This window comes from Haemaphysalis longicornis, unplaced genomic scaffold, assembly GCF_048455015.1.
Source record: "Haemaphysalis longicornis isolate Haplotype H1 unplaced genomic scaffold, Haemaphysalis longicornis Haplotype H1 scaffold_5, whole genome shotgun sequence".
NCBI lineage: Eukaryota > Metazoa > Arthropoda > Arachnida > Ixodida > Ixodidae > Haemaphysalis > Haemaphysalis longicornis.
The window spans coordinates 112,984,185-113,055,872 of NW_027526385.1; the positions used below are offsets into that span (position 1 = coordinate 112,984,185).

General features: G+C 48.6%; 2 protein-coding genes across 2 annotated transcripts; one reads left to right on the forward strand and one right to left on the reverse strand.

Moving 5' to 3' along the window:
• Positions 1 to 26,687: 26,687 nt before the first annotated feature.
• LOC144139861 (uncharacterized) lies at positions 26,688 to 38,809 on the forward strand. Its single transcript, XM_077672106.1, has 10 exons — positions 26,688 to 26,705; positions 27,067 to 27,214; positions 28,219 to 28,564; positions 28,893 to 29,262; positions 29,374 to 29,547; positions 29,612 to 29,798; positions 30,715 to 30,957; positions 32,841 to 33,012; positions 35,203 to 35,351; positions 37,700 to 38,809. The coding sequence occupies exons 1-10, from the start codon at positions 26,688 to 26,690 to the stop codon at positions 37,741 to 37,743; spliced, it is 1,851 nt and encodes a 616-aa protein (XP_077528232.1). The 3' UTR covers positions 37,744 to 38,809.
• A 128-nt stretch (positions 38,810 to 38,937) lies between these two features.
• LOC144139374 (uncharacterized) lies at positions 38,938 to 41,138 on the reverse strand. Its single transcript, XM_077671739.1, has 3 exons — positions 40,636 to 41,138; positions 40,354 to 40,554; positions 38,938 to 39,298 (listed from the first exon to the last, which is right to left on the reverse strand). Exons 1-3 carry the CDS (start codon positions 40,854 to 40,856, stop codon positions 39,142 to 39,144), a joined length of 579 nt encoding a protein of 192 aa, XP_077527865.1. The 5' UTR covers positions 40,857 to 41,138; the 3' UTR covers positions 38,938 to 39,141.
• Between the last annotated feature and the right edge of the window lie 30,550 nt (positions 41,139 to 71,688).

Consider the following 71,688-nt stretch of genomic DNA (forward strand, 5'->3'; position numbering starts at 1 on the left):
GTTGAGCAAGTCCTTTTGTATGCCAGTGGAGTATTGGTTTCGGCCAGCTTTCGCTGGCCGAAACCAAAAATTCGGAAAAAAATAAAGAGTGCTTCGCGGTGGTTTTTGTACGGACGCCCATTCTGAGTTCTCACAGACCATCATACACTCTCCTGACTGGCGAAATCGAAAGGCCCTGCTGGGCGACTTGCTCGCTGGAGCCGCCGATTGCAAGAATTTGACATTATGGTGACACAAACGTCAGATTGAAAACAAAGGACGCAACCTGCCTTTCGCGAGCCCCAGAAGAGTAAGTGCCACTAGACCGGCCAGATGACGAGGACAGCTTCTTTGCAGCTTTGAACGCAAGAGATATTGGTGTGCGGCAACGACGTGGCCCAGAGCTTCGCAACGTGATGAAACACTCGTAACAAAAAGGAAGCCTGCTCCCTTCCGGATTTCATTCGCAATCTACCCTCACTGAGGAGTAAGAACGGTGTCCTATACAAGAAAAACTTCGAACCCCGTGGATAATCATGGCTTCTTGTTGCGGCCGCCCACCTGCGAGGAGACATTATTGAAGCCTGTCGTGATGACCCCAGCTGTGGACACCTCGGCTCTACTCGCGCAATTTCAAGAGTACAGGAAAGCTACTACTTGCCGCGACTCGCCACGACCATAACATAGTACACTAAGACTTGTAACGAGTGTCAAAGATGGAACACAATGCCCTTACGCCATGCTGGCATTTTGCACCCGATTCTGCCGCCAATGGTGCCATTCCAAGAAACTGCAATGGACCTTCTTGTCCCATTTTCTAGGTCAGCATCTAGAAGTCGGTGGATCACTGCAGAGACTGATTACTAGAGCCGCTACGCCGATACGAAAACTGGCGGCGGAAGTGGCGAATTTCTGTGTCGAATGTATTGTACAAAAGCACGACACTCCCTAGGTTGTCATTGCTGACAGATGATTACCATTTACGCCGCAACTTACGCAGGACGTTCAAGATGCACTAGCCACTGCAATAGAACTGCGTACCACCTGCAAACAAATGGGTTAACCGAAAGGCTACATAAGACGATTTGTGACATGATCGCTATGTATGTAGCCGTTGAACACATGAGGTGAAATGAGGTGGGCAGGGAATGTAATGCGAAGTAAAGGCAATCATTGGTCATTAAGGATAGCAGAGTGGATCCCTGGAGAAGGCAAGCGTGGCAGAGGGCGGCAGAAGGTTGGTTGGGCAGATGCGATCAGGAAGTTCGCGGAGATAAATTGAACGCAGTTAGCGCAGGACAGGGGTAATTTGAGAATAATGGGAGATGCATTTGCCCTGCAGTGGGCGCAGATAGGCTGGTGATGATGATAATGAAGATGAACGCGCTTCGAATTGTGACGCACTGGTAAATTTCGCGCAGATAAAAAAAATAGTTTGACGCTGACTCTACAGCACAGATGAAATTTAAACGCACCTCGTTCTTGGAAAAAGCAGATTTTACTTTGCGCATGCAACTGCGGAAGATAAAACAGAATTGTGCCTAATAGACTTTTTTATTCAGCTGCTCGAGGAAACACGTTATAGCGGGAAACACTGAAGCTTTTGCGATTTCAGGCGCCTTTATATTCTTAATTCTAACCATCGCAGGCTAATTGCAGCATCGCGAAAAAATGTGAAACAGCTGACTTCAGGAATTAGTGCGCGAAAAGTCACTCACATTGTGTTGGCGGATTGTTTTTATTATTGAATTGAGCTGGGATTTGGGGGGACTTAGTGTCCGTTCTGTATGGCAATGCTGCTGGTAGTTTTTCTGCTTATTTTTGTTTTGAGCCCGATTTTAATGCATACTCAAATATTAAGGCGGCATTTTAGCAACATAAGAACACCATCTTCCCGTAGGGGAACCCTGAGTAGTATACGAAGCAGCCATTGGCTGAAGTTCTCTTTGGTTTTCAGTTAGTCGTTTCCGTTGATGTTCAGTTTCGTGTGCATTCGGTATATCAGTAGCTTCTTTACGCAGTTTGATGGAGTGAAGGACGTAGGGCGCGTTGGTAGAACATGCTCCCGTCTCGGTTTGTAGCGCAGTGGGAAGAGCACCACGTACTCCCGTTGTGGCCAGAGTGTCGTGGGATCGAAACCGGGCGCGGCCTAACTATTCCTTTCTATAGTGGACTGCCTTAAGGTCAGCCCAAACGTTGACAGGGCTATAGAGACGCGCATGCGCAGTGGCGTGCGGACTGCGGACAACAGCGACGAGGGAGGGAGGGACGCAGCCGCGAGCATGAAATTCTTCGCATCTAGAATGGTCCGCATCTAGAAGGGTGCGAACTCACCCACTTCCCGTTAGTTTTCTTCGGCTGTCCTGACTCCCTGTCCTTTATATATATATATATATATATATATATATATATATATATATATATATATATATATATATATATATATATATGTATATATATTGTAAGCTATGACTAAGGCAGACATTAGCAGCCGTATGTGGACATTCTCCTCATTGGCTATGTGCCAGATGCTATGTGCCACGAGCCTCGCTCGCCGCGCACATCGTCGTCCACGCTATCATCATCGGGACGTTCTGGAATCTCTGCGCTCGACCTGAGCTCTCTGGCCTGTCGCTCTCTGCGGGATTAGTTTAATAAACCGGTGCCCGGCGACTCCTGGCCTGTGCCTCACAAGTGGTGGAGGTAAAGCGGTCTGATCCTTCATACCTCCTCGACCCCCTGACTTACCCCTGGAGCTCCATTCAGGTCGTCGCTTACCACAAGAGGCCATGCCGATGACATCTGAACCAGCCAGCGCGGCGGGTTCTGCCATTCCACCGTGCTTCGTAACCAGCCGCGAACGGGACCCTCCCTTCTTCACTGGGCTTCCCGGCGATGACGTCGAGGATTGGCTGGATGAATACAACCGAATCAGCTCCTTCAATCGGTGGGACGATGCATTCAAGCTCCGTAACGTCTCCCTTTCCCTCAGAAAAGTAGCGAGGACGTGGTTCTACAACCACGAGCGCGACTTCACTGACTGGCAGCGATTTACTTCCGAGCTGCGCCTATTCTTCGGCACGTCGTCTACGCGTACGGAAGCCGCCAAAAAGAAATTGGACGAGCGCATACAAAGACCTGGTGAGTCGTACACATCCTACATTGAGGACGTTCTTGCATTATCCCACCGTGCCAACAAAGATATGACGGAGGACAGCCGAGTGCGCCATGTCCTGAAAGGAATTTCTCCCTTCGCATTTAACGCGCTGGTCGCACAGAACCCCACTAGCGTTAACCAGGTCGTAACGATGTGTCAGCGCCTCGACGACCTGCCGTCCCTCCGTGTGCAGCCAACACAGTGGGACTCCCGAGCTTCCATGGACAAAGCGGAATTGCGCTCCATGATAAGATCAATTATCTGCGAGGAACTGGGAGTGCAGACACCGCTCGGTTTTTCCGAATCACGACGCGAGACATCTCCTCCGGATCTGCGCGAGATGATCAAACAAGAGTTGGCCTACCTTATGCCGGCCTCCCCATCAGCAACAGATATTCATCCCGGCTCAACTCAAGCCGCATTGGCTTCGCTGCCGTATGCTTCCAATGCCACGATTTCGACACCTCTCTCCGACTCGGTATGTTCGCCTTTGGCACCTGTGTCTACCCCTGTCTCTCGACCACCCATGCTCACCCGGTCTGACCATGTGCATCCTCACCCAGTGCCACCTGCTGGTCCCGTTCAGTTTCTGCCAGGTCCTCCTCAGTTCGCGTATGGCTACCCTGCTTGGCGTCCGTCCCGCCCAACCTGTTTCTATTGCGGCATCCGGGGGCATATCTCTCGTTTCTGTCGAAGACGCCAACAAGATGAAAGGCTCGCGCACTCCCCCGTTCCACAAAGCAGGAGTCAACATCCATCTTACGACTACTATTCTGAAAGGTTGCCGTACGCACAATGTTCGCCGTCACCCGCAGACTACCAGGACCAGCACCGCAGCTCCCGCCCGCCGAGACGATCTTCCCCAACGCTCTTCCGCCGCCGCTCTACAGCGCCGCTTCGTCCTGCCTCCCAGAACACGGAAAACTAAAGGCGGCAGTTTCTGGGGGCGAAACTGCGTCACTTCGGAATTCTGGAAGTCCTCCTCATCACCATCGAACACGTTATCAGTTTTAGTTGAAGGAATTAGTGTTGAAGCTCTTGTGGACACTGGTGCGAGCATTTCGATAATTCACGAAAGTTTATGTTCTCTGCTGCGAAAAGTAAAAACTCCATATTCTGGCCCGGCTCTACGAGGTGCGAACTCCGCTGCTATTCAACCATCTGGACTGTGTACAGCTCGTGTTTTTATCGACGGCATTCGACACCACATTCAGTTCGCAGTACTGGCATCATGCGTTCACCAAATGATATTAGGCTGGGATTTTCTTAAGTCGGCGTATGCGGTGATTTCGTGTGGTGAACCGATGATTCATATGAATGATACAGACTTGGCCAGTGTTTCGGATGCTGCAGACTTGCGATTGGTGGCGTCCTGCGACTTAACTCTTCCCCCTGCTCAAGAAACTATAATCTCGGTTAATTCGGACAAAATTCTAGACGGTGATGTACTCATTGCTCCGACAGGAAAACTCCCCCTTCATGGCGTAGTCATATCCCCCCGCCTCGTCAGTTTTTCTGCGGGAACTGCTCTTCTGGCAGCAGCGAATACTACAGCCGAAGCGGTTTTCTTGCCCCTAGGGACCACCGTTGCTTGTGCTCCGCGCGACGATGCAGAGAATTTCGTCTCATTGGGATCTGTCACGTCGGACGATCATTCGGTGAGCACTAAGCCTTCATCCTTTCCCATTAGTGCAACAATCAGTTCGGATCTTGATCCACAGCAACAGGAAGTGCTATTGGCTCTTCTGGGGAAACACGAAATTTTATTTGATTCTTCTTCTACCATCTTACGGCAGACCTCCGCAGCAACCCACCGAATCGACACAGATGGCTCGTGTATCATTCGCTGTCGCCCGTATCGCGTCTCACTGAAGGAGCGTCAAATCATTCAAGAACATGTCGACGACATGCTGAAGAAAAACATAGTTCGCCATTCAACCAGCTCCTGGTCATCGCCCGTTGTTCTAGTCCAGAAGAAGGACGGATCTGTACGATTTTGTGTGGATTACCGGGCGCTTAACAACATAACTCGGAAAGATGTCTATCCGATGCCTAGAGTTGATGATGCTTTGGACACCTTGCAAGGAGCCGAATACTTCTCCAGTCTGGATTTGAGATCGGGATACTGGAAAATTCCCATGCACGAGCAAGACAAAGAAAAAACAGTTTTCAGCACGCCTGACGGTCTTTACGAATTTAACGTAATCCCGTTCGGGTTGTGTAACGCTCCGGCCACATTTGAACGCATGATCGATACGGTTTTACGCGGCTTAAAGTGGAAGACGTGCCTATGTTACCTTGACGACATAGTCGTATTTTTTTCTACTTTTCCCGAACATCTCCGTCGGCTTAACGAAGTGTTAACTTGCCTTTCAAACGCCGGCCTGACCCTTAACACAAAGAAATGCCACTTTGCAAGCAAGTCAATCAAGGTATTTGGTCACCTGGTGAGCAAAGAGGGAATCCGGCCCGACCCTGACAAAATAAATGCCGTACTAAATATTTCTCGCCCAAGCCGTCAAAAAGAACTTTGCAGCTTCTTAGGATTGGCCTCCTACTTCCGCCGCTTCATTCGAAACTTCGCTTTAATCGCTTCCCCTCTACATAAATTGCTGTCTTCTGACACGCCATTTCTATGGTCCGACGACTGCGAAGCTGCCTTTCAGAAACTGAAGTGTGCCCTAACCTCTGATCGGTACTCGGCCATTTTGATGAAACAGCGCCCACTATACTACACACCGACGCCAGCGGACACGGCATTGGGGCTGTTCTGTTACAGCGCAGGACATCTTCTGTTGAGCAGGTAATTGCCTACGCCAGCCGGACATTGACACCTGCTGAGAAAAATTACACAATAACAGAGCAGGAGTGCCTCGCTGTAGTTTGGGCAGTTCAAAAGTTTCGTCCATATCTGTACGGGCGTCACTTCGTTGTGGTCACGGACCATCACGCCCTTTGTTGGATATCTTCCCTAAAGAACTTGACCGGGTGGCTAGGACGTTGGGTACTCCGTTTACAAGATTACAGCTTCACCGTCGTCTACAAGACTGGCAAAAAGCACGGGGATGCAGACGCTCTTTCACGCTGCCCGTTATCCCCCGCTCAAAATGACATTCAAGCGCTTTCTGAATCAACGACAGCCTTACGGATTGCCTCTGTGGACACTTGCACGGAACCACTTCCTGAATTGGCCTCTCAGCAAAGGTCCGACACTTACTGTCGCAACCTCATTGACCTGTTAGACGGTTCCGCTCAACCACGCAATAGTCGTTCACGCCGCCAGCTCCGCCAGTTTAGACTCAGTAATGGAACCCTTTACCGGTACAACTACCACCCAACAGGCGACAGATGGGTGCCCGTCATTCCCCGTGCCCTCCAACGCAAAATTTTAGAGACATTTCACGACGACGCTACCGCGGGCCACCTTGCCTTCCACAAAACGTATGACCGTATCAAGAGCCGCTTCTTCTAGCCCGGCCTATCCACCTCTGTTGCCAAACACGTTGCATCGTGCGTATTGTGTCAGCGCCGCCAACGTCAAACTTCGGGACCTGCAGGTACACTGCAACCACTGCCGTGCCCCTCCTCTCCTTTCGAAGTCGTCGGCATCGATCTCTACGGTCCTCTTCCCGTCACTTCGGCTGGACATCGGTGGATCATTACCGCAGTGGGCCACTTGACACGATACGCGGAAACAGCTCCCATTCGCACGGGCTGCGCTTTAGAGGTGGCCGAATTCTTTTTGAAGACGATATTTCTGCGACATGGACCGCCCAAAGTGCTTCTTAGTGACCGAGGCCGGGTATTTCTTTCGGCCGTGCTTGCAGAAGTTCTTCGCGCCACCAAAACTGTACATAGAACCACGTCCAGCTACCACCCTAAAACTAATGGTTTGACGGAACGTTTTCATCGCACGCTCTCGGATATGATTTCCTGTTACATTCAGCCCGACCATAAAAACTGCGACGTCATTCTCGCCTTCGTCACCTACGCCTATAATACAGCAGTTCAACGAACCACGGGATTTTCGCCATTTTTCCTTGTTCATGGGCGCCCACCTTCAACTGTTCTCGATAATTCTTTTTTGACTGCGCCTGTGGCCTCTGCATCCAACAGTATCGATGACTTCATTTCTCGCCTGTCTTACAGCCGCCATCTCGATCGTCTCAGGACGACAGCCTCACAGGAAGACCGCAAGTCAAACTACGACGCTTCGCACCGCGTTGTCTCGTTTCGAGCCGGCGATCAGGTCTTACTTTCCACTCCGCTCCGGACCCCAGGACTGTGCGAGAAGTTCCTTCCCCGCTTCGTAGGCCCTTACACTATCCAGGAACAGACTTCACCGGTAAATTCCCGCGTTACGCCTACCTCTACTGTCACCGACCGCCGTTGTCGCGACACTGAAGTTGTACACGTTTCCCGGCTGAAGCCTTTCAACTCCCGGAATCCGCCTTAAGCGCCCGAGTCGGCCGTTTCAGCCCCGAGAGAAATGTTGTAAGCTATGACTAAGGCAGACATTAGCAGCCGTATGAGGACATTCTCCTCATTGGCTATGTGCCAGATGCTATGTGCCACGAGCCTCGCTCGCCGCGCACATCGTCGTCCACGCTATCATCATCGGGACGTTCTGGAATCTCTGCGCTCGACCTGAGCTCGCTGGCCTGTCGCTCTCTGCGGGATTAGTTTAATAAACCGGTGCCCGACGACTCCTGGCCTGTGCCTCACAATATATATAAGTTGCAGTCCTTATTGCCAGTGCTGTTTGGCGCTTTAACAGTGCTTTTATAGTGCCGCATGAGATATGATTGCCTTTATTTTTTTAAGACGCAGGAATAAATAATTGAAAATTCAAGTGAAGAAAAAATGGGCCGTTTTTTTCCGGAAGTGGGAATCGAACCCACAACCTCCGCATAACGCGTGCGGTGCTCTACCATTGAGCTAGTTCCGCGGCGACTCCCCTCTCGACTATCCAGCGGGGTTTTTTATTTACGACTGCTCAGAGCCCGGTCAACTAGCGCCGCCCCTCGACCGCCGCGGGAAAACGTAGAACGTCTTTTCCCAGCGACCGCACGTAAGACGTGGTCGGAAGTCGGGGATAGCCAAAGCCATTTCAGACTGGTGACGCCAGAACCCTCGTAATGCATTTTGTAGAACAGAGACGCACGGGACGAGGGATTCCGTAAGGACACATATCTAAGTTGCAGTCCTTATTGCCAGTGCTGTTTGGCGCTTTAACAGTGCTTTTATAGTGCAGAATGAGATATGATTGCCTTTTTTTTCATGCAGGAATAAATAATTGAAAATTCAAGTCGAGAATTTCAGGCCACTGGGAAAAGACGTTCTACATCTTCCCGCGGTGGTCGAGGGGCGGCGCTAGTTCACCGGGCTCTGAGCAGTCGTAAATACAAAACCCCGCTGGATAGTCGAGAGGGGAGTCGCCGCGGAACTAGCTCACTGGTAGAGCACCGCACGCGTTATGCGGAGATTGTGGGTTCGATTCCCGCTTCCTGAAAAAAAGGCGCATTTTTTCTCGACTTGAATTTTCAATTATTTATTCCTGCATAAAAAAGGCAATCATATCTCATTCGGCACTATAAAAGCACTGTTAAAGCGCCAAACAGCACTGGCAATAAGGACTGCAACTTAGATATGTGTCCTTACGGAATCCCTCGTCCCGTACGTCTCTGTTCTACAAAATGCATTACGAGGGTTCTGGCTTCAGCAGTCTGAAATGGCTTTGGCTATCCCCGACTTCCGACCACGTCTTACGTGCGGCCGCTGGGAAAAGACGTACTACGTCTTCTCGCAGTGGTCGAGGGGCGGCGCTAGTTGACCGGGCTCTGAGCAGTCGTAAATACAAAACCCCGCTGGATAGTCGAGAGGGGAGTCGCCGCGGAACTAGCTCAATGGTAGAGCACCGCACGCGTTGTGCGGAGGTTGTGGGTTTGATTCCCGCTTCCGGAAAAAACGGCGCATTTTTTCTCGACTTGAATTTTCAATTATTTATTCCTGCATAAAAAAAAGGCAATCATATCTCATTCGGCACTATAAAAGCACTGTGAAAGCGCCAAACAGCACTGGTAATAAGGACTGCAACTTAGATATGAGTCCTTACGGAATCCCTCGTCCCGTACGTCTCTGTTCTACAAAATGCATTACGAGGGTTCTGGCTTCAGCAGTCTGAAATGGCTTTGGCTATCCCCGACTTCCGACCACGTCTTACGTGCTGCCGCTGGGAAAAGACGTTCTACGTCTTCCCGCGGTGGTCGAGGGGCGGCGCCAGTTGACCGGGCTCTGAGCAGTCGTAAATACAAAACCCCGCTGGATAGTGGAGAGGGGAGTCGCCGCGGAACTAGCTCAATGGTAGAGCACCGCATGCGTTATGCGGAGATTGTGGGTTCGATTCCCGCTCACGGAAAAAAAGGCGCATTTTTTCTCGACTTGAATTTTCAATTATTTATTTCTGCATAAAACAAAATGGCAATCATATCTCATTCGGCACTATAAAAGCACTGTTAAAGCGCCAAACAGCACTGGCAATAACGACTGCGACTTAGATATGTGTCCTTACGGAATCCCTCGTCCCGTACGTCTCTGTTCTACAAAATGCATTACGAGGGCTCTGGCTTCAGCAGTCTGAAATGGCTTTGGCTATCCCCGACTTCCGACCACGTCTTACGTGCGGCCGCTGGGAAAAGACGTTCTACGTCTTCCCGCGGTGGTCGAGGGGCGGCGCTAGTTGACCGGGCTCTGAGCAGTCGTAAATACAAAACCCCGCTGGATAGTCGAGAGGGGAGTCGCCGCGGAACTAGCTCAATGGTAGAGCACCGCACGCGTTATGCGGAGGTTGTGGGTTCGATTCCCGCTTCCGGAAAAAACGGCGCATTTTTTCTCGACTTGAATTTTCAATTATTTATTCCTGCATAAAAAAAAGGCAATCATATCTCATTCGGCACTATAAAAGCACTGTTAAAGCGCCAAACAGCACTGGCAATAAGGACTGCAACTTATATATGTGTCCTTACGGAATCCCTCGTCCCGTACGTCTCTGTTCTATACATATATGTATGTATATATCCATAATCATGTAACTTTACTCTGATGAAGGCAAGTCCCATTGCCGCTACGTAAGTAAACATTGTTTGTTATTGTTCTTGCTGTGTATCCGACTCTTTACTTATACTATTTCTGCGCGCTTTGTGAGTTTATCTTTCTCTAGATTTGTATGTATATATATATATATATATATATAGGCAGTAAAATAAACTTCTCGAGAAGCCAGAAGAAATAGTTCAGAGAATGGTAGAAGCACAATTAAACACATAAACAGTGCTTTAGTGACATTTCGACTGGAGGACCAGTCTTCATCTTGAGTAACATACAACGTCGGAGCACGCACGCTTATAAAGGGGCCGAAGGTGTGCTGCAGTGCACCCTTGTAAACAACATAAGCGGGTTGGCCGGGCGAGGGAACAGGGAGGGGAGGGCACTATACATGTCGCACTATACATGACGACAAACTCTTTCATAAAAAGCCCAGCAAAATACAACTTCATCCATATATAAAAAAAGAGAAAGAGACAGGATAGGGAGCTGTTCAAAAACAGTTTTTATACGAACCACACAAGTAAATGAATGGTGCAGGAAACGTCTCGACACACAAAATGCAGAGTACAAGAACAACAAATACAGAACGGAAGCGGCCAGTGAAACAGCCATTCCTGAAAATACCAATTACCGGCGGCGTGAGGAATGTCAGGGCAGTTTACAAGTTCACAGAAGCCACAGAAGAGCGCACGTGCTAGCTCATTTTTTCACTCTTTTTTGACGACTTATTGTCACCTGTTTTTTTTTTTCAAAAATCAGTGAGAGTAACAATTGTCTTTTTGCACTTTGCGGAGTCCCTACGACAAGGCTGCGTCAATCAGTCCCACTACGCGTTGTAAGGAATTCCTGTGCCTTTATAACGTATTGGCGAACAAGTTGCAATTTTCTGGAATATTGCATTTGTGTCCGTTGCTTCCTTCTCATGACGCAAGCACTTAAGGCGTTATTATCAATGCATTACGGAAGGCACCTATTGTATCTTGCCGCAAGCTCCCGTCCCGACGTCTTCGTAGTTAGGAGGGACTGCGGCGGGTTTATTGTGTTTGTGAACCAAAAGTTGGAAATGCTGTATAATGACGTTCAAATTACTCTGCAATGTTTTCTGCAGCATACATACAAATATTCATCTTCGCAAGGGCTGCTCATTTGGAATTGTTCGCGTTTTGTCGGAGAGTATAATTGCCATATTATGGTGGTGATGTTATCTGAGACCAATGTCACCTGCAGCTCCGCAGCAGTACTTTTTTTGAGCCGCACAACATCACCGAATAAATGATATGTTCGCAGAAGCAGGTGTCCGCTTGACATTTGTGCCGCGAACCGTGTTTGGGTTTGTTTATTTATTGTTTGTTTACTGCCCGGCCACGCTCGGCTCTGTTATCTGTGTCCCAAGCGAAGCGCATCTTCCATTGTTTATTTTTATGCCGCACGGGCTATCTCATTCAGATAAGCAGACTGTTTCGCCCTAACATCACTAGCCCAGAATAATGGTGTTTCATCTACAATGTTCTGGATGTAAATCAACGGTTCCAGAAACACTCGCGCCGAAAGATAAAAGCCTGCAGAGCAGACGCCGCGGCATTCGAATCGTCACGCTCGCCTTCGCACGTCACTTTGTTGACTGCTGCTTCACCGCCTGTGTATTCGTTGAGTTGTTAGGGGAGCGCAAGTTGGCTCCAATAAACTTGTTTTCTTTGATGACAACCGCGTCGTCTTTGGCTTCGTGACATTATGGTGTAAAAAAACGCATAGTGTAAAAATAACAAGTGCCCACGGCGACAGGAATGCTGCAGGTTATCATGAGCTCCTTAACTCGCGTGGAATGATATAAGTGAACAACCCGAAGTATAACACTTTAGCGCTACTATTCCGACTGGTAATGTCTTTTACAGCACTGGTAAGCCATTTCATTTTCATTGTTAAGATAGGTGTTTATGTTTTTAACAGCACGAAATAGAGATCAGCGCGTAAGAAACATTTTACGCAGCAGGCGTGCTCGTCAAAGCAGCGTCCCCGATTTGAAGCCACGTTGGATCGCGGCTCATTGGTATCTCTGAAGCTCACATTCGGTTATTTTGTAAAAAAAAAACTTCCCTACTCAGAAAAAAATAAAATAATCTGAAGAAATTGAAAAATCAATTCAAAGAGCATTTATGAGAAAAGTAAATAAACAAATGAAAGAGGAAGAGGAACTGTCCTCAACGAATATTTACAGGAGATATCGCTTGAAAAGTACGGGGATTCACAAGTAGGCGTTAAATATACACAATAAGAGTTCAACTGCCGTCTCTCAAAAATACAACCTGGAGATTCTGTGCAAAAAAAATCAAAACAAAAACAAAATAAAGAACAAACTGATTTGTTCATGCACCGAAAACTACTTAAACCCGAAAATGTTTTATTATGTACCAAAATTTTGGACCGAAGGGGCTGCGGAATCCCGATGGACGTTCGCCGTGAGGGTCAGTCACCTGTCTTCCCCGAATTTCTTTCACGCAGGGGAAGTGGCGGAGGAGCACGCATGGCGCTCGCCTGCCCCGGAGCTTGCCTAAAATGCTCGCCCTTGGATCGGGCCCCCGCTGCCATTCGTGCCGCTAATTACGCGCTGCAGCTTCAGCGAGACATGCTAGCCAAGTCAAATTTTTTTGGCAGAAGGCGCCGAAGCAAAAGCGATCACGTGGGTGACGACGGGATGGGAAACACCAAGGCGCAAACAAAAAATACTTTCCCTCGAGACGACGAATATTTAGTATTTCCGTATTTTTGTGTATGGTGCGCTGCCCCATCGGATTCACCTGAGAGGGATTCGTTCCCTGCTAGTCAATCCCAATGCTTTTCCCTTTTTTTTCATTTTGTACGAACGCATACACTTTCTTGCTATACTTCAAACTTCGATCTTCATGGCCCTTATTTTACTTTGCCTCTCATCGCTAGACATAACGAGACCGCTGAGTTGGGAGACCGGGCTGCTCAGTACGGACCCCCAGATTCAGAAGAAACTAATCTAGCTGCCCGATGGCGGCTGCCGGACCCCACGGGCTCCTGGCCGCCCCCTGAGGAATAGGATAAGTTACATCCTCCTTTCAAAGTGAATTCAAATAAAGTTATTCTCTCTCTCTCTCTCTCTCTTTCTCTGTCGACGGGAAGCCTCGTACGCGGAAGAGCCCAAATATGTGCAAGGCGGAATATCAAGGAAAAGTCATTCATTCAAATTTTTTACCAACACTGAGAATAAAAGATCGGGGCTGTTCATTTGAATAATAAATTTTTCGAAAGTTCCACGATAGTAAATATTGAAAAGCGAACTCACAAATTTCGACCGTTAACATCATAGGGGTGGGTATTCTAGGTGGACAGTTTTTCTGTAGCTAAGGAGGGGAGGGGCAGGGAAGGTTTAAACTACTAAAAAGAGAAGCTTCTTGCCATGATTTGTGAAATTTTCGCGACTTACTGTTTCAGGGGGCCTATAAGAAGAGCGGACTGGCAGATCCCCAGCCTTTACGGGCCCCGATACGTGGGAAGTACCCGCAAATGCAATATGCCAGGTAATCAACACAGTCACAACACGTTAATCGACAACGCGTTTATAAAATGATACCTAAAAACGTATCGTTCAACCTCTGCAATAACTTTGGCCGGACGGCTGTATCAAATGACATGCAGGCAGGCAGACAAACTGACGCACATAGAGGCCACATTTTCCGCGTTTGATGAGCCAAAGCAAGACTGTCGTCTTCAGAAAATACTGATGGTGGGGAGCTGCAGGTGCCATTTATCTCTGATAAGAATAGAACCCGACAAAAATATGACAAGTATAATTTCGGGCAGAACCGCCTGGAAATCACAAGCGACCAGACCTTGCAAATAATATATTGTCACGTAGCCAAGGACGAAGCAGTTGTTTGGAAACGAAACAAGTTTATTGGAGCGAACTTGTGCTCCCCTAACAACTGAAAAGAATACAGAGGCGGCGAAGCAGTGGTCAACAAAGTGACGTACAAGCGTCGGCGAGCGTCGCAGAATCGAATGCCGCGGCGTCTGCTGTGCAGGCTTTTATCTTTCGGCGCTCGGGTTTCTGGAACCGTCGATTCGCATCCAGAACATTGTTGATCACAGAAGATTATTCTGGGCTAGTGGCCTTAGGGCGAAACACTCTGCTTATCTGAATGAGATAGCCCGTGCGGCATAAAAATAAAGAATGGAACACGCGCTTCGCATGGGACACAGATAACAGAGCCGGGAACGGCCGGGCATTAAAAACAAACAATAAATAAACAAACCCGTACATGGTTCGCGGCATTACCCCCCTCTAAGAGTACATCGACCCGATGCTAAAATAAAACGACAGTCCGAACAAACAGCAACAACAAAACAACAACAAAAAAAGTTCGTCATCTTGCGAAGTACAGTTTGAGGCGAACCGCGTGGACGACTTCGGGTCGCGTGCGTCGTCGTGATGTGCCGGAGTCACCACTGGGGATCACATCGTAGGTTAATTGGCCAACACGTCGTAGAATCTGGTAGGGTCCGAAATACCGTCGCAGAAGCTTCTCACTGAGTCCGCGTCGTCGAATGGGAGTCCAAACCCACACACGATCCCCTGGTTGGTACTCAGCGTCTCGGCGTCGGAGGTTGTAGCGGCCGGCATACACCAGCTGCTGGTCCGTTATACGAACTCGAGCGAGCTGGCGGGCCTTCTCCGCACGTTGAAGGTATCCTTGGACGTCGGCATTGAGGTCGTCGTCTTCTACATGCGGAAGCATGGCATGGAACATCGTAGTCGGCAGTCTTCCGTAGACAACCTCGAACGGTGTCATATAAGTAGTTTCCTGCGTCGCTGTATTGTACGCAAACGTGACATACGGGAGGACTTCGTCCCACGTCTTATGTTCAACGTCGACGTCCATGGACAGCATATCCGCAATCGTCTTGTTCAGACATTCCGTTAGTCCGTTCGTTTGGGGGTGGTACGCCGTCGTTCTTCGGTGATCCGTATTACTGTAGCGTAAGATTCCTTGCATAAGCTCCGCGGTAAAGGCCGTTCCTCGGTCTGTGATTAGGACTTCAGGAGCTCCATGTCGCAGCACAACTTGGTTTATAAAGAACTTGGCGACTTCTTGTGCAGTCCCCCATGGAAGAACGGCGGTCTCTGCGTAGCGCGTCACGTAGTCTGTCGCTACGACAATCCACTTGTTCTCCGATCGTGACGTCGGGAACGGGCCTAGAAGGTCCATTCCAATCTGTTGAAAGGGCCTCGACGGGACGGTGATCGGTTGCAGAAGTCCGGCGGGTCTTGTCGGCGGCGTTTTTCGTCGCTGGCAGTCACGGCAACTCCGAACGTAGTGGGTGACGTCGGATGTAAGGCGGGGCCAAAAGTACTTCGCCTTAATTTTTGCAATAGTGCGAGCTGTGCCGAGATGTGCGGTAGACGGGTCGTCGTGGGACGCTTCCAAAATTTCGTCACGAAGGTCTGCGGGGATGACAAGTAGATAATTCGTTCTGGTTCCGGGGCTGAAATTCTTCTTCACGAGGACGGAGGTTTTGAGGCTGAATGCTGGTAAGTTCCACTTGAACGCTCTATGCACGGCGACGTTTCGTCCTTCGAGGTAGTCCATCATTACGCGCAAGTCCGGGTCGGCACGCTGCTGGGCGGCTAGGTTGCTCTCCGTAACAACCCCGAAGAACGCGCTGTCTTCATCGGGGTCTTGTGGTGGTGGGTCGACAGGGGCGCGGGACAGGCAGTCGGCGTCGGAGTGTTTCCTGCCGGATTTGTAGACGATTGTAACGTCGAACTCTTGCAGGCGAAAACTCCACCGCCCAAGACGGCCAGAGTGGTCCTTCAAATTGGTGAGCCAACACAGCGCATGGTGGTCGGGTACAACCTTGAACGGTCTGCCATACACGTATGGGCGAAATTTTGAAATGGCCCATAATATAACCAGGCACTCTTTTTCGGAGGCAGAGTAGTTTTTCTCTTCCTTCGACAGACAACGGCTGGCATAGGCGATTACGTTTTCGCACCCGCTTTGTTTTTGGACAAGGACGGCCCCCAAGCCTATATTACTGGCGTCCGTGTGTATTTCCGTTTCGGCGTTTTCGTCGAAATGAGCGAGCACGGGCGGGCTTTGCAGGTGTTTTTCCAGCCCGCAGAATGCCTTTTCTTGGTCGTCTTCCCAGCTGAAAGGGGAGCTATCTTTCGTCAAGCGCGTGAGCGGCTGTGCAATGCGTGCGAAGTTTGCGACGAAGCGCCGGTAGTATGCACACAGTCCAAGAAATCTGCGCACGCCCTTCTTATCTTTCGGCCTTGGGAAGTTCGCTATGGCTGAAGTTTTCGCCGCGTCAGGCAGGACTCCCGCGGCGTTGACGACATGGCCCAAAAACTTCAGTTCCTCGTACGCGAAGCGGCACTTTTCAGGCTTCAGTGTTAACCTCGACGTACGGATGACCTCGAGTACCGACTGCAACCTTGCGAGGTGTTCGGCGAAAGTCCGGGAGAACACCACACCGTCGTCGAGGTATACGAGGCAGGTGTGCCACTTCAGGCCAGCTAGCACAGTGTCCATGACTCTTTGGAACGTTGCTGGTGCCGTGCATAGCCCAAACGGCATCACCTTGAACTCGTATAGGCCGTCCGGGGTTATGAATGCAGTCTTCTCTCGATCTCTCTCGTCCAATTCAATTTGCCAGTAGCCTGTCTTCAGATCCATCGATGAGAAGTACCTCGCATGGCAGAGGTGGTCCAGGGCGTCATCAATTCGTTACAGGGGGTACACGTCCTTTTTGGTGATCTTGTTCAATCGCCGGTAGTCAACGCAGAACCTCAGTGTGCCGTCTTTTTTCTTGACGAGTACGACCGGCGCAGCCCACGGACTTTTCGATGGCTGTATAATGTCGTCGTTGAGCATGTCGTCGACTTGAGTCAGGATGGCTTCGCGCTCGTTTGAAGAGACGCAGTACGGTGACTGTCGGGTAGGTCGGGCTCCATCCTCGGTTATTATCCGGTGCTTCGCCAGAGGTGTTTGACGTAACTTTGATTTCGACGAAAAACACTCGCTGTAGCGACGCAGCAAAGCCAATATCTTGTTCCTTTCTTCTTGCGGTAGGGCCGGATTCATGTCGAAAGGGTGCGGAAGCTTGAAGGTATCGTCGGGTGCGCATTCAAAGTCTGCGACTGCTATCACGTCACTTGCTTGTTGCGTTTCTTCGACGAACGCAATTGCAGCGCCCTTGTTTAAATGCTGGTACTCCTCGGTAAAATTGGTGACCAAAACGTGGGATTTGTGCTGCTTAAACCGCGCATTGCCTCTTGCGACAGACACACCGCGGTCAAGAAGCAACCTTTGGTCACTCTCCACGATAGCGTCGACATCGGGAGCAGCACTTTCACAGTAGACGGTGATCATCAAGCTTGCGCGGGGCGGCAGGGTGACGTGATCATCGGCGATCCTTACAGCTGCACAGTGTTCGGGGTTCGATTGCGGCGTCATGGAGTGGTCGGAGGAAAAAACTCCCAAGCATTTCCCCGAGGGTGAACATGGTTAACTGCGAATGCACGGGGTGATGCTATGAGGGGGAGTAAAGTTAAAATCCGTTGGCATTCGCCCGTGAGCGCGCGCGAGCCGACCCACGGAGGTCTGGCAGTTTATCGCTGCATATATAGGGGGGTACGCCGCGCCGAGCGCGCCGAGCCAGGTGGCTGAGAGAGGAGGCGAGCGCAAGGGGAGAGGGACAGCGGCGCACGGCAGCTGCAGCCGAGCGAGGGGGAGCGGAGAGAGTGTGACGTCACGGTGGAGAGAGAGGCGCGCGGCAGCTGCTGGGGAGAGGAGGCGCGCTGTGACGTCATACCATGACGTCACGGCGCGAGGAGCGGTGCGGGGAGCGGCGCGCACCCACGCAGCCACGGCGAGGAGGCGGAGCGAGCGCGGTCACGTGGTGAAGTGACGTCACCGCGCCGTTGCTACCGACGCTCCTCTCCGCTCCACGCCGTTGCTAGGGAGAGGAGGACTGCGGACGCCGCCGCCGCCGCCGGCGGTGGAAGGTTTGGGGTCGCTTATAAAGTGCATTCGCACTTAAAAGTTATCGACTTCGTCTGGAGATCGATTATTGCGCCGTTGTCTGTCAAAAAGTCTATTCCGAGAATTACGACGCGGGAGCAGTTGGGCAAAACGACGAACACTGCAGGGTACGTCGATTCGTATCCAGAACATTGTAGATCACAGAAGATTATTCTGGGCTAGTGGCGTTAGGGCGAAACACTCTGCTTATCTGAATGAGATAGCCCGTGCGGCATAAAAATAAAGAATGGAACACGCGCTTCGCATGGAACACAGATAACAGAGCCGGGCAAGGCCGGGAATTAAAAACAAACAATAAATAAACAAACCCGTACATGGTTCGCGGCAATATCTATGTAGGTTACAGAAAATATTGCCGATATCTTTGAATATTATAAAAGTCTTTTCAACTTCCAATTTACAAAAAACAGTAAACCCAGCATTGTAACTGATAACGACAATGCCGGCACGGAAGCGTGCGACCATGTACAATAGGTGGCTTCGGTAATGAATTGATAATAAATGAGTATGTGCACTGCGTTATCAGGAGAAAGCAAAGCCCACAAATACGAAACGCCAAAATATTGTAAGATCTTCTTGGTCATTACGTTGGAAAGATACAGGTTCCACTGCCCCTGCAGTGGCACCTAATTACGCAGCTGGTATTGTAGTTTCTGGAAAGTGCAAAAAATAGTTACTGTCGCTGATTATTCATAAAATATGCAATAGAAAATTGATGATGATACTTCGCTAAAGAGACGAAGCAATGAACAAGCTATACTTTTTCTTGCTACTGTTACGCAAATAGATAGGCATTTTTCGGCTAGGCCACATAAATTTTTACTGGCCTGAAATAACGCAGAAATACGAGCAACAACCGCTGTAATAAACAAGTTCGATTTCAGTGCTTGTAACTCCCATGTTAAAAACGCAGGCGAATTTCGCTGCCTCAAACGCTCGCTCGAGTTAGTTTTCATACGAAACCGCCTGTACCGAAATGTCCTGTACCGAAACGCCCATGTCCCGAAAGGGCCGTGTCCCGAAACGCCCGTGTCCCGAAACGACGCCCGTGTCGCGAAATGTCCGTGCACCGAAAAGGCCGTACCAAAACGCCCTGTACCGAACTGCCCTGTACCGAAAAGACAAGACCTAGACCCGATAAAAGCATGTCACAGCAATACGGAGGCATGAAAAGAAGTGAGTAATGAATGACTGTGCAAGAAGCGGAGGGGTTCGGGAAGCGCGCTCATAGAAAATGGTGAGTGACCGCGTGGACCGCCCGTTCGCGATAACAAATTTAACCCTCCAAAGGGGACTGCCAACCGCGGGAGTGAAGGCGTACTGGAAATGCAGCTACTATTCCACGAAAAAAAAGAAAAAGAGAGAGACATCCCGGAGTATGCATCCGCGACGTGCTGTCCCTCCTAGACCTCGTTCTGGATACTGCAAAAACGATCATCCTGCACGTCGGAACAAACGACCTTCGATGGATCCATGGCATTCGAAAGATACAAGGCCCTCCTGGATTTGATTGGTCAAGAATGTCCGAAGGTGTCTCGTGTGTACGCGACCCTGGTGCTGCCAAGAAGCACGAACAGCCATCTCAGGATTCGAAATTACCGGTTGGTTGGACGGTGCAACCGAGAGGCGTCGTTCTGCAATCGGCTTCGCCGGAACTACTGCCGACAATCAATAACGCTTTTCCACCTTGATCACGAGCTGCACTTCCACCCTGCGGCACGAGTTCTTGCAGCAGACGGCCTTCACCCCAGCTTCAAAGGCGCCGCTCTCATGGCCAGCCACCTTCATGGCATGTACCTCAGCAGGAGGGGCCCGTCTACAACCTGGTCTTCGACCTGGCCCAACTACTCTGAACTGGCGGAGCGGTTCCTTCAGGCCTCAACATCACCGCCGCGCAGCTACGCCGCTTTGGCCGCTGCCCCTGTGTGCCTTCCACTGCAGCTTCTACGAGCCGGCAGTACAAACTCCGCTCGAACGCTTCAAAGTTCCTGCCCCACAGCCGCCAGGATTGACTGTGCCCTACAAATGCCGGTAACGCAATCAACCATAATGTCTCTAGAAAATTATTAGATGCCAGAAAACTAACCGACAAACGTGTCCGATATGAGATGCATGACTCCACTCCTAAACAGTACCTGAATTCCTCCATTGTGCCCAAAGTTCTTGCAAAAGAATTAAATCCAGCCACATCTTATTTGTCGCCTGTGAATAAGGAAAAGTGGGACTGTGTGCTCAAATCCGCTTCATTGGACTTGATAGGCATAATTATCGATCACTACCAGACAAATTTCGAACTTAAGGTGAGGAAGGAAAACACTTTCTTTCCACATCTCAGCAAGCATGAGATCGAGTTATTCGCCTCGCACGAATAAAAGGTTCGAGATAAGCTGTCTCATCTCAAGGCCGAAATATTCTCGCTTGATAATGTCATCCCTAAACCAGACGGGCCCGCTGCTCGCACCTTACCAGTAACACAGCAAGAAGATGTCGAGATTAGTAACATAGTCAACTTGTCACATGCGGTTTTGTCCAACGCCGATTTGAGCAAACTTTCTAGGGGTTTGAGTTTTTGCCCAACAACAGGGGGCTTTTCCGAATTCCTGCTTTTTAATGATGTGGAAACTTTTGCCCGTATCATGAGGTTAAAGGAATACTCTCATGACTTCGAAACATGTAGTGACACTGCTAAATTGCTTCCAAGCCCTGAACACTGGACATCGCCCTCCCAGAGGGACGAGTGCTTGGATATGTATATCAAAGCTGTGCAACAAGACATCATTGAAGCTTACAAAAAGAAGTCTACATTCCGCCATAACCTCTCCTTCAGTGAAACAAAATTATTAGAAGCCCTCTCTCACCGCACTGATATTGCAATTAAACCAGCTGACAAAGGTGGTGCAATAGTAATACTTAACCAACTTCACTACGTAAAGAAGCATAGAGGCAGCTATCAGACTCGTCATTTTACAAACCACTCGAAAATGATCCTACAGCCGACTTTAAAGAAACCGTTACACAACATCTCTCTCAATTGGTGAAAGATGGAGTAATTAAAGAAAGAACAGCCCCTTCACTTGTTCCGATTAATCCTATAGCCGGCAGGTTTTTCTTGCTGCCAAAAATTCACAAAAAAGACAATCCCGGCTGTCCAATCATAGCGGGGATAGGCACTGTCACAGAACGCCTTTCGCGTTACGTGGACTCGATAATTAGCATCATACCGCCTAGTTTTCCTTTCTACATTAAAGATACTAACCACTTCCTCTCGGAGGTTTTAGATTTGGATATTCCCAGCAATTCCCTCCTGCTTACAATGGATGTTGCGTCACTCTACACAAATATTCCGCACGACGATGGAATCCGAGCAGTAACTCAAGCTTACAGGGAAGCAATCTTTGACAAACTTGTTGATGGCTCTACACTAAGCAGTCTTCTTCGGCTAATTCTAGAGCTTAACAATTTTGAGTTCGATGGAAAACACTACGTCCAAATAAGTGGAACATCTATGAGAAAACGTGTAGGGCCACACTATGCCAATATATTTATGGGCGTCCTAGAGGGAGAATTTCTGAATAGCCTGAGCTCAAAACCACTCTATTATAAGCGTTTCATCAATGATGATTTCCGGATTTGGACCCACCTGCTAACCTTCATAGACGCGTTCAACTCTGCACATCCCACCATTTCTTTTTCTTACCAATACTCCCCGTCTACTGTTAATTTTCTTGACGTAAACGTAACCGTCTCAGAGGGCAAACTGATCACTAAACTGTACCGAAAATTGACCGACAAGCAACAGTACCTACATTTTCAAAGCAGTCACGTCAAACATTGCAAACCCGGAATTCCCTATACCCAAGCTCATCGTTTTCGTCGAATTTGCTCAAACGAAGAGGACTTCAATGATAATTGTAAAGAGCTACGCCGTGCACTTTTGAAACAAGGATATCCCGTTGAAAGAATTGACAACGCTATAGACAAAGCACAAAACCTGAATCGCTCACACCTTCTCAGAGGCACCAAAACCTACCACGACACCCCGCAAACGAATTTAGTCTTAACACATTCCGCATCTATTCCTAAAGTCTCGTCTATACTAAAAAAACACTATAACATTCTTACCCAAAGTGAGCGCCTAAAGCATATTTTTCCGGAGCCCCCACGGGTTGTGTACAGGAGAAACAAAACATTAGGGATGCCCTGACCTCATCCAAAATAAGGACTCGAACGACCGGCGGATGCAGTCCTTGCGGGAAGCCTCGATGTCAAATATGCACGCAATCAATCCACAACGGTTACCGCGGTCAGCACAGCCTCTGACTTTCGTTTAAAATCGGAGGAAACCTGAATTGTGATAGTTCTATTGTGGTTTATTTGCTCGGGTGTACGGAGTGCCACCTACAATACATCGGGCAAACACAAAAGTCGTTCAGAACAAGGTTTAATAATCAGAAGTTACATTCCAAAACTCTGCCATCTCTCCCGTTGTCAAAACACGTTAACCTTCCTAGGCACTCTTTTGACCAATTCTGAGCCACGATATTAGAATCAGGGTTTCGCTCTCACCATTATCGACGAATCCGCGAATCCTACCTTATTTACAAGTTCACATCAGCTTCCTCAGGCATTAATGAGAGTTTGGGGAAATTATCTTCTTTATTGGGTACCTAAGAAATTTCCACCTTTTTTTTTCTTTCTTCCCTTTTTTGTTTCATTCGCCCTACCTGAACGCTGTCAGCCACCACACGTTCCCCCCCTCCCACCCTTGCCTCTTTCCCTTTTTTTTCCTGGAATAGTAGCTGCATTCCCAGTACGCTCCGCCCCCACGGTTCGCAGCCACCTTTGGGGGGTTAAACTTGTTTTCGCGAACGAGCCGTCCGCGCGGTCCCTCAACATTTTCTATGAGCGCGGTTTCCCAGCCCCTCCGCTTATTGGACAGTCATTCATTACTCCCTTCTTTGCATGCCTCCATCATGCTGTGACATGCTTTTATCATATACACGGAAACGTCTTGACCCTAACTGGCTACCGATCTAATTGGCCGCGAGGCCCACCACTGGAGAGGCCGGCGCTGCGATCGTTTTGACGTCGCTTGTAGGATCACCGTTCCTACCTTGCTGCGTAGTTGGCTTGCAGCGCGTGACACTTCGCTTAGGAGGCGCGTTCTAAAAGCATTTTTGTGTTAATTTCCTCCGTTTGAAGTTAATTCTCAGTGCGTCAAGCGCAATTCGACCTAATGGTGACTGTATAACCGTATCAACTGTGGTAGATTATCCGAAAACATGCAAACACTGTGAGAGTGGTGGTGTATTACGCATGCGACCGAAGCGTAAGCAGCGGCTTGTTTCCCCGATCAACAATGTGGACTACGATGATCGCCGAGTGTAGTTTCTAGATTTCCCTTGTTTGCAAGAAATGTATAAAGCAGGAAATCGTGAAGCGCTAACTGCTCGCAGAAGCACACGCACCCGCCGTGCCTGCCCGCACAACCGACGGTGCGGCTCGAACCGACGCAGGTCGCGGCAGCAACAACTTGTCGCCACTTTTTAAAATCACACAAGTCGTGGAAAAGAAGTTCCAGATTGGTGAAAGTGGATGTTAGTGTGATGAAAAATTCTGATAGGTAGTGTCATCAGCTGGGTTTTCAAAGCGATGCTCAAATATCTGCCGCGATTTACGCCGAACGGCCGCGGAGGTCGGTCCCGGCAGCGCCGGCACGTTCACGCACAGTGCTGCGAACGGCCGAAGGATGGCTATGCTTGCGCGCAAGAATCGGCCGAGGCCGTGCAGGTATCTTGATCGTCGATCGCTTGAACGAAAATCACCGCGCTTACAGAGTTTCCAGCGCGGTGAAACGTTCTGTTAGGAACTGTCACTCGCAACTCTATAGCGGCGATGAAATATCTGCTGCGACGCCAAGCCTTAAGTTCCCAACATCCGATTACGTGCATCCGACACCGGCTGCGAGCTGTTGGCGAAGTCCCTCCCGTCGCGCACGCGCGTGTTGCGTTTGGGTTCCTCTAACTTCTTGGGGGCCCCAACGCTCGGTTCTCCAATTCTAAATATCCCCATTACCCGAAATCATTAACGACGTGTTTCGCCTCGTACGCAGCCTCGCCTTCTGTGAGCAGTCGTGACTTTCGAAATTGATGCTTGAGAAATGCCGGCTTACTGTAAACATACAAAACACGCTGCAATTATAAATTACCACGCCGAGCACCTAATGAAAACTAAAAATAGCCTTGTCCGAACTCGCTGGAAGGCGTTAAAAACTCGCGTGCATACCGTTCATACATTGCGGACAAGTCGCGAAAAGTAAACATCAGCCTTGCAGAGTACAGGCTACGGCAGTGATCGTTAATCAAATCCGGTCATGACTATAAAAACATCGTAGGGGAAATAGGCACTGATTAAGCCAAACTGCTAACCATAACAATACTTTTAAGCATGTGCGGCGAAGCAATCGGATCACCGTTCTCGCGTCATTCATTTATGAGGCAATACGAGCCGTTCGCGCGGTGAGATCATAAGTGAGCGACGCGTTTCCGTCGCTGTTACAAGGTGTTTGCTTGCACACACATGTCCCGTCACAAGTATTTCATAATGAATTTACAGCGTACTTCTCTCGGCATCAGTTGCATAGTCCTTGGCGTTAGCTGGCTGCGTATGTAAGAGCTGTGGGTCGCGATGGTCGCAACTACCTAAACGCGGCGGTGTCGCCGAGAATAAGCGAGTCGCTGATTGCTTGCCCGAATTATTTGGTTTACAGACAACTTTTTTGGCAATTTGCATCAAATTCACAAGGAGCGGGCGAGACGGTGGCCACAACAAAAAAAGCACGCTTCCGCATACGCACGGGAAATGTGTTGCAGCAGACGACAACACGATTCGGCGTCCTACAAGTGACGTCACTCGTAGGTGGCGCCACGGTATGTCCTCGAGGCCAATAGTTTCTTTCATGCAGGACACACCTAGCTAGTTCCTACGTATCAAAATAATTGTTTGCGTTGCTCGCACGTGCGCTGTTCTGTGACTTCTGTGAACTTGTAAACTGCCCTGACGTTCCCCACGCCGCCTGTAATTGGTATTTTCAGGAATGAATGTGTCAGCGGCGGCTTCCGTTCTGTATTTGTTGATCTTGTACTTCGCATTTCGTGTGTGGAGACGTTCCCTGCACCATTCATCTATTCGTGTAATTCGTATGAAAAGTGTTTTAAATGCAGAGCATTTCAGTAACTCACGATGTCACCCGCGTTGGCGTCCGTAGTCCGCACCACACCCCTCCCTACTATATAAAAAAAGACAAGCATTTCCCAAGTGAGAGGGAAGATGGCAAAGTGCGAATGCCCGAGTTTGCCCGAAGTTACCCGATTTGATCCGGAGGGGCGCGCCGTCGCGCGAGCGCCCTCGAGCGTCGGAATGCGGAGCCGACGAGCGAGCGCCCTCAGGCGGACGGAACGCGAAGCGAACCGGCGCAGCGGCGCGCCGCCCGCAGCTACGCCGAGCAAGAGACCGTTGCTACGCCGAGACCGTTGCTACGCACGCTCTCTCTGCTCCTCCGCGCCGTTGCTAGGGGAGAGGGGGAGCGCGGACGGCGGACGAGGGATTCAGGGTCGCTTATAAAGTGCATTCGCACTTAAAAAAGAAATGCTATCCAGCGCCAGGTTTCGATCCCTCGACCCTGCGGGCGGAACGCAATGTACATTGTGCTCTAACCACTGCGCCACAAAGACAACACAGAATTGGAGGCTACGGCCACGCCTTATATCCTTGACTCATTCAAATTACTTCTGACGAGCGCTCTCTCGTCAGCAGTTGCCACAAGTGCAACAGCATTAACGTAACGCCAACTACTTAAAGGGGTCGTGAAAAGAAAATAAAGTCGGCGTTACTTATTTTCTATGCTCTCTACATTCCTCAAAGATAATAAATCCGAAGTATTTCAGCAGAACGTTGTTTGTACAATTTACAGTAACGGTTTGAAATTTGCATTTTTTGGCGCATCTCTACCGACCATGCGCGACGTTCGGCTGAGAGCGTAAACAACCACTGACGTCATGTTAGGTCTATTTTTGATTTAAAAAACTTCAACTTGTTTTCCAGTTTATTTTACATTGCAACAATAAGTTACAGTCAATAAAAATAGTTTACTATTTATTTATTGGAACTTACAGTTTTAGAAATATTTGATTGTAGTACGGCGCACCTTGGGTGGTCTGGGAACCATTGCAGCAGAGCGATTGTCGTCGGCTGCTCTCGCGCGCTTTTTTCGCTGCGTCTGCTCCCTCCCTGTTCTGTGGTATGCTCACGCCCGATCATCAGTGTTCGGCCGAGCCTGCGCTCTTTTCAGTGGCACTTCACGGCCCACGATGCCGACAACGTGCATGGTGAGAGCGTGTGTCACGAAGTACGGGTCGTCTAGTGACGTTCGCTTCCATAAACTGCCCACTGACCCACACCGAAGGTCTTTGTGGCTCAAAGCGATCGATCGCAATCCTGTTGAAGTCGGCTCCAAGTATGGCCATGTATGCTCAGATCACTTTCGCTCGGAGGACTACGACACAAATCCCGACGTGCGTAGAAGCCTCGGTTTGGACCTCAAGCATTTGCGTCTCAAAGACGACGCCGTGCCGACGCAAAAGCTTGGGTACGGTGCACCACCGAGAAAGCGAAGGGCAGTTGAGGTAAGTGAATGTGCAGTGGGTGATGTGTGGCATCCGTTCCAATTGTGCGCAATCTTTGTTGTAGAACGAGTTCGACTTGCCGGACGTTGTGGACGTTGTTGTCGACAACCAGGGGACTGCTTGCCGCACTGCAGACGGTTGGACGCAGACGACGAATACAGCGGTCACAGCTTCCTGCCAGACTGATGGTGGCCGCTACGTTCAAACACAGTGTAGGTGGTCTTTCCTCGCATGAGTGCGCCGTATATAGTACAGTTACGGCCGCTCGTGGTATAGTGTGCACGCGCGCGCGCGTGTGTATGTATGTGCGTGCGCACGCGCGTGTGGCGCCCACAGTTTGCCTTCGTGGTGTTGAGGTAAAGCCTCAGACTTTTGAATGCAAGCTCCAGATTCAAATCCCGGTTATTCTGGACCGCTTATTTTTACAAAGGCCACTTTTTTACAATGACCACTCGTTGTATTTGTTAGTGTTTGTTATCATGATTTCTCAGCCCTATTTTACTTAGCTGGAGTCACATGGAATATAAAGCACTGCCCTGTACTTTGGGGACTCCCGTTTTCTAATAATCACGCCTTATTACACTTATATGCAGTACTTTTAATTGAGAAGCTGAGGTTGGGTGCACTGTTTGGATCACTGTTGACACAGTGCACATCAAAACACTGCTTATAATTTGGATAATATGTAAGTAATGCATATATGCATTCAGGTATAACTGCATGATGTGGTGCGTATAAACTCAGTAACAACAATCAACAACCAAAAAACTTGGTTCTGAGTTGGCGGAAGCAAAAAATATAAAAGTGCCCATGTGTCGAGATTGTGGTGCATGTTCAAAATCCCCAGGGCATCTAAGTTCATCCACAGCTCTCTGCAACGGTGCACTCACAGCCCAAATGAAGCTGTGTTGAACCCTTTTTTCCCCAGCATGTATGGGTGGCTATTAGCTTCCTAAAGTGAATATTTTTGTACCATGCATGCTGGTGTTACTGTTTAGTCACCCTGTACAGCAAATGGACTACCAAAGAACTTTTTGGAGCATACATATCATCAGTGCAGCTGTCGGTCAACTGTTTTCCCAAACAAATAATTTTTTAACAAGTCATCACATGATATGAGAACTCAAGGCTATTGAATGTAGTGAGTGTTTCAGGGGGAAAACGACTGTAAACTCTGTTATAGCAGGTTTTTCTGACTGCTGCTTATTGCTATCAGATACGCAGGTGGATTTCTACGCCCGTGCCAAGAAGTCCACTCATGTTCAGACCGACCAGTGTGAGCAGGTCTCGAGGTTGACTCAGGTGGACATTGCTGACCTCACAACACCGTTATTCCATCCAACTGGTGCATCACCACCTTTGTCGGCCACATGGGACACTCCACGGTCACCGTCGCCCATCCCACCTGGCCTCGGGTGTCCCCGTTACACATCCACACCTGTGGGATCGGATGCCTCAGACTCTGACGAAGACTCTGATGAAGACTCTGACGAAGACCCTGACAAGGAGCAAGAGCTTCAAGACCCGGACTACTTCCCCTCTTTCCATGAGAGCTTTTTAGGGTAATAATCGGTGCATAGTGTGCTACCTAGGCAGTAGAGTTCTCCCTGTTTACGAACATCATTGTATAAGAAGCACAGAGAAAACACTTTAAACAGGAAACCATTCAAGGAGGTAATGATGGTTGGTTGGCAAGCAGCTTCTTGGCCTACCCACTAGGGGTGTGCATGCTTAAAAAATTCAAGAGGCAGCAAGCATTCAATTGAACAGGGGTTCAGGTGGATGCTGAAACGGTTGTGCTGTGATAATAACCGTTAAATGTGATCTATGGTGAAGTTGGTGTTTCTGGAGGCAGTGTGCCTTGAATACGTTTTGTGTGTGCTGTTTCAGACTGGAATGCCCTACAGAAGAAGCTAGACCTCAGAAAGAGAGGAAGTTCATTGTTTTTGAAAGCTGCCTCATGAAGCTTTTCATGACGTGCCAGAGGTGCTACGCGGCGTGCCGAAGTTTCTCTGCAATTAGGGGAACTCTGCTGCAGGTTCAGACATTGTGTCCCAATGATCACTGCCTCGTTTGGCGAAGCCAGCCATTGGTACACGGAAAGCCAGCCGGCAATCTACTCATTTCTGCAGCAATCCTGTTTGCAGGAGGAAGTCCGACAGCCACCATCAAGATGTTTAAGCACATCAAGGTCTGCATGATCTCAGCTCGCACGTTTTTCAACTATCAGCGAGGCTACCTGGTACCAGCCATAAACATGGTAAACAAATATGTTACAAGATTGTGTGCCGTCGTTCTAGCAAGCAAACACCAGACACAGTCGTTGCTTGCTCCAGTGTGCTATTTACTCTTCCATTGCCTTTTTGCTCAGGTGTGGAGCCAACAAGAAGAACAGCTGTTCACTGAGCTGCAAGGCCGGGACATCGATTTGGCTGGGGATGGACGGTGTGACTCACCGGGGTTCTCGGCCAAATACCTGACCTATTCCATCCATGTGGCGCAGCTCAACAAGATTGTCCACTTTGAGCAAGTGCAGGTTGGGGAGGTAAGTCACACCTTCTTAAATAGAGTGGCCTTCAATTTTAACACTGTTTTTCTTCCCCCCAAAGAACGACGAGGTCAGGACGAGCACCGCGATGGAAAAGTTTGGTTTTGTGAAGTGTCTGGAAGCAATGAAGGAGAAATCCATGAAAATTGCCTCAGTCACCACGGACCGCCATGTGCAGGTGGCAAAATACATGCGGACCCATGAGCCTGGCATTCCACACTACTACGATGGATGGCACATTTCCAAAGGTATCACAATGAAAGGCCAAAAGTAAGGCTAAGATTGCAAGTCTACAAAAAAAGTCCACAGGCGGCACTATTGCCAGCTTCGTTATTACTGCAGTGGCAATGGTGCCAAAGGAGGCCACAATTTTGATGTTCCACCTGAGCCACAAAATCTTCAGCATTACATTACGCTCAAGCTGCACTGGATGGCACAGTGGGATCAGACTATTGCATGCTGGTGTGACTTCAGAGAGGCTGAAGTTGTAAAACCAAACCGTGTGTAAAAGATTTTGCCTTGCTGTAGGCAGTCTGTCCTTGACAAAAGGAAATCAAGTGCGTTTATTTGTTATATACTGGTCTTGATCATTGGGAAAGACTAATATTCGTTACCAGCAAAGAAAAAAACAGCCAACTTGACTTTGGGCATGATTAATCACGTTATCATTGCTCGCAATTTTTTTGGCTATTGCAAGTTGTCTAAGGCACCACAGGACTAAATAGGCCTCCCCCATTGGACAGAATAAAGTTATTGCTTCCATTTGTTGAAAAAGTAGCTATAAGCATGGCCAGAAAGAAAACTTTTGAAAGACAGAAGGACACTGCAGGCAACCAGCAAGTTGGGTTCAAGTGGAAGTCTGACCTTCCCATAGCCATTGTAATGTTGATTCGGCGCCAAAAGATGCTTTATTGGCTGAGAAATGGCTAATCAAATATGATGATAGACCGGAAGCAAGTGAGGTAGCAGTAATTTATAGTCGCACAGAAGCAACCAAATACAGCGCTACCACGTGCCAAGCAGTTTGGTCAGTTTCGGTCAAATCAGTCGTGTTCTCCTGTATCCTTAGTAGCTTGCCTTTTCACGTTGCTGCGCAGCATTTTTGTGTTCCCTTGCACCTTCCTCTTAAGGTATACTTTCATCTGCCCTGCCCTCATCGTATAGGCATAAAGAAAAAACTGGCAGCCAAGGCGAAACAGGCTGGATGCAGTGACATCGAGCTGTGGATACAGCCAGCCAGCAACCACTTGTACTGGTGCGCTTCTTTAAGTGGCGGCAATAAGGAGCTGCTTGTAGACATGTGGCGAAGCCTCGTCAACCATGTTGCCAATGTGCACTCGGGACATGAGGGGCTTTTCACTCATTGTGCCCATGAGGACCTTGGAGAGCGGCAATGGCTAAGTGCTGGTAAGTGATTTTTTAATGCAGGCTCAGAACTGCTTTAAAGGGGCCATGAAGGCAAAGGGAGTTCTGGCTCATCAAAAAGATTGCTTTGCTGCCCTAACAATGATACCAATTTTATGGCTAAGCACGAACACATAATGGAGATAATGAAAACGGATGAAGCAGTGGTGAAGAAGCTGATGAAGCTGCCACTTTGTCGCGATTTCTCTATGATGTCACTCAGTATTGCTTCTGCAATTGGCAGCTGCCGACGGAAGGCACTGCTGACAAGGATGATTGTAGTGAGGCCTCTACTTCCGTTTGATCGCATCACTTTAAGGGTAACGTGCAGTGCACAGATGGATAGGTAATTATGCTTTGTGGGCTTGCCCATAATATGTATGTCACCCGTGACCCTATTGCATCGATGCAACATGAACTTTGAAAGTTTCTCACTATTTCTGCCATGTTTTTTTTTCGGTAAAAAAAGTCTTGCGGCTGGAATGGAGCTGAGTGAGTAACCAGAAGCTAGGCTAGTCCTAGGCTGTGCTTTGTCTTCGTGGCCCCTTTAACATACTGTGAAATTGGTCTGTGCCATCACCTACATCTGCAGCATTTTGCATTTCTTGAAAATGGCCACAGTCGGTGCTTCTTTCTACTGCGGTGGGAAAATGAAAGAGACTGTCCACTAGACTTTCTCTCACTACCGACCAGTTAGTGTGCCGGAAAAAAGTCTGCGCCGGCAAAAAATATCTGCATCCAGGTGTTGAGTCATTGTTTCTTCCGGAACATTGGCGCTACTTCTGATTCAAGCAATCCTATTAATTAGAATGTCATCGGGGAGCACAGCATGTGCTTTGATAATAGTCACACTTTGAAGGTACAGTGAAATCTCGATATAACGAACTTCAGGGGACCGTGGAAAATTGCTCGTTATTCTGAAAGGTCGTTATAGTGAAAATCGCAAAATTTAAGAAAACAAATAGTATTTCAATACCTAAAACGACCTACGTGTACAGCAGTGCATCCTTGGAGTCATTTTTCACAAAAAAGATGCACTAGTGATCATGAAACAATGCACGTTTATTTAAAGTGGTTGGCGATTTTCATCTAGCGTGAGTAGCACAAGCTTCCTAGCACGAAGGACTCAAACTCTTACACATTCCTGGGGAGTGAATCAGTGGCCGTGCGGTTTTTCCCCGGACATGTGCGGAGTTTTTGTATGCTGTCCACCACATCCGCAGTCGTCGAGTGCTCGTCGTAGTCTTCGAGTGCTGCTGTGGCACCCTCAGAGGCATCGTTGTTCATGCCATCCTCGTTGCCATCTTCACTTCTTCATCTTGAACGCTCACGGTCTGGGCAATGTCCTCTGTTGACAGCTCCGCTGATGTCCGTGAAGATCCAGCAAGCCACGTGAGCAGCGGCGGAACGTAGAAAAAGTTGGGGTGAGCGCGAATAGCGCGGCCGCGGCTTTCGGGACGGAGAAGGCTACCCATGCTTCATTTTTTCTCTTCTCCTCACCTTTTTTCTCCCTCTTGCATCGGCCGCCGCATTCCGAGGAGCAAGTTGCAAGACGTCCTCTTCTTCGCTGCGCTTTGCCGTGTCGTCTACTAGCACACTGCCCCGGTTGCCGCGATTGTTTAACGGACTTCTAAGAGTCTCCAGCCTTGAAAATATGAGTTCGTAGTACTGAGGTGTTGTTAACATGGCACGGAACTAAATAAAACGATCTTTATTTTGAAACGTTCGCTATTCTGAAGTACGTTGTAGTGAAATAATTTTACATTAAAACTATAAGCAGTCGGCGTGGGATTTCTTAAACGCTCGTTAATCTGAAAAGTTCGTTAATGTGGTGTTCGTTTTACCGAGGTTTGACTGCATACTATTTGTCTTTTTCTCATCCGTAGGCACCCGGGCACACGACAGGTTCACAGAAGTGACCATGGCACCACATCTGCTCAAGGACATCCGCCAGCTGGCCCCTTCAACTCACACCTTTTCCCTAGAGGCATTCCACAGTGTCCTCATTGGGTTTGCACCGAAATCTGTGGCCTTCTCACCCGACGGCATGCGTGCCAGGTAAGCCAAAGACAGATGAAATCTGTGAAACCATCAAATAATTCAGCGGAAGGGCAGACAGAGCGAATGCTGAATAGAAAAGGAAAAAGGCAAGCTAAGGAGAGTATTGGTTAGAAAGGCACTTGAAGGGCTCTTTTAAAGGACTTGTGTGGTGCCACATTGTTTGCGCAGGTTGCTAACACAAATATATGTTTGCTGTGGCAATTTTGAACACAATTTTTTTGAAAATCTCTTCACGACCCCTTTAATGCAATCTGCAACATATTTCCTGATCGCTTTCAAAGCTTAATTTCTTGGTACCACCAGGAAACAATGGAAGAATTCATTGCTTTTTCAAAAAAGGCTTGGGTTCTGATGTCTGAGCAATATCGCAAGCACAGGAAATGCCATCAACAGATATACTCAAGCTGTTGTTGTTGTAATCCTTTATTTCAGAGGGAAGGCCATGCGGCCAAAGTACGGGAAGAGGGGAAAGAGGCAGGGAGGAGTAGCTGAATAGCACAAATGGGGGGTCCTTGAACACCATAGAAAAGGTCGCTACCATCAGCAGAGCCAGGCTAGGGTTGAGATCGTATGAGTCAAGTCAACTATTACGACAGGGTAAGCCCCGGTTTACACTAATCTTGAGAGACCACTCTCTAGGCCGAACACCCCAAGAGTCGTTTTGAGAGGAACCAGGTAGTGAAGCGTTGATGAGTATAGGGCGGTACGAAGAAAATGCGGTGCAGTTAAGTGGTTGAGGGTGGTGAACACTGACGCTTGACAGCAGGGGCAGTAAGGAGATGGAGATTTTGTTAGGTGAATCCATTTTCTCATGATGTGGGGTGTGAGAGCTGCGTTAGCAATAGTTTTGTTTAGGAAGATTTCCACAGAGCGAGGCATCGGAGGAGCCAGAGCTAAGTAGCCAGCGGGTGTAACGGGCACACGGCGTACCTTCCGAGCATGGCGTGCGTGGTCGAGTTGAAGGTGAGGGTCAAGAGAGGGGCACAACGCGTCATCGTCCAGAGAGGAGGGGTACTAGCGAGACACTCCCTTGCTGCATCGTGTGCAGCCTGGTTGCCCCCATCAGAGTCTGTGTGACCCGGCACCCATGCCAAATGGGCACTGGTCCCATTGTGAGCCAGAATGGTGATCATGTGTTGTATTTTGTGTACAGTTGGGCGATCACTGAAGGGCTTGCGGAGTTCTTGAAGTGCCTGACAGGAGTCCGTGAGGATCCGAAAACGTGGAGGGGGCAATGGTGCAATACTGTAGGTCAGGTGATCCATTGCAGTGAGGATGTTCTGAAGTTCTAATTCCCAAGGGAGACGAGTGGTACCCTGGCCGAATGACAGCCGTCCAGGTTCGGCTGAGCTGGGCAGCGCCAGGCCAGACCCATTTGGGAAGGCGAAAGGCTGGCGTCCATGTAAATGTCCACTTCATCTGGCAATTTTGTCGCAAGGACGCGCTGAAGGGCTTCCTCAAGGGCAACTGGTCAAGTACGGGGGATACCAGTTCGTTGATGGGCCACAGTGACAGGCGGGAGTGACCAAGGGGGTGGCGGGGGTGAGGCCGACGGAAGTGTCAGAAGAATACGCAACTCCCAGGCTCAAGAGCATCAATGCAGGTATGCCTGGGAAGTCCAGTGACGGTGCGGAACATGGCCTGATAAAGGACCGCTAGGTGCTTCTTATGAGTCGAGGATAGGTTGTAAGCCGGAGCGCCATAAGTGAGACGACCGACCGCTACCGCCCGAGAGAGCGTGAGGCACGCCCATTGGTGAGCACCGCCAAATTTGTTTGAGAGGCGAGAGATTAAGTGGAGCATTGGCTTCCAATTTTTACATAGTTGACTTATCCACTGTCGAGCACTGTTGTGGCTGGCGAGGGGGATGCCGAGCAAGTGAATATGACCACGGCCAAATTGAAAAGTACGAGTCCAAGGACAGCACCCTGTGGAACGCCCCTATCTAGATAAAAGGTCCTGGGTCTCCTTCCTGGATGTGTGCTGTGGAGCCGAATCAGTCCATATTCTAGAAAATTGCGAATCCAGTTTTCGGTCTTTTGGCTTGGAAAGACTATAGCAAGCTCTTCACGGATAGCTGCCCGACTAACGGTGTCACAAGCTTTAAAGGCATTGAAAACACAATTGGCCAGTACGGTTGATGACGCTCTGCTTAGCCTTCATTTACGGTTCTTTATGTCATTTCAGGACTCAACTTGCAGCTCTTCACTTTAATAAAAACTGCAACAATGAGCAATCCACCACTGCCGACGGGGTACTTCGCTTTAAGATCAAGCGCCCCAAAGCAAGGAAAGGCAAAGCTGTGGCTTTTCCCATCACTGAGGAGCCCACATACAGTAAGCGGTATCGTTTATTTTGGAGGGTGTGAATAATGTATGCCTGGATATCAGCTTTAATTTGAAAAAATGCATGAGTGTTATGGTATGTAGAAATAGAAGTTTGAGGACACCAGCACTTCATATGATGCGATTGCAAAAACATTAGCATCCAATTTACGAATGCAGCCTTTCATTATTGTTGTCCTCCTTCACCTTTTTCATGTCCTTTTTTCTTTTGGTTGCTGTGACACAAAGAGGACATTTAGAGGAAATGTGCTCTATATTGTAAGGCCAATGGTAGGAGACGGCAGACCGTTGCGCTAAAACTGCTTTATTCGAAGGTCAAGTCGGCAGGCAGCAAGATGACGACCAAACCCGGTTAGTGATCTTTCAAAAAGGAAGAAGGTCGGTGATGATGAGATGAAAAAGCTGTCGCCACAAGCAAGCAGCACTGATGGTTGCATTCCACGGTGATAAATAACTTCCTATCACAAACAAGGTTACCACTGATCTCGCACTAATGAAGTTGCAAACGAGGCTTTCGCTGAGCTCACACTAATTTCCCTCCCCCCGAGGGTGGAGCGGCCGCCTGGCTGCAATTCACTGTGGACCACGCTGGTTGAATGCCTTCACTCGGGAAATGTGTACAACCTCCATTCCTTGATGACGGCAGTACGAACTTCTACAGAGGTGGCGCGATAGTTCACAGGAGAGGTGGCCTCAAGAACCTTGTAAAGACCAAGGAGGCAATGAGATATTTTTCGTACAGGCCGGGAGAGTGAACCGGTGTCCAGACCAAGACTTCGTCACCTGGTCAGAAAGAAACAGACCAACGAACAGCATCGTAGCGGTGCTTGCTGTCGTGTTGGCTTACTTCTGTACGCATGCAAGTCAGTTGGTGATCCAAGACATGAATTGTTCTGGGTACGATGAAGAAGTTGGCACAGAGGTGATGAAAAAAACAAATATTGAGCACTGGCGAAGGATGACGGCCATACAGAAAGTAGAAAAGTGCATATTTTGTCGTGCTTTGAACTGTTATGTTTAAGCACAGGTGATTGAGAGTAATAGTGTGCCTCGATTTTGGTGGTCAGGAATTCCCAAAATTCAGTTGTATACGCTTGTGGTCGCTGCCTAGACTGTGACCCTCTTCCTCATCTATGCTTATTCCATCCGAACATTCATAAAGTCCCTCTATTTCCCTATTTACTATGATCATGTTCTGTTCCTCATACATATTTAGCATGGAGATGTCCGTTGCCATCTGTGTACCCGTCTAGATCTTCAATGTGGGTGTTCGTGTTAGGCACACCACCCGTTTTTCATTTTTCTCCTTACTCTCTTAACCCATCCATAGGTACGACACTCCTATACACCTCCGTACCCACTACCATCCCTTTCACTCACACATGCTCTTTACAGTCTTCTTTCACTCTTTTCCTATTTGCCCCATGTCATATAACTATACCTGCTCCTCCAGCCGTCCTACTGCAACCTTCCCATACATACTCTCCAATTACCGGAGGTTCTTCTAGGTCCCTAAAGTGCATCTCGGTCACGGTATATACTGGGATATATTCCTCTCCTAGCTATTCACAAATCTCCATCCATTTCTCTTTTTCAATGGCCGCACTGGTACTGCCTCGGTGACCAACGTTGCCCTGCCCGCCATCATTCTTTTCGGGGTTAAGAACTCTTTTCTTTCACCTGCTTTTTGTTCGCCTAGCTATTGGCCATTTCTGGGGCAATCTCCTGATCTCAGAAAAATTTCACAGCTGTTTTTTTTTTCCTGCATCAGACCATTATAACGCTCTGCATACAATTTCAGAGTATGTGGCCCTCCTGCTAGAAGAGACGGTGCGCTGCTGCGACAGGTGGCCTTCATTCAAGGCAGCTTTTGCAGCAAACCCATCGTGTGCCCCCCCCTCCCATGAGCCACTCTTTCCCAATGCATGACAGGCAACAAACTGTGATGATGCGGACGTCTAGGTATCCTCACACAAATAATGCCTCCTTGTGAGAGCTGCCCGCTTAGCACCGTTCGTTTCACCACTGCCTAAATCAAAACTCAAGAGAAGAAACATTGGTTTTGAGTCAATTGCATGTGAGAGTCCCATGCTCATAATGTGGGGTCCAATGGACGTTTTAAAAATTTTTAGTTCATGTCCTGTTCATTGGATGAAGTGCACATCTGACAGTAACCTTGTTCTTTTTTTGCCCAAGTGTTGGTTTTGCCTTGTTGATGGAGCCTCGGGGTGACCACTTAGTTTTCTTCCTTTCACACTGTGCCAGTGGTAAAATTTATCAGAGTATGATTGCAATTGTGCGCCTAGGGAGTTGTACTAAAGATTGTGCTTTTCACACAGCATGCAGTCAAGAGTATGAGCCATCTCAAGCCTGTCACATCTAGGTGCAGCTGTGCCTTCGGGTTAATCATCTATATGAGATGTTCTGGAATTGTCATCGCAATTTTGCCGCGCTGTGCCTTGAGGGACGTGGCATCAGGAAGTTTTGTTTGTTTTTGGTGTATGCAGCACGACTGTCTTTTTCTATTGTTTGGGAAGTGTGCCAGATGCCCTGTTTATACATAGAACCAGTTCAGCCATACCATTTCACATTAGATGTTTTGAGAGTTTATTTGATTCAACCTGTTGTCGGTGCCCAGCCCACTTCTTGTTCTGGGGATTGTGCGTTCATTTCTTTGTCAAGTGATTCCCCTGGTGCAAATGTGTAATTTGCTGGAGTTTCGTTTAGGTTTGTGAAGCCATATTGTTCACTGGTAATCTCAGGCAAAGTATTTGTCTGAAAGTTTTGTGGGCATCTTAATCTTTCTTCTACGTACTTGGGTCTTGACCATTCTAACAATCTTCAGGATTTGCCAGGCTTACTTTCTGTCCCGTGTATTGTTGAACCTGATTTGGCAGAGTTCATTCTTCTTTTTGCAGCCACTTGAATCGCATACTTTAGCATATCATCTGTAATGTCTTGTACAGTCTCTTTTAGTTGTGTCTCTTGTTTGAACAATGCCTGAAAGACTGCCGAGACGGCTTACCTGAATTGAGCAGGATGAATTTTAGCGTGCTCTTGATCAACTCACCCCAAGCCAAACGGAGTATCTTGCATACATCGTGTTATCGAATGAAACAAAATTTAAAAACACTGCGTATATAAAACTCACAGAACGCGCGACATTGAGCACTATCACCATGTGATGGTATGGAATGACCTGCTGAAGGACTATGCTGTAGCCTCTTTGTGCGTCACATTGTCAACCATTCTTTGGCTAGTGTGAAATAGCATACTGCTTCTAGTATCAGAAGATGCCATGTACTAGAAAATGCTCCAGTAGTGTACAGTGCCAGTGTGTTTGTAAAAATTTTGTTTCCTGGCTCCCTCCTTTTTGCCATATTGTGTGGGCCTGCAGCTCATAGCAAACTGAGCAAAGCTGCATTTTTTTTTCACTTGTAAATAAAACATACAGGTTGCAGTGATCATGAAAGTGGAGGTTAACATAGCTGTGTGTGAAGCGAGATTCTGAAAAAAGATGCCACAAAACAGAACGTATAGTGCTTCGCCTCGTCTTGCCTCTAGTTAGGCAGCCAAAAGAGGGACTGCTTATTTTTGTAGCTTTTATAGAGCTCTTGTATACATATACTACCATGATGAATTATGCGTAATTCCAGCAGCACGTAGCATGGCTTGAAGTGAACAACAAAAAGAAATCTGCATTCACATGCTTGACTTGAAGATCCATGATACAGAAGATTACTCAGCATAAACAAGACAGTGAAAAGGGTTCTTTTATTGCTCATGCCTGCGCGTGACGGAATCCCGTGTATTGGACAGACGGGAATGTTCCTCTGATCTTGGTCACCGCACAGGCAGGCAACACCTTCCTGTTGTTCAGGCCCAGGTAACCCCACAGCCAGTGTGCAAGCTGGCTGAAGCTGATGTACCTGTACTTCCTGTTGAAAAGAATACAAGATTGAATGGTGTTGCACATGGTCTTTTCATTTTCAAAATCTGTGTGCTAATCATTCGAGTTGCGCGGATTGCGGGCTAGTTGGTTCACGTACATATTAAAAAAAACTTTGCGCTAAAGGACGGGACAAAGGAGAGAACGTCGGTGTCGTTCTCTCTTCTCTTCCGGCCTTCAGGGCAAAGTTATTTTAATTATGGGCGAACCAAGCTGTGCAGCTTTTTGTAGTGCATAAAAATATCCGAATCTCCAGGAGGGGAGGGGGGGGGCAGTTGCCCCTGCTTGCCCCCCCTTCCGGACGGCCATGGAGCCCTCCACTACAGTGCGCCTCATCGCCTGCGGTGCGTTGGCGCGGTAAAGCCTCCAATCAATCAATAATAACATAGACTAACACGACAGAATTAAACACTACGACCCATAACTGCAAAAGAATAAAAAAAGACATGCGCCTGGTGTGATGAGTACATAATTATAAATACTACGTCTATGGTGTGCCACAGACCAAAGTCATGGTCCTGCGTAGCACGACAGGCTAATGAAAAAGAGAAGAGCTTGACAGCACTGTCGCTACTACAATAATAAAAAAAAGGAGCGGCACCCTGACAGCACAGTCGTGTTTTGCGTGGGATGGTTAGAATAAAAAAGCAGGCAGTCAAAGATGCGAGACTACGAGAAGTCATTGGAAAAACGCCCCATTCAGCGGTGCAAGCAAAATAAAGCGTAGGAAGGTGAGAGAGCTTTGGTTATTGACAGAATTCAAAGGAATAAGCGAAAGATGCAAAACTCGCATGGTTGCATAGCATGTAACACCAGGCTAGCAAAGTGAACGAAGTTGATAGGTTGAACGCGCCAACGCTACACAGGCGATGAGGCGCGCCGTAGTGGAGGCCGGGCTCTGGAATAATAAAATCTACACACGGGCATTTTCGCGTATCGCCTCCATCAGAAATGCGGCCGCCCGGGCCGGGAAGCGAACCAGCGTACTTGGGCTCAGCAGCACACTGCAAAATGAATGAAGTGTTCGAAAAAAAAAAAACTCACCTCGTGCGTTCCACACGTACTCCGTGCTGCCGAAGCATGAGGTACGCCACATCAAGCACCACCTCATCTAAACAGAGAGTGTGGAAGTGCGGGTGCGCCGTGATGCACCCCGCAGCCTGCTTCGCTGTCGCTTCCGGAATCTCTCGGCAGCAAACGCACTCCGCAAGTGTCGGCATAGCCACACAGAGCCCGCAGGTGCACCTGTAACGAAGCGGCGTTAATTTTTCGCAATGATGGATGAATGAATGAACTGCATTTTGCAAAATACTATCCGCTACGCACCAATGCGCGTTTCCGAGACGTGCTGGGTCGGGCTCGTCGCCGGGGTCTTCGCGAGCTGTATGGGCCGCAGGCGCACGCAAATCGCCGTCGTCACTATCCGAGTCTGACGGCGCTCGGCTCCTGTGGTTGCGCACTCGCGCAGGGGCGTCAGCGTAGGGCTCATACCCCAGCGCCCGACTACGCGCCAGCATGCTGCGCTGCAGCTCAGGGAGCTCCGCCATCTTTTCAGACGTATCAGACGGCAGAAACGTGCGGCTCAGTTAGTGCATGACGTCATCATGGCGCCGCACAAGAAATCTATCTGACCCTGTTGAGGCTACCCACGGCACCGCCATGATGTTCAGACGTTAGAAACAGGCGATTGGTCACTTTTCCTTACGTCATCAGCCTGATTGAGGAGGAAAGACCGGGGGAAACCGTAACTGAATTTTTTATCCCATTTCCAAACCTCGGGCTACAAAACGGACTGGCGCAGCTTTTACAGCAAGGGTCAGCGGTTCTGAATACCCACACAGCAAAACCTTTTCGAAAATCTCTTCACGACCCCTTTAACGTCGTGCGCCCCCGGAAATGCTCTGCATTTGATCGTGCCCCTCGCGAAGGGGATGTTTCAATGCGTCTTCCGACTGGCCAGTACACTCGTCACCATCTCTCGGGTGTTGTGCGAACCTTTTGCGGCTGATGGCGCGCGATTGAAACGACATTTGCATATGATCAAACTGAAAGGCTCTCCAAGAAAAACAAATACCATGGCCAGAGTTTCTGCAGTGGATGTTCTCGAAATTTTTTAAAGTTTGAACAGCTCCCTACCCTGTCTCTTTCTCTTTTTTATATATAGATGAAGTTGCAGATTGCTGGGCTTTTTATAAAAGAGTTTGTCGTCATGTATAGTGCCACATGTATAGTGCCTCCCTTCCCTGTTCCCTCGCCCCAACCCGCCAATGTTGTTAACAAGGGTGCTGTGCAGCACACCTTCTGCACCTTTATAAGCGTGCGTGCTCCTACGTTGTATGTTACTCAAGATGGAGACTGGTCCTCTAGTCGAAGCGTCAGCAAACCACTGTTTGTGTTTTTAATCGTGCGTTTACCGCTTTCTCAACTCTATATATATATATATATATATATATATATATATATACAGGGTGTCCCAGCTATCATGCACCAGGATTTAAAAAAAGAGAAATTGCGTAACTCGAAGAAAACCTAGTGCATAATGTTTGCAGTACTGTGAAGAATCGGAGAGTAATTTTTTCGTGAATGAGACTTAATAATTTATTGTAATTAATTATCTAATTCGAGAAATACTGTCCTACTCACTAAAGTGTCAATGAGGCACTTGTAGGTAACCACGAGGGGCATCTAACTGCGCTATTTTCAGCGACGAACTAATTGCGTACTCATTTATTCTGACTGATAAGGAAACCCGCGAAATATGAAAAATACCACGTGACGACGCTTACGCGCGCATTGTAAAGCAGCGTCCCCAAATAAAGCTGATTGAAAGCAACTGCTTCGCGTGTTACCCGCCCAAAGACACAGCGCATCACCTTGATAATAGCATGCATGGAAGAAGCAGCAGCAGCAAGATTCGCGGGACGCGTGTGAAGATAAGGAACAAACTCGGTCGCGATTTCTTCTTTCTTTCTTTTGTCTATTTCATTCTGGCTAACTCAGAGGCAGCCTGTTTGAGGGCGTTGCTTTACGGTGCGCGCGGAGGAGCCGTCACGTGGTATTTTTCATATTTCGCGAGTTTCCTTTATCAGTCAGAATAAATGTGTACGCAATTAGTTCATCACTGAAAATACCGCAGTTAGATGCCCCTCATGGTTACCTACAAGTGCCTCATTGACACTTTAGTGATTAGGACAGTATTTCTCGAGTTAGATAATTAATTATAATTAGTTAATTAAGTCTCATTAAAGAAAAAAATACTGTGCGCTTCTTCACAGTACTGCAAACATTATGCACCTGGTTTCTTTCGAGTTACGCCTTTACTCTTTTTTTAAATCTTGGTGCATGATAGCTGGGACACCCTGTATATATATATATATATATATATATATATATATATTATCGGGATTGAGAAGAGATTCGACCGGGGACCGGTTTTGTTTGAAAAAGACCAGTTCCCGGTCTAAACGTTGGAATAAATGTTTTTATGTTTTTCAGTTTGACTTCTCTATAGTACAGCTAACCTCATAGCCAGATATATATATATATGTATATATATATATATATACATATATTTGTTATATACCAATATTACGAGGCATGGTTCATTTCCATCTCTCCAGAATTTTTGCTACCAAGCTCCGATTTAGAGGCGCTGTTTGATCACTTTCCTGAACCTTCCATTCTCATAGGTGACATCCACGTACAAGACTCACTCTGAGGCTAGTCCCGCTAAGAGCCCGAGGGCAGGTAACTGAAAAGATTTTACAGGTCAGCCTTTTTGTGGGTCTTTTTGACAGTTATTCAAAGTGACTAGTTTTTCTATTTTTCAAAACATTTGCAAATCGGATAACCTCGCATTGTACGCGTTATATTCAATCACGTTTTAAGAGCTGTCGGACGGGACGGGCAGTGACATAGCTGCTAAGATCACGCACCACGCGAGAGAGTCTTAGCCTTTAACCATCGATGGACGCTTCTTTTGTACGCCTCGTGTTCTGGGGGCTGTTGCGAAGTTGCTATCCAACCTATTGCAAAAATTTCTTGCTTTGGTGGTGATGACAAATAGCCAGGGGGAAGCCTAAATGGTTTTTTGCATAGCGAGAGATGAGCCGAAGAGATGCTGAAACAATGCCCTGGCGGTTGAGGTTACAGTACAAGACTCGGGCAAAATGATAGCTTTGATTCACTGCTCCAAAAAGAATGCACTTCGGCGCATTGGGCTCGTATTTATGCCCAAAGCGCTAACGGTCCCACAAACTTTCCCCCTGTTTTCAGATCATGGCTCAACGAGTTACAGACATACACATGGCTTCTTCCATAGTTCATGAGGACATGGTTGTGTAGGGGCACGCTGAGGCTGAGAGAGGGGTAAGAGTAGGTCTCTGATATGGCATCTGCGTCGCCGGGTCAAGTCTCAGCTTGCTGCGTCGGCGCAACCATAGGAAATGTATCAAGGGCGAAGACAGAGGAAGGGAAGCTTACCCTGTACTTTGAAGAAAGGAAGTGCTTTTCGTGAAACATCCGAAAACTTTTATATATATATATATATATATATATATATATATATATATATATATATATATATATATATATATATATAGTAAAGGAGATGAATGGTAAAGGCGCTAGTGAACGAAACACGACAGTGCGCCATACTCTGCAGTCACGAAAACAGCATCGACAGTGACAACAAAACGAAAACCACCGACGACGAAGACGACAGGCGCGCGTCTGTGAAACCGCTCCATCTTGGAGAACGTTCATTAAATGCATTTCGTCAGCTACCTTGCGTTGAGCAATACATCCCCTTAGAATTGGTGGAGGTTGCTGTGGTCCTGACCTCTCTATACACTGGAACTCCGATCCCGGACACTCCGCAGCGCCCTGGCTCCTTCTCGTGCGACTAGGCCCCCGGCTGCACCTACTTCAACGACAGTCATCTGTTCCGGCTCCATTCGTCAGCGGGATCCCCCATTCTTCAATGGCACAGACAAGCAGGACGTGGAAGACTGGCTCGCCACGTACAACAGAGTAAGCGCCCACAACAACTGGGATGACAACGTGAAGCGGAACAACGTGGAATTTTACCTGACCGGTACGGCCGAGCTTTGGTATGGCAACCACGCCAAGTGATACTCCACGTGGTCGGAATTCAAATCGAGGTTCTAGGAATACTTAGGTCGCCTTTCAGTGCGGAAGCTTCAGGCAGAGCAGTGCTTGCGAGAACGAGCAAAGCAGCCGTCTGAGGGCTTCCTCGGGTACATCGAAGAAGTTCTGGATTTGTGCAGGAGGATGAGCGCCTCGATGAGTGACGAGGAAACAATTAAGCACATCCTCAAATGCATTTCAGATGACGCCTTTCAAATGCTGCTGGCGAAGAATCCCCAAACGGTCACCGAAGTCATCAACCTGTGCCAGAGCTATGACCAGCTCAGGAGACAGCGAGCTCTCACACGGCGATCCGTCGGCCCGGATGTGTCGAGTTTAACTGCTGGTAGCGACAACACTCTGTCTCCGCGCATTTAGCAGTTCATCCGGAAAGAAGTTGCACGTCAGCTTTCCCTAGTTCCCTTCACACCAACGTCTGACGCCACCCTTGCCCCTTCGTTTAGAAGTGCTATCCAGCAGCCGGTGGCCGATACCATACCATGCTCCCGGCAACACACACCTGTGACCGCTTCGCTAATCGGTGCTGGCATCGCGCAACCCATACCACCAGCTGTTCCGCCCACGTCCGTGACCTCGGTGCAGACGCTGCCTGTTGCCGCACTTATAACCTATGCCGATGCCATCTCCAGGACCTTTGCGGAAGCCGTCACAAGTCACCCAATCGTCCCAGTCATGCCGCAACAGCCCACTGAGCTCACAGGAAGATCAAAGTATCCCAGCTACCTGCCCGTGCCGCCTCTGTTGCAGAGGCCACCACGCGTACGGCTTGACCCGTCATTTTAGACAACCGCTTGGCGCACGCCGGACAATCGCCCAATCTGCTTTGTTTGCTTAACTCCCGGACATGTGGAGCGTTACTGCCGCCGCGAGGGGATGCCTGCACGGCAGCCTTCTTGGAACGCGCCGTATGTCTCGCCGCAACCGATGCCTCGTGCTCCCACCAGTTTTACCGAGACGTCTCAAGCGCAAAATTATGCGCCGCAGTTCCGGAGGCAAGAGTTGCGTGCTCGTCGAACTGTTCAAGACCTACCTTCTCACCTCCCAACGTCGTCGACATCGTAGTAGACGGAGTCGCCACTAATGCGCTTGTGGGCACTGGAGCCGCCGCTTCAGTTATCCGCCTAGAGCTTTGCCGCAACGTGAAAAAGGTTATGACGCCACATTTTGGACCACCCTTACGTACTGCTTCAGCACTTTCGATCGAACGAGTAGGTACGTGAACTGGCCTGGTGTTCATCCAAGACGTTGTCTACATTGTTCAGTTCATTGCCCTTTCTTCATGCTCACATGACGTCATACTAGGATGGGATTTCCTCTCCCGGCACAACGCTATCATTGACTGCTCCCGAGCCGAAGTTGAGTTGTTTTTGCCGTTTGATATACCATCTGAAATTTCTCCAACCCCACTTTCCGTGAAAGTTTCTATCGGCGACTACACCACTTTCCTTCATGCTCCCCCGTTCCTGTGCCCTTGATCTGCCATCTTTCTTCCGGCGTCAATGCACTTTTCACGCCGTCGCATTTGTGCTGCCAACGCTGATGTCTGTTGCTTCCTTTCGCCTTGCTCAGTATCCGCGACGGCCAAACCGCCCTTTTCGTTTCAAATCTTGGAGCTAGTCTTCGCTCTTTGCTCCGCGGCGAGTGCATCGGAAGCGCCGAGTCAGTGGAGTCGGCCGTTTTCATCGCCGCTTTAGACGGCCTGCCGCACGTTGAGGTAACCGGGCTCTGCCCACCTCCTGCCACTGCATCTGGGGTATCCCTGGAAGTTTTTGATCGTGCCATCGACGCCGACCTTACGCTGCCCCAATGAGACCAACTGACAAAACTGCTGTGTCAATTTAATTCATCCTTTGACTGTGCGCAGACGTCGCTTGGTCGCACCACGACGGTCAGGCACCCTAACAACACCGCCTCCCACGCGCCTTTACGCCAGCGATCTTACCATGTTTCCCCTTCCGAAAGGAGCATAATTGATGAACAAGTGGGTGACATGCTCCAGCCCTGTATCATTCGACAATCGAACAGCCCTTGGGCGTCGCGGGTAGTGCTCGTGCGGAAAAAGGACAGCTCCATCCGTTTTTGTGTCGACTCATCATCATTATCTTCAGCGTATCTACGCCCAATGCAGGGCAAAGGCCTCCCCCATTATTCTCCAATTACCTCGGTCCTGTGGCAACAGTGACCAATTTATCCCCACAAACTTCTTGATCTCATCTGCCCATTTAACTTTCTGCCACCCCCTGCAACGCTTGCCTTCTATAGGGATCCACTCTGTTACCCTTAATAACCAGCGGTTATCTTGCCTTCGCAGTACATGCCCTGCCCACGTCCATTTCTTTTTCTTAATTTCTACTAATATGTCCTTAACACGTCTTTGTTCCCTGACCCACACTGCTCTCTTCTTGTCCCTTAGTGTTACACCTACCATTTTCCGCACCATTGCACGCTGAGTCGTTCTCAATTTACGTTGAACCCCATTAGTGAACCTCCAGGTTTCTGCCCCGTAGGTGAGTACCGGTAAGATGCAGCTGTTATAGACTTTCTTCTTCAGCGACAATGGTAGGCTGCTGTTCATTATCTGCGAATGTCTGCCATATGCACCCCGCCCCATTCTTATCCTTCTAATTATCTCTGCCTCATGGTTGGGATCTGGGGTCACAACTTGGCCTAAGTAGATATATTCGCTTACCACTTCCACTGCCTCGCCACCTCTCACAAACTGCTGTGCTGTCCTGAGGTGATTGATCATTACTTTAGTTTCCTGCATATTAATTTTCAGGCCCACGGTGCTACTCTGTTCGTCCAGTGCGGAAAGCATGCTTTGCAATTCGTCCCCCGAGTTACTTATCAAGGCAACGTCATCAGTAGATCTGAGGTTACTGAGGTATTCTCCATTAATCCTTACTCCCACCTGTTCCCAATCCAACGTTCTGAATATTTCTTATAAACATGCTGTGAATAACATTGAAGAGATTGTGTCTCCTTGTCTGTCACCCTTCCTAATAGGTGTTTTACTGCTCTGCTTATGAAGGATGATGGTAACCGTGGACCCATTGTAGATATCCTCTAGTATTCTTACATAATGCTCATCTGCCCTCTGGTTCCGTAATGCCTGAATGACTGCTAGGGTTTCGACCGAGTCAAATGTTTTCTCATAATCTATGAAGGCTTTATATAGGGATTCAGTATACTCAGCGCACTTCTCTATCACCTGATTGATTGTGTGAATATGGTCCATTGTTGAATAACCTTTACGGAACCCTGCTTGTTCTTTAGGTTGACTGAAATCTAAGGTTTCAGAAATTCTGTTAGCAATTACCTTGGTAAGTACCTTGTAGACGATTGACAGTAAGCTGATCAGCCTGTAATTTTTCGAGTGCTTCATGTGTGCCTTTCAAATGAATTAGGGCTACCGTCGCATAAACAAAATAACTCGCAAGGATGTTTACCTGCTACCACGCATCAACGATGCCCTAGATAGCTTTCCAGGAGCATATATTTTTCGTCCCTTGACCTACGCTCCGGATACTGGCAATTCCCGATGGGAGATGCGGATCGTCCGAAGACAGCCTTTGTTACTCCAGACGGTTTATGTGAAGTTAACGTCATGCCATTCGGCTTGTGTAACGCGCCCGCCACATTCGAACAGATGATGGACAATATTATTCGCGGCCTCAAATAAAAGGTATGCCTTTGTTGCCTTGACGACGTCGTTGTGTTCTCACCCTACTTTTCCACGCATCTACGGCGGCTCGAGCAAGTTTTAGCTTGTATGAAGGACGCAGGCCTTCAACTAAACCTAAAGAAGTGCCGATTTGCTACTCGCCAGCTGACGATCCTTGGTCACGTCGTTTCCAGAGATGTCATTCTTCCCGATCCGGACATGCTTCGTGCCGTGGCTGAATTCCCCAAGCCGACCACGATCAAACAGCTTTGTAGCTTCATACGGGTATGCTCCTATTTCCGCTGCTTTGTGCGTAACTTCGCCTTCATCATCGCGCCATTGACACAACTTCTTGGCAACAATACGGGTCTTTTGTCGTGGTAATCGGCTTGCGACAAGGCCTTTACAACCCTACGCCGCCTCCTCACGTCCCCGCCAATTCTGCGCCATTTCGACCCGTCGGCCCAACTGAAATCCACACCGATGCGAGTGGAGTTGGTCTGTGTGCTGTTCTAGCTCAAAGGAAGGCCGGGTTTCACGAATACGTGGTCGGCTGCGCGAGCCGCACACTCACACCTGCGGAGTCGAGTTACTCTGTCACTGAGCGGCAATGCTTGGCAATTGTGTGGGCCCTCTCGAAGTTTCGTCCTTATCTGTATGGCCGACCTTTCGACGTGGTCACCGACCATCATGCGCTTTGTTCGTTCTCGTCCCTGAGATACCCTTATGGCCGACTGGCAGGTTGGGCACTCCGCCTTCAGGACTTTGACATCCGCTTGGTGTACCAGTGTGGCGGCAAGCACCACGACGCTGACGCCCTCTCCCTGTGTCCCATATTGCCTGACGAGACGACTAATTCTCCCTATGAGTGCTTTGTATCGCTCGTTGACGTGAGTTCTATGCCATCTGAACAGCGATAAGATCCGTGGGTCAAGTCGCTTTGCAACTACCTTTAAACCCATCGAACTCGTCGGTACTTCGAGCAATTCGGCGCCAAGCGTGCTACTTCGCTATTCGTGATGGCTTGCTCTACAGGCAGAAATACCACCCTAATGGGCGCAAATGGCTGCTCGTCATTCACCGCCGTCTGCGCTCTGAAGTGTGCGACCATTTTCACAGTCAGCCTCAGTGTGCTAACGCCGGCGTGGTAAGCACCTACGAACGCCCTAGACTGCGATATTAGTGGCGTGGCACGTACGGCTTCGTTCGTGAGTTATGTTCGCTCTTGCACGGACTGTCAATGGCGAAAGCCACCACCCCCTCGTGCGTCTGCCCCGATGCAGCCTTTGGCGTGCCTGATTCGACCTCTTGACCGGGTGGAAATTGATCTCTACGGGCCCCTTCCCTGTACTGCGGATGGCAATAGGTGGGTCATCGTAGCCGTCGACCACCTGACACGGTACACCGAAACCGCTGCGCTGCGCGCCGGTACTGCCGACGCCGTTGCAACATTTCTGCTCAACCGCATTATCCTACGTCACGACGCTCCTCGGGAATTTCTCAGTGAAAGCGGGCGTGTCTTTCTTTCTGACGACATTGAAGCGCTCCTAAAGGCCTGCTGCATCGTCCACCGCATGACTAGTGCATATCACCCGCAGACGAATGGCTTAACTGAACGTTTTAACCGCACCTTGGGGGACATGCTGGCAATGTATGTATCATCGGACCATTCCAACTGGGATATGATTCTGCCATTCGTAACCTACGCTACAACACTGCCAATCATGCCACCACGGGTTTCTAACCCTTCTTCCTTGTGTATGGACGCGAGCCGTCGTGCCTGCTTGACACGATCCTCCCGTAAAGTCCCGACGTGTTTGAAGCCTTGTCAATCTCGGATTTCACCCGACGTGCGGAGGAGTGTCGCCAACTGGCACGCTCGTTCACGTCAGACGACCAACGACGCCAAAAGTTTCGTCATGATGCATTGACACCTACCACAGAATTTTGCCCGAATGATCTCGTTTGGCTCTGTATTGGCCACGACTCCTGGGCTGTCGAGCAAGCTCCTTCCAAAGTACCACGGACCGTATCGTGTACTCGAACGGACGTCGCCTGTGAATTATGTGGTCGAGCCTCTGAATCCTTCCTCTGACAATCGCTGCCGTGGCCGAGAGACCGTTCACGTAGCACGCCTGAAGCGTTACTTCGAACCCGCCATGGTCTCGTGCCTCTAAGTCGCCAGGATGGCTCCTATTCGTCCCGGGGAAATTGTAAAGAAGATGAATGGTACAGGCGCTACTGAACGAAACACGATAGTGCGCCAGACTCCACAGCCGCGAAAGCAGAATCGACAGTGACAACCAAGCGAAAACCACCGACGACGACAACGACAGGCGCGCGATTGTGAACCCGCTCCATCATGGATAGTGGTCATGAAAGGCCTTTGGTCAGCTACCTTGCGTTGAGCAATACACCCCCTTAGATATATATATATATATATATATATATATATATATATATATATATATATATTGAAAGGCAATGCCAGGAGACTTGGTGGACGATGTTTATTCGGCGAGCGGTAGCCTGGGCAGAACGGGATCAATAACGATGGCGATGATGGTGCGTCCCAGAAAGACGACGAGCGATGCGATCATCGCCGCACACAATGCAGTGACGACGAGGAAACACGTAGGCGGTATTGCCCCGTAATAATACTAAGCTATTACCTGATGACGGGACATTTAAGATTCGCGCTTACAATATTATCCCCCCTCAGCGGAAGCGGCCATCCTGGCCGTCACAGACAGATAGGGGAAACCCGTCGAATGAAAGGGTTGATTCGGGAAACATGAACGATCTCAGTTCCACAGAACCGGCGGTCACTGACACCGGAAGTAGGGGTTCCGTGGTAGTTAACTGCTGAGGTCTGTGCGACGATTGTGTAGGGGCAAATGAGGCGGGGAAGGAACTTCTCGCATAACCCAGGGGCACGGAAAGGGGTGCCCAGTAGGACATCTTCCCGGGTTGGTAGGATACAGAACGATGCCTGTCATCGTATCGGGACTTGCGGCTGTTTTGGCAGGCTGCCCTGTTCATACGGGCAAGACTGCGGCAGTGCGCAAGTCGGGACAGAAACTGGTCGGGCAGGCTTGCAGTAGAAGATCCGGGTGCAGAAAGGGAAGATGTGTCAAGTACCGACGAAAGGCAATGGCCTTAGACAAGGAAGAAAGGAGGGCATCCTGTGGTTTGTTGTACAACGGTGTTGTAGGCGTAGGTGAGAAAAGGTAAAATGGGGTCCCAGATGGTGTGGTCCGGTCGAATGTAAAAGAAAATCATGTCGGAAAGAGTACGATGGAAGCGCTCAGTGATGCCGTTTGTTTGCGGGTGGTAACTGGACGTAGTCTTGTGAATGGTTTCAGCGGAACGAACACCTTCGGAAAGTAGAGTAGAAAGAAACGTCCTTCCGCGGTCACTGACCCGAGTGCGAGGCGGACCATGGCGCAGGAAGATTGCTTGCAAGAAGAATTCCGCAACCTCCGAGGCACAGTCCGTTGGAAAAGCTGCTGTTTCGGCATAGCGAGTCAGGTGGTCAACCGCGGTGACAACCCACCGATTACCGGCTGGGGTGGCTGAAAGGGGTCCGTGCAGATCGATCCCTACAACTTCGAATGGAGGCGAGGGACATGGAAGGGGTTGTAGCGTCCCTGCTGGACTCGAGGTCTGTTGTTTATGGCGTTGGCATGGTTCACAGGATGAAACGTATTTGGCGACACTTGTTGAAAGTCCGGGCCAAAGAAAGCGGCTTTTTTTTGCGATCGTATGTCCTAATGTAGGCAAGATGACCAGCGGTAGCATCGTCGTGAAAAGATCGTAATATCTCTTCCCGAAGGAACGCGGAACCCATTTGTTGCCAGTGGGATGATAGTTTACCTGGTAAAGGCAGCCGCCAATTATGAGTTTAAATGTGTTGAGTTGTCGACGAGAACGGCTGTTGAGAGGTTAGGTTGAACCGCCTGGGAGGTCGATAAACTTGCGGCAGTACGTGTTAGCTCCTTTTAAGGAGAGAAGATTAGAAGGTAACGCCGGGCTGACAGACTCGGTGGAGGCAATAGTAATAGCTGGCTCTGTCGGAGGTGGCGCTTGACAACTTTCCTCTGTTGACAACAGCGGGTAGCGTGAAAGTGTATCGGCATCCGAGTGCTTTTTGCCGGATTTGTACACCACGTCAAAATCGTAATCGTGCCGCTTAAGTATCCAGCGGGCAAGGCGTCCGTTTACATTCTTGAGGGACGATAGCCAGCAGAGTGCACGGTGATCCGTTACAACGGTGAAGTGATGACCATACAAGTATGGTCGAAACTTTTGAACGGACCAAACTACAGCCAGGCACTCCTGCTCAGTTATTGCGTATTTTAACTCCGCTGGCGTCAACGTCCGGCTGGCGTAGGCAACCTCGTGCTTCAAAGATGATGGATTGCGTTGAAGGAGCACAGCACCAATACCATGTCCACTGGCGTCGGTGTGGAGTATAGTCGGATCGTTGTAATTAAAATGGCTATGTACGGGTGCAGAAGTAACAGCCTGTTTGAGCTCCAGAAACGCTGTTTCGCATTCTTTAGACCAGGTAAACCGTGTGTCAGAAGATAAGAGCTTGTTTAAGGGTGAAGCTATTGCCGAAAAGTTCCGGATGAATCGACGGAAGTATGAAGCCAATCGAAGAAAACTGCAAATTTGTTTCTGACGAAGAGGTCGCGAAAAATTTATTACGGCTCTCGTTTTATCCGGATCGGGGCGAATGCAATCCTTGCTTACAACGAGCCCCAATAATTTGTTGAATGTGCTTGCAAAGTGGCATTTTTTGCATTGAGTTGGAGACCGGCCTCGCTGAGGCAAGTTAATACTTGCTCCAGGCGTTGAAGATGCTCGGCAAATGAAGAGGAAAAGAAAACAATGTCGTCCAGGAAACAGAGACATGTTTTCCATTTAAAGCCACGAAGGACATTGTCTATCATTCTTTCAAATGTGGTGGGAGCATTGCAAAGCCCGAATGGCTTTACATTAAATTCGTAGAGGTCATCGGGTGTTGCGAAAGCTGTCTTCTCTTTGTCGGCTTCGTGCATGGGGATCTGCCAGTATCGCGATCGAAGATCGGGACGAAAAGAATTGTACTTCTTGCTGGGGCACCAAGAGGATGTCCGACGTAGAATTTATAGCAGTGAGATCGGCAAATCCACGAGAAAAACGAACAAGGCACGGCGGTATTAACAGTCTTTTCACAAAGAATTTTCCGGTTGGTGCAATCAGCACGTCGCCGTCAACAATGTGGTCTGATGACACTAAAGAGCAGCTTCTTGTCCAGGGAAAAGTGTACAGTCGAAGTCGTCACCAAACGTAGATCTGACGTGCTATCGATACTTGTGAGCTCTGTCATTGCGATATCAATCAGTGTTTGACCACAGCAGATTATAGCAGATGCCGAACGTAAAAAGTCCCAGCCCAGAATTACTTGATAGACACACGAAGAGAGTACTGCAAACTGAACGTGATGGCGACTGTCATTGATGAGTATGCGCGCAGTACGGTATCCTGAATGCCGAATCATATCCCCGTTCGCACTACGCAGAGCTGGGACCGATAGTTTGATGCGCTGAAGTTTAAGTGGGAAATACCTGTCGGAAAAAAAATGCGTTTTCTAGATTTGCAACTTGCATTCGAGGACACAAAGGTGTGCTGGTAGTATCACGCGCGTGCTAACAAGCAAATCATTCTCTTTGAGAGCGCACACTCAAAAGTGATAAAAAGAGCTTTAGCCATGAATTCCCTAATGGCCGCGTTGAACAGGTCCTGTTTAACGCAGATCCTGTTGAACAGATCCTGTTGAACAGATCCTGTTTAACCAGGGAGAGCAATCTAGCTTTAAATGTCAGATTGAACGGTTCAATCAAGCAGCAATTCTGTCTTTTGTTTTGTCTGGTGTTTGCGAGTCACTTTTGCAGGAAGTGAAGCACCAAGAAAAAAAGGAGGACTAGAAGCAAAAAATCGACCAGAAGGTGCATGTCATCCCTTACGAAGACGACGAAGGTGGCATCGCTACATAGTGAACAGGCTGCTTTGTGCCTTGTGCGCGAAAATAACCAGTGTTTGCTTGCTTGTTTTGAATCCTTTTGTTCGTGTTGATGTGCTGCATCGACTGATACCAAGAATGCTCCCATCAAGGCCATAAGACCATCGCAAGTGGCACAAACAGTTCCTTCCCAGACAGCGGGACGCCCATCACGCCTAAAAGTCTGGCCCCTGCGCTCCAGCAGCACACCACCTGCTGAAGTTGTCGCAGCTACAGCGTGTTGTATGGATGCACCTCCAGTGGCAGCCAACGACGACGCACCGTCGCCGACAATGAACCGGCCACCGCTGCCTCCACCGGTAGCCTACGAACATGGAGCTTCTTCAATAGATCCTAACCACCCTCCGCCATAAGAAGATGCCTCTGAAGGGGTCAACTGCGGGAATGCCGAAGACGACGATGGGAAGATGCAAGACATCGAGGTACCAGTCACAGACAACGATGAAGAGGACAGATGGCAACGCATCCCTCTAACGAAGATTAGCAAACCCAAAAAAATGATCGGGTGAGTCGCCAGCGCTTCACACTAGAGTTAAGACCACTTGCCAAACTTCAAATTAGACACATCGCTCGGCATGCCATTACCTCGATAATAGGACGCACTGCCCCCAAATAGGGGTTGGCCGAAATGGCTGCAGTAACGTTTCATGATGCCGCTAACAGCTCACGGATCTCTGTCTGCGATGCAGTACACGCTACGCGATTAGCTCACATATACCACGCGATTAGCTCACATATACAACATATGTGAGCTAATCGCGTAGCGTGTACTGCATCGCAGACAGAGATCCGTCTGCGATGCAGTACACGCAGACGGATAATACCACACTCACATAGTCCCTTCTTGTCAAACTTTCCTTCACATAATCCTTCGCCAAAAACGACAAACCTAAAAGAATAGAAATTGTAGTTTAGCAGGCCTCTTTCAACAAAAACGCAATTCCTGGTGTCATTCAAGTGTGCCCAGCGAACACTAACGAGGCTGTTCTCAGATGGTTGCGTTCAGAACAAGCCGACATCCTCAAACTTCAAAGAATCGGTGCAATGAACCGCGCAATCGTACCTTTCGACTCAACAACTCTCCCAAAGTCTGTCAAGTACTACATGGAGTTAGTACCCGTTGCAGAATACAAGCCAAAACAACTGGTGTGCTTTGAATGCCACAGCCTGGGACATACGGCTAAATTCTAACTATCTCCGAGCATGTGTGAAGATTATGGCCGTATCTACCCAGAAACCGCTGAATGTGGCTCTACATCATACTGCGTTGTATGCAAAGAACCAAACACCTCGCTGTTAGTAAGGTCTGCCCTACCCACCTTTCTAAAAAAGAAGAACGCAACAACCAATCAGCCTCTGCCAAGAAGATGCTGCCAAAAAGCGCCTTGCGCAGTGGTCCTCGATATAAACCGCTAGGGGTTACATGGGCTACCACCGTCTCTGGCACCTAATCCAATCCGCCCCCCGCAATTGTTCCATTACCAGCGAACCATCCTCCAGGAACTGAAAATGCCCAGCTCCATCGCAGCCTCACCGAAATGCGCGCCGCAGTGACGCCCTAAAACAGGACCTGGCCGCCCTACGAAAGACGGCAACGCGCAGTCAATCGCCCTCCGCTGGGCCAAATAGTTCTGCCGCAGCACGCTGTAGCCCTTCCCGCACAAGCCGCCGCAAGCCAACCACTAACGCTACCCAGTCACCCACGATAAGCCCTTACATAAGGGAACAGATGTTTAGTCAAAGCGATGCCCGTTTCGAATTTGAGACAACCAAAGAATGGCAGGAACCGTCCATCGAAATAGTTGAACTTCAAGATCAGGTGGCTACTATGAAAGATGAACTCCACCAGTTAAGTTATATTCACACGACGGAGCGTTTCAGCGGAGAAATCCGAGGGAGGTCGTGACGTCACCGCAGGCGGACTTCCGCTCGGCCACCTCCTTCGCTCACACGGAGGATGCGACTTTCGGATGGACATCACTGTTTGCAGTGGCCTATATCTAAAGCAGAGCAGCCGTAGCGCCGCCGATACCACTACGGCGGCAATTTCTGCTAAAGCCCCTTCGTACTGATCTTGTCAGCCACCAAAAAATTCCGTCGACGCGATGCAGGTGCTGCCGCGGGTAGAGAACAGCGCGCGACGCGCGAGCCAGTGGGTGGGGATACGCGCGCTGGGAGCAGCCGGCCGGTACGCCTATAGGCCCGCATACCGATGTTCGGCTTAACACTGCGGCGAATATTCCGTTGCCGCGCAGACAAGCGGCGCAGATTTCACATCACATCATTACCACCTTTCTCGCATACGACGCTTTGTTTGCGCCTTTGGAGCGATAACAAGCTATTGCTCAAGCTTCCTACACCGGCCTGCACCACTTCGCGGCCGCGGCTGCCGCTCGCCCAGTGACCATGCGCCAGCCTCAGTGCGCCTGCCGTGTGCGCGGCGCATTTTCGCGTCCAATGTAGTAAGAAGCAATAAAAATAGAGCGCCTGCAACCGCTCTAGAACTTGAGTCGTGGCCAGCTGCCCAAGAGCAGACGAAATCCCCCCTCCTCCACCGCCACCCATCGGATAGTTTGTAGCTCGCTAGCAGAAGCTCCGACCTCCAATCGGAGCGGTGCGCCAGACAGAAACCGTGACGTAAGGGTCACGTGGCGCGCACTTCTAAGAACAAAACAGCGGATTTTTCCGCCGTGTGAATACATCTTTATTGATTGATTGTGGGGTTTAACGCGCCGACGCAACGCAGGCGATGAGGCGCGCCGTAGTGGAGGGCTCCGGATTAATTTTGACCACCTGGGGATCTTTATCGTGCGCCGAAATCTCGTACACACGGGCGTTTTTGCTTTTCGCCTCCATCAGAAAAGCGGCCGCCGCGGCCGGGAATCGAACCCGCGACCTCGTGCTCAGTAGCGCAATGTCTTAGCCACTGAGCCACCGCGGCGGGTGTGAATACATCTTTAATTGAGAAATTTGGTTAAACACTCGTAACTCAACAGCCCTCGACGCCCCCTCCAAGCGAACAAAATGAGGTAAAAAACATTAACCATCCAAAATTCCCTTCAGCTCTTTCTCCTAATAGAAGCATACTACAATGAAATTGCTGTAGTTTTTCTCAAACCGGCCCACTCCTCAAGTCCTAGGTTAAAATGCTCCGTCCTATGAGCACCCATTTCATTTACGGCTTCAAATTCCCCGAACCCAGATGGAATCGTCGCAGAGAGCTTTTCCGAAAGAGCTTAACCAAATCCTCGCGCTTATGATGGGACAAATATGAAAAGAGAAACTCCTGTAGCCATTCATGCGGGGCAGTCATGTGGTCCTTACACCAACAAAAGTTAAAAGAATCCACCCCAGACGTGAATGACTTCCACCTCATCGCGCTGCTTTCAACGGACTACAAAATACTCGGAAAGATTCTGGCCAAGCGACTTGGGGAAACCGTGGGAGACGGGCGGGTACCATTAGAACTGTGGCTACAAGGGCCACTCTATCAATACATTACACAGGATTGGAGCGCGCGCGATGCGACAGCGCTGGGCGTTTCTCCGCTTGCAGAGCTCCAACGTTCAGCTCTGAGTTTTTTATTCTAACCAAAACATTGTTTTCTGCGAGTTTTCCTAAATTTTAGCGTCCCACGCCCTCCGAAACAAAAACATTTAGCTGGAAGTGCAAGTATTTACAGATTATATAACGAGACCATTTAATAAAACATCTGGCAGTCCAGGATTTTATGTGGAGCGTATACATCACTGTTGCATATTTTTCTAAACGATATGACTACGTAAGCCTACAAACAAAAAGCCAGCTTCATGATACATGTATTTATAGATTTACAAGCTTGGGAGTACAATGCGGACCGCCCTTTTTTCAGTCTCACTATCATTGTATCGTGTCGGATCGTTGCGTTGCGTCGGCGAAATAAACCCTACAATCAATCAATCAATCGCATCGTCTCCACCGGAGCTTCTCTTGCTTGGAAGCGTGAAGCTCCACTAAAACCAACCAGTGATATCAATTGCAACATGCCTCAATAAAGAACAGTTCCCCAAATAATCAGAAGTTTGGTTTTGTTCGGTATGTGCTAGAGGAACTTTTGTATTGATGGCGTCAGTTGACACCATCAGGGCTGAAACGGTTAAGGAAAACTTTCGACAAAGTGAAAGACCCTACGTTCTTGCGTTTATGTGTCACCTAGGGATAGAGGACGTAATGCTCAAGTGCATGGAGACTTGTTACAACTACGTTACCACCAAGCTTGTCCAAATAGTCGGCCGTGCATCTCAATGTCAGTGCACAGATCAGAGCGTCAGGGTGACCGATATCACGAGTGCTCTTCGTCCAGTACCTTGAGCCACTCTGCAAGGTTATTGCTGCGTCAGACACAATCAGAGAGGTTATTTTCGGGGAGGAGTAATTGCAAGTACTTTCCTAGGCGGACAGTGTGGCCTCCACTTGCACATGTGCGACGCAGGTGGGTGAGGTGGTAGAGAAAATTTAAACCACAACAAATTTTGACAAAAGACGAATGACACAAGGACAAGCGCTTGTCCTTGTGTCATTCGTCTTTTGTTTAAATTTGTTCCGCTTTAAATTTTCACTATTGGGTACCAACTAGCTCGAACTGGCTGGTAGATTCTGCTGCTTCTCGGGGGCAGAAATAAACATGCTCAAGTCACAAGGAACTCGGCTTGGTGAGTGAGTTTACAAACTTCGACACCTGTTCGGCAATAATTCGTAGGACAGTATTGGAACTGCCTCCGCATAAATCTCGTCCTGGAGAATGCGTGGATGCCAAGATGGTGGAGGAACCTTGACGCTTCGGAGAGGGAAGTCCAGCCATGGAGAACGAGGCACAGCGTCATTTTCCTAAGCGGTCACGTCTGCAGTGCTCCTGTGTACCGTGGCATATTGTACGAAGAACGCATCACTATGATCGACACCAGCTCAATAAACAAACTTCGCCGGTTACGGTTCGCCTTACTCTGGCGTTCAACATACAAACCATGCGTATCTCCAACATGTTTTGCAGTCTGCAAAAAAAGGAGTACAGCTAGTAAATCTATACCTGAATCTAATCGTACAGCGCTTCATGTACTTCCGGGACCAACCCGACTCTTTCCTTCGCGCGGCTTGAAGTGCCTTCGCTCCGCACACATAAACAGGTGGCTCACCACGTCGGAGGGCCATACCCACAATCTGAGTCACACTGGTTTTGACAAAGAGGTTGCCACTGCAGTCATTACTTTAGAGGAGCAGTTTGCAAGGGAGTACACTTTCACCACGAAGCCACGAAGGCTTTACTAAGACCTCATGGCGAAAGTCCTTCCACCACCTCTGTATCGGCTGCCTTCCGAGAGCACGCCAGGCACGAATATATTGAAAATATTGCGAGAGCTGCCTGTGCCGACCAGTACTAAATATTTTTATTTACTTTTCCCACCGGAGTGCTGCCAGTATTGGCGCTGTCGGAGTCTTGGGGATTCTTTATGCCCTAAGCGCGTGATGCAGCTTGAGCAGTAAACCTGAGACGCCTGAGCACGTCGTCCAGTCACGCTAAGCAGCCCAGTAATTTTGGAACAAATTACATTCTTGTTGTGGCAAACCAGGGCGAAAAACCTGGCCGAGCGTCAGACACTTAAGTGCGGACGCGTAATGACCCGCCCTTTCCGACTGTGTTCTCGTCCTGGGCCTTCACTCCCTCGGAAGGGCACAGGTAATGATGGGTGAGTGCCCTGTGCGCTCAAAACCTGCCGGGCAACCCCGTGTTAACCAACTCAACTGGACCACAAGTGTCCTGGAGGGAGCCGAATCTGACGAAGAACTGTGTGAGGCATTGTAGCAGGGCTGTTAGGTTGTTATCTTCTTAAATCAAGAAAGCCCATTTGCCGACGAAGCCATGCTACGTGAAAAATGTAGGCGTAAAGTAGTAAACAAAAAATACAGCTTGCGGTAATTTCTACCATCGCAATAGAATATTTTTTTTGCTTTTCCATAAATGTTAATTCTCTTCGTCAGGGGGTTCACTTGACCTAGGGGATCTCAGGCTCAAACAGTTGGTACCCCCGGTTCTTTTCTGTATGCACTGTCAGACTTGTCCTGCTGCAAAAGGTTTTTAAATTTTTCTTTGCAATCGAGACCCTTTTTACTGTAGAATAATGTGTGACAATTTCTTTGTGTGAGTGTGTAACATAGTCTCCTTTGGACGTGTTTCATGCCTTTGCATAGCATATTCATGTCTTGTGTTATCATTTGTAACCATATTTATTCAGGTAATTAAAGCTGTTGTCGGAGAAAAACTATTAAAATACAAACAGTCCTTACAACTGCACTTTGTTTGCTGCAAGCACTTGGTTGCTTGCTTCAAAAAAGCACACAGCAAAAGTCAAAAAGGAAAATATCTGAACCGAATAGGTGGAGCCAGTTAGTAAATAAATCCTTTAGCATTGAATGGCTTTAGAGAGCCAAAAGACACTGATTTTGGCCCTAAGGAATTATATCCCGTTATCTTGTATCACCCCAAGGCAACTCTTAGGGAACTGAGAGAATGACGTGTAACACACACCTGTAGAAAGCCGTGGTACTGAGGTGAGCATGGCCATTCATAGAACTTGGTATGTGGCAGAAGCAACCCTACCTGCTGCAGCCAAAGCTGAAGGCAAGATGTGGGAAGCACGGACGACCAGAGAGAAAGATTCCAACATATAAAATATTTGCACTCCATTAAACTGCTGACAGCGAGTCTCGGCCTGCAGGTCTTGTATTATAAGCTCCAAGAAAAATTTTCTATTTTCTGATATCTAACATAACATGCAGGGGTACGCTTGCATCTTCCACATAACTGCAGACAGTCGTCATTTTTTCTACAAAAATTGTATAAAAATATCTAGGTAAACAGCATGAACGCAGTTTGTGTAAATTAAATTTTATTGCAGAGAACAAAGCAAAGTGCTTTCGTTTATTTCACCTATTTTTTATTCAACTACACAAAGTTCTGAAGATAGCACGTACTGTTTCATTATACGAGACGGAATTTTGAAGGTCAGGTAAAGTCTTTATTGTTCTTTTCTGCTTGAGTCGTATTGCTACTGAGTTCACGGTGCAGCGAAGCATAACGCCGATCTCGCCACTTTGCAGGCCGATTCCGTCCTGCCGCCAGATTAGTTAACGGAGCCGGAGCAACGGCGGGCCGAGCTCGTAGCGATTCCGGTGTCGCTTGGGATTGAGCCATGCTTTGGGGCCAAAAGCGCGGTCGTAGTGTAGCCTTTGCAGCCAGCAAAGAGAGGGAAAACACCCCTTTGTGTTCGCTTACCGACGGTGTAGCTAGAAGGCCGGCGGACGATGAGGGTGGCAAGACTTTCTGGCATACGTGCGACAAGCGTTCCAATTCAGGCCTGACGAATGGCAGCGCCGTAGCGCACTTCCCGCCGCATCATAGCGCACCTCGGAGCAGCCGAGAAGAAAATCCCGCTCCTTGCTCGAGCGGTGGAAAGTAGGGGAGTTCTCTCAGTACGTTCGAGGTACGAATCGGTAAGAAACCGATGTCGTCTTGGCAGCCAATAGAGAACGGCCGCACTTAACGTGCCATTTCAAAAGGGGAAAGCTCAGGGTAATGAAATTGGAAATCGGAAATTGCAGCTTTGACGTCCAAAAACGTCTGTAGGCACCTGATTTTCTCGTTTGGTTTGTTTTAAGTGCAGATCACTTCCGGGCCTCGGCTTGTCGTCCAGCTAGCTCTCTGATCCCAAGTAGAGCCACACGGCGCTCCTTCCTGGCGGCTGTCGTTGCAGCGTCCCACAGGGGCTTCGAAAACCCAGTTGTTTACATAGTCATAAGCAAAAGAATCTCGTTAACCGCTGCCACTTGTCATATATTTCCACGTTGTTTAGCGCAAACAAAATGGCAGGTACATTTGAGGCACAATATAAATACCTAGGCGGCAGCGCCCGCGTTAATTTAGTTGGCAACGCTCTTTTGGTTTCTTTTTACGATAGTACGCGAACAAAACTGGCAGTGCAACGCCGGCCCGTGCGGGAGGAAAAGCGAGCAGGGGGCCCGCGGACACTGGTTTCGTGGAAAATTTCAAGTGCGCTGAACAAACCTCCGTTGAATTCATCAGGCAAAAAATCAGTCAGCCAGGCAAAAAGCGTGATGGGAGGTAAAAGCGAGCGGATAATGGCGCCACAGATCAATATAGCGAATCACTGCTCTGCAGTTCCGACACCTTTCACATTAGGTGGAACGGCTTTTATTTTTTTTTTAGAAGCAGGTTTCGCTCTTTACGGTTACATGTCATTTTGTGTAGAAAATTTACAGTTATGCAAAATGTCACCCTTTCAAGTTTGTGTGCTTGGCTAAAGTAGTGTTTGGCAAAAATAGAACTATTTGAGTTAGTGAAGTATTTGGTCGCAACTAAAAGCGTGGCACAGCTTCGGTATGGATTTGTCTTCGCACTTACCGGTGATGCAGTTGTATCTTACTTTGTTGTTCTGTTGCTTGTCTGACCAAGACAGAAACCCTCTTGGGGAGCCACAATTCATCCAGTGACCGGCCTCGTAAAGCCCATGCACGGTGTCGTACAGCACAGGCGCGGAGTCGAGCGTCGGTCGAGCACTTCCCTTCGAGAGCATCCCTCCTTGCAAGGGTTATTGACCCTTGTCCATTGGGATTTCGGCCCCTTGGAAGAGAAACTGTTACGATTGAACTCTGTGCTGCAAGCTTCATGGAGCCCTTTTCTGCTTTGTGTGAGAGACACAACCTTGTGCGCTTTCCTCATGGGCGCTCTCTGTCGGTGTCTCAAGCTTGCGGCGACTGCCAACCGATTACAACATGCCACGATCGGACGGCGCAATGGCGCCTTACTGTCGGCGTGATTCAAACTTCGGCGAGGTCAGACGTGGCACGCAAGACATTCCAGAAGGACACGGACGCCACTCTCGAGAATTCCTCTTTCCGCTCTCTTAGACTCAGCCTGCGCCACTACTAACGTCCCCTTCACGAACTCCTGAAATAGCGTTTCGTGTATCTGTACAATATCGGGCCATGTGCGAAAAGCATAATAAAAAGTTGTTTGAGCGTCGGTGCTTTGGGTGTAAATACGCAATCAATACTGTCATGCTGCTCGAGTCCCGTACTGTAACGTCGCCCGTCAGGGCATTGTTCCGATATTGCTTCGGTTCATCTCTCTCGATGCATTAAATCAGTCAAGCTTACCTTCCGTTCCTTGTCGCCATTTTCAAGGCACCATTTTTTGCTGGTCTCTCACCACCACGCTACCACTCGCATGACAGAGGCAATGGAGCTCGGCTCGGTGACACCTTCCCGAATGTAACAATGGGTTCCCAGCGTGGGGACGGCAACGTCGTTACATGATCCGATGTGGAAATTACAGAGGATATTTCTCAATTCTATTTTCGGTTATATTCATGGAGGGATCACTTGCCACTTACACAAAACATAATTTATAATAATGTGTAGGAAGTCGCTATCATTACAGTTTCTCTTGGAGAGCCAGGCGGATAGGGCTCTTCTTTCGCGCAATACGCGCTCCAAGGACACAAAAATGACACATTTTCTTATAATAAAAGAACATGGAAGGAACAACATCTGCGGATAATGTCAAAAAATTGGTGATGATTTTATATCAGCGTCCGAAGTTTGGTCTTCTCAGTTTTTTCTTCCAACTTGTGCGGCAGTTGCGTCCTAACCCTACAGTATACAATTTTAATATTTCGCGCGTTGTTTTGAGGAACGTAATGCACAGACGTGAATAAACTTGAAAAATAGTACCTAAGTAGTTTTTGTAATACATGGTCAAAGTTCGCAAACAATCTTGCATCCCGCCGTTTAACAGCGACAATCGCTGAACGCCAACCTTTCTCGTAATGTATTCTTTGGTTTGGCCATCCCAGACTGCAAATATGTGCTCTGTAACGAGTGTAATGGGTGGAACGCGTGAAACGCCGTGGGAGCCGTTAGCAAACGTTTAGCAGCTGTACGCTGTTTTTTTTTGCGGACGACATTCGGGATGACGCCGGCCAGGTGCATGCTTTCGCCATCCTTGCCAAGTAACAATTTCGCTTTAAAAGACTCCTAAATGATCACACCGTCGAGCCTGCAGAAAGAGCGAACTTAGCCCACTGTGAATCGATAAAATAAAGGCAAAACGCACTGAGATAGGGGCAAAATAACAACAGTGGCAAGCCGAGCAAAGTCGTATGCGGCGGAAAAATTCGGAATAAAAGTTGCGTTAGCCATTGCTGTGTTGTCGGGAAGAACGAAAAAATTCGAACACGAAATATTAAATTAGGCACGCGGAATCGACGCGCATCGCAGGTCGCTGTCTATAAAGCCGGTCATGGTAGTACTAACGTTTGTGTTTGGGGTGTACGATGCGAATCAGTACCTGCTGCTTGGCGTTCACTTCAATCATGTCGAAATTGAGCAATCGGTGATTCAGCTTATATAGGCTATATGATACAAAACATCCAACGAGACGAAAGGTCGAACAGTGAATATTCCATCTCTCATGGGCCCTTCATCTCGTTGGACATTCAGTCTGGATTGGACCTTTCGACCCGGGGGATCTTTAGTGTGGCTGGAAAATTATGCTTTCACTATAAATGACTGTCTGGAACCCTCGAGGGTTACTTTGAATGCCCTCTACCGCACAATAATTGTCGGACCTTTTGTATTTTCACATGCAATAACTTTTACACCAGAATTTGAAGTCAAATGTAAGCTTGAAACCTCTGATTTCTGTCATAAAATATGAGTCTGCCTGCTGCGCTATTGACAAAAACAAGCTTGGTCCCGGGTATATTGCTGAGAGTTTCTAAACGGGACATCAGTTTTTTTCCTTCGGGCCTGTTTTATTATTCGTGCAAACTGTAAGGGTTTTGTTCGTGTTTTTTTTGTTTTGGTCTGCACTATAATCAGCGAAACAATAATGTTCCCGATCTTCAACCGCATGGTAAGCACGTAAGTTCAAAGCCAACAAGTAAACAGGCAGGTGGTCTTCCGTGCAAAAAGGGAGGGTGCTACGACAGTCGCCTGACACTCACCGCGTACGCGCGTGAATGTCCGTCAACTGCTTACATCTCGTAAGAAGCGGTCGGTGCGGATGAGAGTTTTATATTCGGTCGATGTGGATGAGGGTTGTATATTCTCGGTTTGGTATCATGACGGCTTCATTTTTATGTGTCATTTGTCATCCAGGAGTTCACATATTATTCAGCTATTGAGATAAAACAACCAACGCTAATATCTTCCCTTCTGGTAATTCTTTTAAATCTTGCGCCCACTTATACACAAGACGTTATTGTGCTTGTCCCTGTCACAAGCGCAAGCCCAAATACGAACTTCAAGCCTTGGAGTGATCATTGTATTCACTTTTCAGATCTGGAAAGTTTTCAAAAACACTCTTCGTTTCATCGATTCTCTTTTCTCGTCTGTCCGCAACAACTGAATTTGGTTATGCCTTCAGCAGCACAGACTCAGCACCAGGGCATAGAAGGTGTTCATCAAAAAATAGAACACTAAAATTTTTCTTAGCGGATCACTGCTCCGTTCGCGCTGAAATTTCACACGGAGGTCGCAATTTGTAGTATATTTTATTGGCACGGGGAACAACTACAGAAGAAACCTGTTTATTCCGCAAATATAATATTGATTTTCCACTATAGATAAACGGCGGCAATTACGGACGGGCTAGTTGATTTGGATCGGTGGTTCCACCTAAGCTATTCAAAACGAATCGAGCCAGGACAATTCATGGTTGGAAGCAGTCGAATAAGGTAGCAGGTGAGCAGAAAGCCTCTTTGGTGGAGAGCTTAGGATGGCCACAAACAATTACGTACGAGCTAGTGCAATTCATGTTACTGTATTCCTGCGGTTTATTGTTGTCGATACCAGTCATCTGATTTCAGATCAGCTGTCGTCTGCTTTGCCAGGTACCCCACTTTCCGACATAAGGGTTACGACTCTTGATTCATGTTTATTGCTTTGTTCTCATTTTACTGTTCTTATTATTCTGTGCTGCGTGTCGGTGCTTGTATCATTCACTGCATACGAAAAGGCATATCCTGTAACTTGCAGGGAATGATATCATGGCGCAATGCGACAAGCACAGAATGTTTGCAGTTCGGCTGTAAAAAATTCGATGATGACGTCACCGAATTTCATTGTTCTGACAAGGCGAAAAGACGCCGTATTCCTCAACACATTCTCAAGTATTCTAAACAGAGCTGCTACCTCCTCGTGCGCCAGTACATTCCGGCCAACACCAGTACAGTTTCCTTCGGCAGAGGTGCCACCCAGATCGGATAATGTTGCGAGAATTGTGAGTCGTCAATTTTTGGCCATGGCTCCACCGAAGTTTCAGCCTAACCAACAACAAACCAGTGTGGCTGCTGTATCGTTGATACAGGCCGTTTTGCACGACAAACTTTGGATGTTTGATTGTAAGGTTCAATGTGCCGACGCTACTCAGGCGATGAGGTGCGCCTTAGTGGAGGGCTCCGGATTATTTTGACAACCTGGGGTTTTTTAACGTGAGCAGAAAACTCGTAAACACGGGCATTCTTGCTTTTCGCCTCCATCAGAATGCGTGACAAACTTGTCATCCTCACATTCCTGCCTATTTGCGCGTCAGTCTTTCAAATATTTGCCATGTTCTTCCATTCGCTGCGCATAGACGCCAAAAAATATAGCTCTGAGATTGCGCTAGCAGAGCCCTCCTGAATGGAGCACGCCCTATGACCAAAGAATTTGCTTCAAATGCTGCCGTGCTGGCCACATGGCCCAATACTTCGACAGGGTCTCGCTCCCGATCCAAATTAACTCCTCCCACAACACCAGCGGAGGCAATCGACGCTTCTATGCCAGCGGTCAGACGCCACTGCCCAACTTTTCTAATTCTACCTACAGTATCTGGTCGGGTCGCTCGCAATTTCGGAAGCCTCGTCAGTCCTGTTGGCCGTGCCGGTCTTAGTCGCACCCACGCTTCAAACGGAAAACAAGTGATGCAGTGCCTCGGGGATGCTGCATTTTACATTTGACCCAAAAAACCATTAAAAACAAGGGAGCTCACCCTAAGGCGTAAGATGTGAAGGTAGCGAAGCTAAATGACCCCTTGATGGCTATCAGGACTATTTACGTTCAAGATTGCAGCCGGTTTGCTGCCTTTTCACTGCCGCAGTGACATTTACTCCATGATTGCAGCTAGAAGTATGAGCATCCTCCATTTCTTTTAGAAGCGAGAGAGAGAGAGAGAGAGAGAGAGAGAAGCTCTTTATTAAAGGAGGACAGGCAGAGAGGTTTGCCAACATGCGTACGTCGACATGCTACTCTGCAGGAAGGGGAACGTGGAAAAGACAGATGAGTAGTAAAAAGAAGAGTATTAGGTGAAAGAGGGAAAAAAAGAGAGGGTCATACAAAGGGACATGCGGCGTAGCATAGACTGATTGCTTAAGGGGGGATATAAAGCCTCAGTGACGCCAATATCTTCAAGATACCCAAATAACGCACCCAAAACTTTCTGTTGAGATGACGGAGAATGCCATGGGCCAAGTAGCAGGCTCAGAGTAATTGGTCCAGGGTGAATACATGTGATCCTTTGCTCTAACCGACTCCTTGCGTCAGTGTTGGCGGAGCACTCTAGCAGGACATGCTCGACGGTTTCAGGGGCACCACCGTTGTCGCAATGTGGGCTTGTACTTTGGCCTATGCGATGTAAGTAGGCATTAGTGAACGCCACATTAAGTCGCAGTCAATGAAACAGTGTTTCCCGCCGGCGAGGTAGTCGTTCTGGCAGCCTCAGTCTTATCTGTGGGTCAATTCAGTACAGAAAATTATGATGATGTTCCGGAAGGGTCCATAAGCGGTTTCTTTCTGCTAGAGCTAGGGCCTTGGTCATAGTTGAGGCATCATTTTTTGTAAAGAAAATCTTTTTTTGTTTGTTTTTCATTTCTAGGCTCCCTGCGTGCAGCCTCATCTGCTCTCTGATTTCCCAGGACACCACAGTGTCCAGGAAGCCACTGAAAGGTTACGCGATGGCCAGTAGCGTAAGAGAGATGGTGCAGGTATTTGACTTCGCGCTGGATGTGGTCGTGAATGCTGAAGCAGCTAGCACGTCGGAGGCTTTGTAGGGCGGCTTTCGAGTCTGTGAATATGGTCCAGTGTGTCAGTGGCTGAGGAAATATGTACCGGATGGCTTCTTTATTTCCATTTAGTTCAGCTAGCGTGGACGAAGTCGCTCGCTCAAGCCGGCATGACAGTGATTTGTTAGCTGACGGAATAAAAACTCCTGAAGAACTGCGCTCAGGTGTTGCCGATCCATCTGCAAAACTATGGGTCGTTGCGGAGTAAAATTTTTGAATATGGGCAACTGTAACCTGAATTAGGACAGTTTGGGATCTGCACTTTTTTTAGTCAATTCCAGGTATAGAATGTTTTATGGTAACAGGTGACAAAGTTCATGGCGGAAAGCCCAGTGGCATGGTCTGCGGTGCTTGATTTGGCACGGAAGCATCAATTGCCCTTATTGTTCGTCCAAAGCTGGAAGCGTCTTGATCCGCACTACGAGCCAGGAAATGGGTTGTGGCATGTAGTCTGTACCTCAAGTAATTTCGTAGCGTCTCTTGAAGCCGTAACACATCCATGGGCAGGCAGCCAGCTTCTGCAAGGGTCCCACAACATTACGAGCCTGCAGGGAGGCCAAGGCACTTCCTCAGACAGTTGTTCCTTGCCGCTTCCAACTGTTTTCTGCTTGTCGGGGACAGTGTCTGCAAGACGGGAAGGCTATAGCGCAAGATACCATCAACATATGCCTTGAAGAGGAGCACCGCAGAGCGACAATCACTGCCCCAGCGAGTGCCACAAAGATATCCAATAATTTGGGATGCTGCTAAAATTCGCGTGCGTAACCTTTTTACTTCTGGGGAACAGGAGAGGTTTCTGTCTATGACAATGCCAAGGTAGCTTTGGGTGCGTACGTAATGCAGACGCCGGCCACTGAGGATTAGAGGGTATCGGTCCATTGTCTTGCGGGTGAACGCCATTGCGACACTTTTTTCGGAGGAAAGATGGAGGCCTCTCGGCGACAGGTATGCCGCTATTCTTGAAAGAGCCTTCTGCAGCTTCTGCTGTGTCTTCCGTCGCGATCTTGAAGCACTCCAAACACAGATATCATCCGCGTAGAGTGTAACTTTGACACCCCGGGGAAGAACGGGTTTAAGGTCAATAAGCGTAAGATTAAACAGCAGCGGGCTTAAAACTGCTCCTTGAGGGACGCCTCTATTTACGTCGTAGCATGATGTGGGGCCTTCTTCTGGGCACATGAAAAGCTTCCGTCTGTCGAGATAGTTCGCAATCCATGCATATAGCCTCCCTCCTAAGCCGAGTGCAATAAGAGATCCTAGGATAGCATCATGGTAAACCGAGTCAAATGCTGACTTGATGTCTAAAAACACTGCAGTTGGGATATGGCCAGAATTTTGTTCTTCTTCTAAAGATGATACGAGTGCAATTATGTCGTCAATGGCCGATCGATTCTGTCGAAAGCCGTTCATTTCAGGACGGTAAAGTTTCCTGGTTTCGACATACCAATTCATTCTTTTGAATATCATTTTTTCCACTAATTTTACAATGCAACTGAGCAGGGCAATCGGTCGAAAAGAGTCATAACGTGTCGGTGGCTTTGCAGGCTTCAGAACGGAAGTAATCTTCGCTAGCTTCCAATCAGGAGGAACGATTCCATACAGCCACGTAGCGTTATAGTACTCCAAGAGACGCAAGCGAGAGTGGCGTGATAAATGAGAAATAGCCTCATAAGTAATTTTATCGTAACCAGGAGAAGAGCGTTTTTTGACTTCGGAAATAGCCGAATTAAGTTCTTGTATCGAGAACGGGTGAGCTAACGCAGGCACAGCAGATGGAGGGGGACTGAAATAAGTGAACTGTCGGCGCGTCCTTGCGGATGTGGTGGCGGACGGCAGCTTGCAATATTCTTCAGCGGCTTCCCTCTGAGAAATATTCTCATGCAATGACAGCGCGCTGAATGGGCGTAGTTGCGAGATGTTGTTACGCATGCCCTTTACTACACGCCAGATATGCGCCAAAGGCTTGCGGACATCCAATTTTCCGCAAAACTCTTGCCATCGCTGCCTGTTTAACTTCTCTAAATGGCGCCTGACGTGTCTCTGCGCCCTACGTGCTTGCTGCATGTCTTCCAAAGTTTTGGTACGTTGAGCCTTGTGCTCTGCACGCCTGCGAATGGCTCGTAGCCTCTCATTTTCATCATCATTTCTGACATTTGTAGGCCTTTTTATAACACGCGATAATTCCCGCAGGCAGCGAGCAATTATATGAATTATGTCGTCATCGCTAGTTGATGCTGTAATGCTATGACCAACGCTCTCTGCATAGGCCTCCCAGTTAGTGCACTTGACCTTCGCTCCTTCTCGGAGCGCGTCTTTGTCAAGGTAAGAAAGCAAAAACTGGGTAGTGGTCGCTTCCCCTTGTTTCCAGGTCTGTGCACCAGAAGAATTTTGCAGCCCAGCTGCTTGAAATAAAAGAGACGTCAATGCAACTGCTCACTTTCTCGTTTTTCATGTAAGTGATGCTGCCGTCATTAAGAGGCTGAACAGAGTACTTGATCAGCAGCTCGGCTAGCCGCGCTCCCCGGGAATTTGCATGTGCGCTGCCCCAGATCTCATGATGCGCATTAAAGTCACCACAAATCAGATAAGGTGGGGACGTGCCAGTAATAATATTTTCTAGCCGTGAGGCGTCAAAGTGGTTGCTTGGCTCTATGTTTGCAGCAATTAAAGTGAAGCACTGGGTACCAATTCTGGTTTTCGCGCAGTCGTATTCTTCGGATTCATGAGCAGGCACAGCAACGCTTGCTACTGGCACATCATGACGCGCAGCAATAAAAAGTCGACTTGGGCCGCTAAAGCGCTTCGAATGAAGCAATTGATAATTCTTTAACCTAAACTGTTCTTCAACTCGAGATTCACATATAATAATGAACGGAAATTGATATTTCCGCACAAGCTGGCGAAAATCAGCTAGTTTCGACCATAGGCCACGTGCATTCCATTGGAACATAGTACAACTTTTGAGACTTGCGTTAATAAGCGGTTTCAGGCGGTGGGTCTCTGATGCCATCAACTTTGTTGGGCTACAGAGCGATTCCGCGAGGATGATGATGTGGAGGCCACGAAAGGTTCCAAATACACTACCGCTTCTACCGCGGGGATACGGCCATAGGAGGGGTTGGCGCGCAGCAGTGCCCTGATTGCAGCAAAAAGCATGGGGATGAGTATGCCAGTAATGTCAGGCTGCGCGAGCTGAGCTGCCATCTGTCCACGTTCCCTACGGGGACGACGAGTTGAGGGGGAGTCTGCGTCCTGTGAGCGTACATCAGGTGCGGCATGATTAATTGTGGTTGTTTGATGATCCCGTGTGGCCTGCGCGT

Bases quoted from the DNA above. Each gene is read 5' to 3' on its own strand.
- LOC144139861 (XM_077672106.1), top strand. The intron at 28,565-28,892 runs GTAATAATCGGT...GTGCTGTTTCAG, and splicing joins TTCCATGAGAGCTTTTTAGG to ACTGGAATGCCCTACAGAAG. The intron at 29,263-29,373 runs GTAAACAAATAT...CTTTTTGCTCAG, and splicing joins TGGTACCAGCCATAAACATG to GTGTGGAGCCAACAAGAAGA.
- LOC144139374 (XM_077671739.1), bottom strand. From the start codon at position 40,856: ATGGCGGAGCTCCCTGAGCTGCAGCGCAGCATGCTGGCGCGTAGTCGG. The intron at 40,555-40,635 runs GTGCGTAGCGGA...GCTTCGTTACAG, and splicing joins CGTCTCGGAAACGCGCATTG to GTGCACCTGCGGGCTCTGTG. The intron at 39,299-40,353 runs GTGAGTTTTTTT...TCTTTTCAACAG, and splicing joins GTACGTGTGGAACGCACGAG to GAAGTACAGGTACATCAGCT.